This window comes from Sminthopsis crassicaudata, chromosome X (assembly GCF_048593235.1).
Source record: "Sminthopsis crassicaudata isolate SCR6 chromosome X, ASM4859323v1, whole genome shotgun sequence".
Taxonomy (NCBI): Eukaryota; Metazoa; Chordata; class Mammalia; order Dasyuromorphia; family Dasyuridae; genus Sminthopsis; species Sminthopsis crassicaudata.
The window spans coordinates 80526665-80598753 of record NC_133623.1 but is presented as its reverse complement, the minus strand read 5'-3'; the positions used below and the strand labels follow the sequence as shown (position 1 = coordinate 80598753).

Here is a 72089-nt window from a genome sequence, read left to right as displayed (position 1 = left end):
CCTTCCTTCTGTTAATATACTGTATATAGTTTTGTACATACAGTGGCACCTCAGTATTTGTCTATTTGAAACTCATTGAAATCAGTATTCCATTCATTTCCAGGAGGAAAAAAAAGAGCTTCCACACTTGATGCTTACTTGGCACGCGTCACGCTTGGTTGTTGTCTTGGTCGAGCTGTTGTGAGGTTGGCCAGGCATACTGCTCAGTCCCTGCTGTTGCTATTGCCCTTGGCTATGGGCAGCTCTTCCCCAGGGAAGACAACAGTTGGCGGGACTGAGGGGTGGTTAGAACCTATGATGCTGAAGTCATGTGCATTGGGCAGCAGGTTGTGGGCCAGTTTGGGCAGGATGTTGTGGCTGCAGCATAGTTTCCTGGCTATCAAAACAGTAGTACTAGAAGGAGCCCAGAGTGGCATGTGAACTCATTCAGAAGAAAAGCAGCAGGACCAGGAGAAGCTGTAGTGGTGCAAACAGCACTGGTGGGAGCCCAGGTGGAGGCAGTAGTGACTGTCCTGGGCAGAGGATCCAGGATTCCTGAGCCTTGGGGAATTGGGTGAGGAGGGATGGTTAGGCTTGGAGATGGACTCCTTATGGGAAAAATTCATTCAGTACTCATAGGTTGTACCAAAGTACCACTGTATGTGTTTGCATTTTGTCTCCCCCATTAGTTTGGAAGCTCCTTGAAGGCAGGGTCTCTCTTATTTAACCAGTCTAAGCCGCAGTGCTTAGTTAGCCCAGTGCCTGGCACACAGTAGGCACTTAATAAATGCTTATTGAATTGAATGAGTGCATAGTGCATAGGGACAGCAGAGGATATAGATTGTGTCTGAATTATGCAGATAATTGTTTGTGTAACTTGATTCTTGAGGGAAAACTGCCCACTACACAAAGCAATGCAATATGCTGTCTTTCTGATGTGACTAGTGGGAAAGGAATACTATTCGGCAAACTCATGCTCTTAGAATAGCTGTCTTATTACGGCATTCCTTATAACCCTATCTCCCATGACTCTTTACTCTTCCTCCACAGTTGCTATTTCTCTTTCTCCAAAGATACCATTTGCTGTTTCTCTGTGGAGCTATTGCTATTATCAGTTGCTGAGATTCACTGAGCATTTGCTGCTTCCTTGTGCTACAACTGCCTATAGCTAGGGATTCTTTTGAAAAAGGAGAGTTATTGCCACAACTTACTCTCTTTTGTTGAACATTTATCTTTTCTTTAAGAAACATTTTTATTGGAAGATTTTTCTTCCATAAACATAGTATCCCCTGTATCCCTCTTTTCCCTTCCTCCTTGAGAAGCAAGTGGGGATATATTATATTTTTATAATTAACACAACTGATCAGTACATTATCAAAGTCCCAAACCATGTGCTATGTGTGACGCCCATGGCCACCTTCACCAAGAGGTAGGTTGGGGGTGTCTTCTTACTCTTGATCTTTATAATTTTTCATAGTTACTTTTTTTGGGTGTGTTCTTTCCATTTACATCATTGTGTCATTGTATAGATTTTTTTCTTAGCTCTGCTGACTTCACTCTGTATCAATTCATATAAATCTTTCCATTTTTCATATTTACCATATACACCATTTATTACAGCACAACAATATTTCATTATGTTACTGTATCACGTGTTTAGCCATTCCTGAACTGATAGATGTCTGCTTTTTTTCCACTTCTTTGCTACCAAAAAAAGTGCTGCTTTAAGTTTTTTTGGAGTGCGTGGGGACTTTCTTCTTATCTATTGTTTCCTTGAGGTATAAATCCAGTGATGGAGTCTCTCATTGAAAGGATATGGGTATTTTAGTCACTTTATTTGAATAATTCCAAATTTCTTTCCAAAATGGCCATACCACTTTACAGTTCCAACAACAATGTATTGTTATGCCCATCCTTCCACAAGGCCCCTTCCCAACATTGACTGTTGCCAATCTTTTTGGTTATTTTTCAATTTGTAGGATTGTTTTGATTTGTATTTCTCATATTAATTATCTGGAGCATTTTTTCAGGTGGTTGTGAATACTTTGCAGTTCTTTTGAGAACTTTGTTCATGTCCACTGACCATTTATCTATCTAGGAATGGCTGTTTATATATATATATATATATATATATATATATATATATATATATATATATATATATATATATATACACATATACATATATATATATATATGACTGTGTGAACACACACACACATATATGTGTGTGTGTGTGTGTGTGTGTTCACACAGTCATTCATTCATTTATTTATTGTTTATAACTAGATACCAAAACTTTAGAGAAATTTGATACAAAATTTCCCTTTTGGCCACTTTCCTTATTATTCTAGATGCATTAATGCTGTTGTGCGGAAGCTTTTCAGCTTCAAATAATCAAATGTATCTGTTCTGTCTTTTGTAATTGTCACTATCTCTTGTTTAGTTGAGAACATCTCTCTTATCCATAGCTATTAGAGGTATATCATCTCTTCTAATATTTTACAATATGATCTTTTATGTTAAGGTCACAGTCCACTTAAAATGTATTGTGAAATGTTGTATCACAATGCTTTAAACTTATCTACCAGAACATTTTCCAGTTATTCCAACAATTTTAATCAAATAAGGGTTTTTTCCCTTGGTAACTTGCTTTTTTCACATTATTAAACACTGAGTTACTGAATTCTATTGTTTCTGCATCTCCCTTATCTGTTTCATGGATCTGATGACTGCTTCTTTATAATATAGTTTGAAGTCTAGAAATATTATTCCCCCTTTGTCTTTATTATTATTTCCTTTGTTATTACAGATTTTTTGTTTATACACATGAATTTTGCCATTATTTTGTCAAACTCTGTATTATTTCTGTGAGGGAATTGGGGTTCAGTGACTTGCCCAGGATCATACAGGTAGTGTGTATGAGGTTGGATGTGAACTCAAATCCTTCTGATTTCAGGGCCAATGCTCTATTCACTGTGTCATCTAGCTGCCCCAATAATTATTATTAAATAGAAAAGCTATTTATTTTTAAAGATTTATTTTGTTGTCTGTAACTTTGCCAAAACTATTGTTTCAATTAGTATTCTTGTTGATAGCTTGGGGTTTTACAAATAAAGAACCATAAGATAAGCAAATAGGGATAGTTTTTTATCTCCTCTTTAATTATCTTTAATTCCTTTCTCTAGTCTTGATTTTGCTAGCAATTCAAGAACTCTATCAAATGATAGTGGAGTGAACATTCTTATTTCATTCCCATACTTATTGGAAAAAGTTCTAGTATCTTACCATTTCATATGATGATTGCTTATGATTTTAGATAAATGCTTTCTATGATATTAAAAAAATGCTCTACTATAATTATGCTTCGAAGTTTTGTTTTTTTTTAAATAACAAAAAAGGGCGTTATATTTTGTCAAAGTCTTTTTCTGCATCTATTGAGATGATCAAGTAGTTTGGGAGGTTGAGGGTTTTAATATCATATTGATGAGGTTTGTTTCCCCTCAATTCCTGGTGGTGATGAGGTTAGTGGCAATAAGAGAGTTGTTAAAATCCCCTTTTGGTCGGCCTACAGGTTCAAAGTGAAAGAATTTACTTATCCCAAAATATTAGTTGGCAAAAATGAAAGTTTATTGTTGGATAGAAACCAGTTTGCTAAGAGACTTCTATAGTGGCAAAGTCCTATTAGGGAAATGAAGGCTGGCATTGAGAAGAGAATGCCTTCTCAGTGGGCAGAGGGTCCTCGCAGGCAGCTATGCCAAGGAAAGGTCCCATGGCCTGTCATGATCCTTCTTTGGCCCTCTGCAAGGAGGGAGTCCAGAAACTGCCCTTTAAAAGGAGTCTTGAGGCTTCAGGACTCAGGTTCCCAGGCTTAGATTTTTATCAGTTTTCAGCCCGGATCTCCTATAGGAATTCACAACACTTCAAAGGGGTGCTTTTTGACCAAGATTTCTAATTGAATCAAAGGCTCTGGCATCCCCAAAAGATAACTTATCTGGGGGATATGCCTTCCCCAGCAGGGGCTGAGACTCCAAAAGGGATCACAGAATAAAAGGAAACACAGTTTCAGTGATAATCTTAAAGGGAACACAGTTTCAATAAAGGGAACACAGTTTCTGTAATGGGAACAGTTTCCCTCCCCCTTCAATATTGTTTTTCTAAGGTTGAACCATCCTTGAACACCTAGTGTAAATCTTACTTGAACAATGAATGATTTCTTGAAGAAATCATTCTAGTTTATTTGATAGGATTTTGTTTACAGTTTTTGTGTCAATATTCTTTAACAATATTGGCCTATAGTTTTCTATAGTTTTATCTTTCCCTTATTTAGGCTTTAGTACCATGTTTGTCTCATAAAAGGATTCTGGTAGAGTGCTTTCTTTCTCAGTTTTTGAGACTAATTTGTGAAGTATGGGTACTAATTGTTCTTTTAAAATATGATAGAATTCTCCTATGAATCCATTAGATTCAGCCCCTCCAGCCTTTGGTACTTCCTTTACAGCTGGATCTATTTCCTTTTCTGAGATCAGAATATTTAAGATCTCTACCTGGTCTTCTGATAATTTGGATATTTTATATTTTTGAAGATATTCCTCTTTTTTGTTTGTGTTCTCAATTTTGTTAGCATATAATTGTGCATGATGTGTTCTGATTACTCTTTCTATTTTTTCTAGTTTGGTATGATTTCACTTTGCTTATTTGCTATCTTATTGACTTGATTTTTTTTTTTTTTTTTGCTTTCTTCTCTTTAATCAGATTTAAGGGTTTAGTTTTTTTTTTTAAACACTTTTAGTTTGATCATTTTTATGTCTTTTGTTTCCAATTTATATTTTACCCTCTAATTTTAACATCTCTTATGTGCTTGTTTTGGGTTTATTTGTTGATTTTCTAATTTTTAAAAATGTATATCCAGTCAATTCTCATTTGTTATACCCTTCTTTATTTCTTCCCAATCTTTTTTTTTCTCTCAGTTAAGGTAGATCCCCCTTTCCTCTCTTTTTCTTCAGCTAATCTTATTCATTAGTTTTTAAATTTCATGTTTGCACCCCTTTCCAAAAAGGATTTTTCTCATTCTTCATCAACCATCTCTTTTGCTTTCTCTCATTCTTTGATTCATAATCCCTACAACCATCTGGTCTATTCCCCCCTTCTTCCTACAATCCAAGCTTTCAGGGGATTCACCCTAGGCCTTGCCCTCTATATACTTTATGCCACTGCCTTGTAGGGCCATGGATTTCCCTTTTCCATTATGCCTCATTCTCAGGACAATGCCAATTATTGCAAGAGTTAGAGAAGGCACTGCATCAAATTAGGTTCTCTCTCCCCAGTAATTTATATCCTCTCTTGTTGATCTTTTTTTCTTCTTCTCTATTTGCCTAGAAATCTCTGTGTTCATGCTCTCTCAGTTCTCCACATGCTAGTTGCCTCCAGGGGTCCCAACGTCCACCTTTCTAGGACAAGTACTTTTCAGGCAGCACATCATCCATCATAAAGTCTTTATCTCCCTTCACTCATTGAGAAGTCATCATTGGAATCCCCTCAAAAGTAAGGCCTCCTTCCTTTCTTCCTCCCTTGATTTTTCTTCCCTCTTCATCCACCCTCCTGTCAGCACTCCTCTTTGAGGCCACAGAGGTCACCTTCCCCTCACTGCTAGCCTTTGACTTCACCCTGGTGATTCATTCACTCCTCTCTATCTATTTGCCTGCCCCAACCCTCCCATATTATAATGTAGTCCAATGAATGAATCATTCACCTAGAGGTGATGAGTGGGGACCCCAAAACTCTCTCTAAAACTCTTTGAAGGAGAGATTCTCCTTCAGCTAGTCTTATTCCTTAGTTTTTGAATTGCATGGCCTCTGTAAAAGACCTTGCCTGAGGGAGACAGGACAGACAGCTTCATTCTGTTATCTAGGTGGGGCTAGTTGAGTCTGGAGTTGGAGATTCTAACCCCATTGAATTGGATATTCATTCAATTCTAAGATTCTCTATTCAAATTCCAGCTCAAGCTGCACCAGCCCCTATTAAGAGCAAACCCCAGCTTGTAGCCAGGGCCTCAATTATAAAATGAGTCAACTTGGTGCTCAATCCTTGCAGAGGACCTAATATGCCAAGGAATCTCTCTTCATGGCATAGCAGCAACTTCTGTCCACTGAAACGTTATTCTCTTTCAGCATTACCCTCTCTTTATATCTAACAAGACTTTATATCTCTCTGCCAGGACCTTGCCGCTAAGGAATTCAATCTTTCGATTCATGCATAGCAAAGGCTGACTTCTCAATGCCAATAATAAACTTCTTTTACCAGTCAAGCTTTTTGGGTTTGTAAATTCCTTTATGAAGGACCTCTGCACCGGCTGAAGGGGGTTCCCACAACTCCCTACCCTGCACCAAATCCTAGGGGGATTTAGGGAAGCCAGACCTCTTCATTTGGTTCCCTGAACCCCGAACCTGCCACTAACCTCATCATTTAACTCCCTCACCACCAGGAATTCTAAACCTCATCATTGATAGGGTTCTTTGGGCCATCAGCAGTTCAGTCTGTTTTTTCTGGCAGCTCAGTGATTTGCAGGGCTATTACTTCTGGGTTGCAGACCCTGTCAGGCCTTTGCTCCTGACAAGTTGTGGCCAAGCTGGCTGATGAGGCCAAAATCAACTTTCCCAGCCTAGAATCAGGGTCTCTATAGCACTTGAAAAAGGAAAGGGGCAACAGGTTGCAGGGGTGGGTCTTGATGTAAGAATATTTTGTGTCTTCAGGTCCATTAGCATGGCAGATGAGAGAAGAGTGCTGAGTAAGCTCAGAATTAGCAAGCATCAGTTTTTATTTTAAAAAACAACTTTTTAGATCTCGAGTGTCTTAGAACCTGGAAACAATTGGAGTTACTTTGTTTGGTGTAGAGCTTTTAATTGGGAGAGGTTTTGAGAGGGTATGGGGATCCGAAAAAATGTTTAGTCTTCTATTTTGTTGTCCAAGTTACATGCAACTTCTTTTCATTGATTAGGCTTAAATTTTCAGGGTGTTTAATTTTGAATTATATCGTGAATTCCTTTGTTTTTTAGAATATGCCTATTACTTACTCTGATTTTTACTGGATACAGAATAGTCATGTTATTTGAATTTCCTTTCCTTTATATTTAAATGTCCCTCTCCTGGATGCTTGCAGAATTTGTTGTCATTAAAATTGCTAAATTTAACTGCTATAGTCTTAGAGTTTGAATGTAGGTTCTCCCCTGCCCCCAACCCCAGAGATGATCTGTGAATTCTTTCAATTAATGCTTTGTTTTCAATATCCAGAAGTTCTGGACAGTTTACTAAATTATGGTGTTCAGGATTTTTTTTTTTCTTTTTCAGTCATGTATGAGCTTTGTATTGTCTCTATTTTCAAAGCTTTGGCTTCTATAGAGATTTTTTTTTAATGCCATTATGTTTTGCTTCTCCTCTGCCAGACTGTCCTCTACTTTGGAATATTTGTATTCAAAATCTATTTTGTGGGTTTTTTGTTTTGTTTTGTTAGAAACTACCACTTTATTTTTGTTTTTTGTTTTTGTAATCTGCTGATTTTTAAAATTTGATTCTTTATGAACTATAAATGAGCTATTCATTCATTCCTAATTTCTTCTTTCATGCTTTTCACTTCTACTTTGTATCATTTGGAATTTCCATGCTGCCTTGAAATATACTTGATGAGGGTGAACCCTGAAACTGTATCCCCTTTAATCTGTAAAAGAAGGATGATTGGGGTCTCAAGCTCTCTCCTGGGAAAAGCATATCTTCCCAGACAAGCCCTTCCCAAGTTACGCGGCTTCATTCAATTGGAGATCTTGGTCAAATCACCCCCCAATTGAAACTGAGATCTTTTGGGGGTGGCCCAGACTCTGGGAAAAGCCTTTGAACTTCCAGTTAAGTGATTTTTATTGGATTGGAGAGCTTTGTCTGATGGTCCTTTGTGGATTAGGCCAGACAGCTCCCAGTCCCAGGCCAACATTTTGCCCATACAAGTAGGGGTCTGTTAAACACACCAGCCAAATTCCTCATTAGGAATTTGCCCACTAAGACATTTCCTTCTTAGTGAACAATAAACTTTCCTTTTCTGCCATTCAGACTTTTCACATTGGTTCTGCATTGACCAGAGGGGATTCTCCACCTCAATTCTCACACCTCTTCTCAACCACTAGCATCACAACATACCCACATGTGTATCATGTGAAATACAGCATTTCATTCGACCCCGATTCATTTTTCTTATCTTGATATTTGTTAATAGAGCTTCATAATGTCTTTGAAGTTTTAGTAGTCTTTCCTCCTAGTTTTAGGATCGTCTCTCATGATTTACCTGTTTGTGCTTTGGGTTTTTCATTAAATTCACTCCAACTTGACTTCCACAATGGAAGATTTACATTTCATTGCCCTCAGTTCCTGTTCTAAGTAGTTTCTATTAGGATAGAACTGGCCCCAGCTGGGTCTTAATTACCTTTTCTTTATGTAAGGTATAGTGACTCATGCTGGACTTCTATCCCATTTATCCTATGGTTCTATATCAGGGCAGTTTTCCTTGTTTTCTTGAAAGATGTTGTCCAGGCTCTTTTTTGATCATGGTTTTTAGATAGTCCAATAATTTTTAGATTGTATCTCGTGGGTCTATTTTCCAGGCTGTTTGTTTTTCCAATGAAGTGTTTTACATTTCCTTAGATTTTCATTTATTTTTATTTTGTTCAACTGATTCTTAATGTCTGTGTCATTCACTTCCATCTGTCCAATTTTAATTTTCAATGAATTATTTTCTCTGGTTAGCTTTTTTACCTCCTTTTGCATTTGGTCAGTTGAACTTTTAAAGGAGTTGTTTTGTTCAGTGGATCCCCCCCCCATTTTCCCCATTTTATTTTTTAAGGAGTTATTTTCTTTCTCCATTTTGCCAAATTTATTTTCTAAGGACATTTCTTCATTCAATTTCTGTGCTTCATTTTCCAAGCTATTGGCTTCCCCCCCCACAAACTCTTATAATTCTGCATAGCTTTCACTTCTTTCCCCCATTTTTCTTTTAAGATCTTTTTTGAGTTCCTCCAAGAGAACCATTTGAGCTTGAAACTAGTTCATATCCTCCCTTTAGGCTTCACTTATAGGCATTTTGCCATTGTTATCCTCTTCTGAGTTTACATGCTGATCTTGCCTGTCATCATAATAACTTTCTAGTCTGGGCTATTCTTGTTTTTTTTCTTTTTTTTTTTTTTTTACTCATTTTTAAAAGTTGAGCTCTGCTTCTTACAAACAGGGGAGACTGTCCCAAGATTTTTCTTCTTCTTTTTTTTGGCAGGGGAACAGGGGTTTCTCACTGACTTTCTGCTGCACTGAGGTCAATGGTGCTGCAGGCTTTTCCACTGGGCTAGGTTAGTCTGGCCTAGTTCCACCTGTTTTCTGGGTTTGGGGGCTCACAATTTGTCTTCTATGGTTGCATTGGAGGTCTCACAGCTGGCCTACTGATCTCCCAAACAGGACAGAATAGCATACTGCTGTACTTTGGCTAAGAGCCTTCCACTAGATTTCCCTATACTTGGCTTCCCTGCCCTGGGCCATGTTCCCTCCTGCCCATTTCTGACAGACCAGACCTTTCCTGAAGTCCTTCCAAAATATCTTAAGGTGGAAAACTATTACACTCCAAATATTTGTGGGTTCTGCCACTCCAAAATATAGAGGTCTGATCTAGCATTGATTCGAAGGGAAGCTGGGGAGAGCTTGGCCAATGTCCTGGCTTCTTTCCACCCTCTTGGCTCTGCCCTATACTCTCTCTTCCTGTGACATCTTTAACTCCAGTGGGGTAAATCATCTTTAATCAAAGGATTCCTTGCCAGATCAGGTGTGGAGGTCTAGCAAGGTAAAATATTTAAACACTTTAATGTTTTTTAAAAAATATCACTGACATTTCTTAACTTTCCCTCCCCATCAAGGCTCTCCCTCATACTGAAGAAATACAATTAGGAGAAACAAATCAACATTTTGGTACTGTCTAACAATGCATGCCTTACTCTGCACCTGTGGCATACAATTCTACGGGGAAGAATGTTTCTGGCCCTGGAGACCAGATTAGACACTGAATCAATCCACGTTTAGATGTCTTTCAGAGCTGGCTTCCTTTAACATCAATGAAGTTAGTACAGAAATTGTTCTCTTAGTTTTCCTCATTTCTTGCTTCATTATATATCAGTTCCTACAAGGCTTCTTAAGTTTTTTGAAATCTTCATATTCTTTTTTTTTTTTTTATGGAATAATATTTCCTTACATCACATACCACAGTGAATTTGGCCATCCCCAACTGATGGGGAAATTTGTTTCCAGTATTTTGCTAATATGAAAAGTGTTGCTATAAATATTTGCATATGTGGGACTTTTCTTTCTGTTTCTTACCTCCTTAGGATATATGCCCAGCTGTAGTATCACCAGCTCTGATGATATCAACAATTTAGTGATTTCAAGTATAATTCCAGACTGTTTTACAAAATAATTGGGCCAATTCCCAGTCTGTCTTCTCACAATCTCTCCAACATTTATTATTTTAATTTTTGCTAAATTGATGGTAATCTGATTAGTAATTTGGAATATTCTTTCCTATAGTTGTTAATCATATTAATTTCTTTTTTGAAAACACTATGTTGATGACTTTTGATCTCTGCAAAACTGTCATTTAGTCATATATTTGTGATAGTTTTCTAAATATATTGGATTTTTATCAGAGAATTCATAAAAAAAAAGATTCATGTCCCCTCCCCCATCAACTTTCCCAAAAGGCAGCTGGTGGCACAATGGATAGAGCACTAGCCAGGAAATGTTGTTCTAATTCAAAGTGTTGTTCTGTTATGCCAGTTCCCTTTAATTGATCTGCCTCAGTTTCCCTAATTGTCCTGCCTCAGTTCTTAATTGTTCTGCCTCAATCACCACCCTTCCCACCTAATCATTAGAACTGATATAAGTTAGGGCTGGCTAGGCTAAGATTATAAATTGTAAATGTTTGATCCAGATAAGGAGAAAGACCTTCTATCTTAGACATTACTTATCAGAATGTCTGGTGCCTCCCCCCATTCTTTCAGAACTAGATTGATAATCTGTTCCTTCTCTCAGTGCTCTGACTCCACCCCTGCCTCAGTCTACCCCCTGGTAGCTTGAAGGCACGTGCATATATATGTTATTGAGAACTCACATTGGCAGCCGGATGCTGGATTCTTGGAGACAATGGAGGTCTCATTCAGACCTGGGACTAAACCATGGATCCATTTGGTCCCAGCACAATCTCTCCCTTTCAAATAAAATATTAAAAACTTTCTAATCTCTATCTTGCCTCAGTTTCTCCGGCATTACATTTCCACACTAGCTATGTGACCCTGGGCAAATTACTTAGCACTGTTTGTCTTAGTTTCCTCATCTGCAAATCAATCTGGAGAAGGAAATGGCAAACTACTTCTGTATCTTTGCCAAGAAAACCCCAAATAGGGTCATGGAGAGTCAGACAAGACTGAAAGATGACGGGAAAAAACAACAAAAAGCACCTACCTCCCAGGGCAGTTGTAAGATCAAATGAGATAATTATTTGTAAAAAGAATTTAGTACAGTGCCTGGTGCTCTAGAAATGCCCATTTCCTTTCAATAAACAAGGGAATCGGAGTGGGTGACTTTTTGTACTTACTATATACTACAAAGTTTATATAGTCAAAATTTTAATTTTTTTTTTTTACAATTGTCTCAATCTCGTTTAAGAATTCTTTTTTTGCTTTCAGAATTCTTACCAAACCATACATGTGTCCATCTTCTGTTTTCCAGTTTTTTAAATATAATGTGATCTTTTATATCAAGATTACAATGCTTCTTACAGAGCTAAGTTTAATCGTTAAGATTACAGAGCTTATTATGGTATATTGAAGTGTATTCTACACTAAAGTATAATTCCTGAGAAATCGGTTTTGTGTTTTCTCTTGTCCAGTAATTCAAGTTTTTGGGTTTATTGAACATCTGGCAACTTTGTCTGTGACCTGGGCCTGATTCAGCCTGGTCCTCTGATTTGATACTGGAATAAAAGATGCTTCTAGGCCATTCGACAGTTAAAAAAATAAAAAGGAACCTTACTTAGCTAAAGTCAATAAAGACAAGCATTTTTCTGAACTTCCATCATCTTTGAAGGTCATTCATTTGAACCTAACTTGCTTGCCTGAACTGCCCACAATGGATCTAGAGCTCCTAATGGCTGTAGACTACTAAGGTGATAAGGAAGTGATGTGAGTCTGAATTTTTAATCCTCTGAGCCAATCAAATCTCTATATCTTTTAAAGAAAAATTAGCCTAAATTGTATGGGGGGGAATTAGGCTATTTCTCCCATTAAACCCTAATCCTTGGTAGGAAGTTATTAAGGTTTTATAGAAGATCTTCCATACTTAAATGATTACAGCTATTTTTTTTTTCCTGAGGCAACTGGGGTTAAGTGACTTGCCCAGGGTCACACAGATAGAAAGTGTTAAGTGTCTGAGACCAGATTTGAACTCAGGTCTTCCTGACTTCAGGGCTAGTGCTCTATCCACTGTGCCACCCAGCTGCCCTGATTATAGCTATTATTAATTAAATTTGATCTTCACTACTTAAAAAGCTTGATACAGATAGGTGGTACATTCTGCTAGCTAGTTGCTTGAGGCAGGTGGTATTATATTGTTCAGAGCTCCCAATCTGGAGTCAGGAAAACCTGAGTTCAAATCCAACCTGAGATATTGACTGGCTGTGTGACCCTGTGAAAGTCACTTCACCTGTCTGCTTCAGTGCCCTTGTGTGTAAAATGAGAATAGTTACCTCTCGCCCAAAGTTGTTGTGAGGACAAAATAAGATAATATTTAAGATAAGCATTTAGAACAATGCCTGTTTTCCTCAACTGTATATGGCACTTTCACAAAAACCGACCATATATCAGGGCACAAAAACTTCAAAAATAAATGCAGAAAAACAGAAATTAAATGCATCCTTCTCGGACCATAACACAATAAAAATTACATTCAATCAAAGGCCTTGGAAGGTCAGATTAAAAATTAACTGGAAGCTAACCTAATCCTAAAGAATGAATGGGTCAAAGATCAAATTATATAAGCAAGCAATAATTTCATTAAAGATAATGACAACACTGAGACAATATACCCAGATTTGTGGACTGCAAAGCAGTACTTAGGGAGAACTTTATATCTTTGAATACTTACATCAATAAAAAAGAAAAAGCAGATCTTTTATTTTTGAGCCATTGCAATTAGGCATGCAACTAAAGAAAAAATTAGAAAAATAACAAATTAAAAATCCCCAATTAAACACCAACATAAACATCTTGAAAATCAAAGGACAGATAAGTAAAAGTAAAAGTAAAAAACAAACAAAGCACCAAACTAATAAATAAAGCTAGGAGCTGGTTTTGTGAAAAACCAGATAAACTACTGGCAAATTTAATTTTAAAAAATAAAGAAAATTACCAGCATTAAAAATTAAAAGGGTGAATGTACTTACCAGTGAAGATGAAATTAAAGCTATTATTAGGAGCCATTCTGCCCAATTATATGCCAATAAAACTGACAATATAAGTGAAATGGATAGTTACAAAAATATAAATTGCTCAGATTAACAGAAGAAACAGAAAAATAAGTAACCTTATCTTTTTTTGTTGTTCAGTCGTGTTTAAGTCTTCATGGCCTGATGGACACACCAGATCCTTTTATTTCCACTATCTCTTCCAATCTGTTCAAGTTCATCTTCATTGTTTACAAGCCTTAAAAATGGACTCCCAAAGAAAAACTCCCCCCGACCAGATGGGGGGACACACATGGAGAGAATACATGAAACCAGGGTCCATGCATGGTGGCGAAAGTTATCATTGTGGTTTATATGAGAAACTTAATGAATAGATTTTAAAAGTAAAAAAGCATGAGTTGCATTATAAGAAGTTATCACAGGGTTCCCAGCACATTTTGGTGGTAAAAAAGGATTTGAGGAAGTGGGAAGTATTGTAGATAGTGCTTCCATACTTGCTCTAGTCTTCTTGCTCTGCTTCAGGCCTAAATGCCGTCTTTAATTTTTTTCAGTCTCTGTAATGTGATGCATTATGGGAATCACAAATTCAGAAAGCATTTCTGCTTTGTAATTGTAGATTTATTGAATGGAGCACATGCTTGCCATGGCGTTTCATCATCATTATGTTGTCTGTCTAGTCTTTGCTAACAGATTTGTCATGTGATTTCATGCTTGGTTGTCTTCCAGCTCTGTAAAGATTCAAAATCTGCACCTCTAAGCCTCAATTAATCAGTTTCTTATCTCTAAACATGTGCCTGCCTATCTTATGATAATTATGACACAATCCAAAATTCTCATTTTTGTTCCCTAGGAAGACAGTGTCCATACAGAGAGGATTCCTGATATAGGCCCCTGCTCTATTTCTGTTGGGAGATATTTAACTTCCGTTTGCCCATAAACAGTGCTCTGATTTGGGGGATGGAACCTGCCTTCCCCATAGGCCAAGATAATGAATCCTGACTCATTCACAGTACTCTGAGCTCATAGTGTCTTTAGTTTTATACCTAGGTCCACTCAGTACGGGTAGACTTCTGTGTGCCAAAATATTCCTTATATGACAATATATACAATATGAAGCTTCCCTATTTTTAAAATGACAGTACTAAGGAAACCACAATGTTTTAGTATTAAATCTGTGACATCATCAATCAACATTGATTAAATGCCAACTATGGGCCAACTATGCTTAAGTACTGGGTATACAAAATGAGGTAAAAAGGCAATCCCTTCCCGAAAGGAGGTTACGATCTAATACAGGAGACAACATACAAATATGTACAAACGAGCTGTGTGCAGAATCAATAAGAAATAAGATCAGGAAGGTACTGGAATTAAGAGGGGTTGGTGAAGGCTTCCTGTAGAAGGTGGGATTTTAACTGAAACTTCAAGGAAGCCAGGAGTCAGCAGAATAAAGAAGGGAGAACATTCCAGGCACCAGGGACAACCAGAGAAAATGCCCAGAGCTGGGAGATGGAGGGTCTTATTCAGTAAACAGCTTAGAGGTGAGTGTCCCTGCATCAAACAGTATGTGTTGGGGATTAAGGTGTAGGAACACTGGAAAGGGAGGAGGAAGCTATATAATGAAGAGCTTTGAATGTCAAAGTGAGCCTTTTGCATGTGATCCTAGAGGTACAGGAGCCATTGGGGTTTACTGAGTTTACTAGAAGGTAACATGGTCAGATCTGCGATTTAGGAAGATCACTTTGATATGAATGGAGAATGGACTGGGATAGGGAGAGACTTGAGGCAGGCACCCCCACTCCCACCCCCAGCTACTGCTGTTATTGCACCAAGGGGTGACAGTGTCAAGACATCAAGAGATATTGCAGAGGTGACATTTCACAGGCCGTGACAACAGCCTGGATACAGGGGTTGAGAAATAGTGAAGAATTCAGGATGACTCCTAGGTTGTGAGCTGGGGAGGATGGTGCTGTCCTCTACAATAAAAGAGAAGGTAGAAAGTATGGAAAAGTTTAGGAGGAAAGATAGGGTGTTTGGTTTTGGACATGGTGAGTTTTAAGATATCGAACAGGCAGTTGGAGGGCTAGATAACTTTCCAGATGCTCACAAACTTTCAAACTTAGGTAAAACAGGAGCTATGCACAAGAGATAAACAACTTTCAGCTGATTCCATGATCTGACACTAAGAAATCCAATAAGGCAACAACATGATGAATTAATGATAGAGAAGACTTAGTCCCTAAAGTACTCACCCAGCACCCTCTCCTCCACTGACTACCTTTTTCTGCACTTCAAAAGCCAAAAGTCTGAAACTTGTTCTGGCTAGAACTGAAATGTGCTGGCTTTCTGAAGAACAGAGACAGAATCCAAGTGGGGGCATGTATGCCTACTATGTACCAGGTACTGTTCTAAGGGCTTTACAAATACTATCATTTGATCTTCACAAATGATACTAAAAGGTGGGAGTTATTATTATCCCAATTTTACAATGAAAGAAACTGAGGCAGACAAAAGTGAAGTGACTTGCCCAGGATCACACTTCATAAAAATATAAGGCAAGATTTGAACTCAGGTCTTCCTGACTCTGGGCCCTGAATTCTATCAGCAATGAGCAATGCCAATCTAGGTGCCAAGAAAAAAAAGTGAGCAATAGGAAGACATAGGAAAAAAGGTTGAAATTATCAAAGATCTCTCAGAAGGAAGAAAACTTGAAGGACCTTAAAGTACAAGAAGATAAACCAACCTGTGAGATAATAACAGGAGGGAACATGGCCTTCAATTCAGCTAAACAAATCCAGATATCTATGAATATCACACACACAAAAAAGGAACTAAAATCCGATGCGGTAGGTACATACTCTGGATTTTCAAGACAGCAGAACGCCACAGCAAGATGTTCCTGAATAGTTTGAGAGAAACAATAACTGTCATAGCAGATTTTATGGCCTTCAAAGCAGACTAGAAAAGCCTGAATCCACAGTGGCCAGTTTTACCAAAAGAACTAAAGAAAAAAAAACCAATTGGGGTTGCAAAAACACAGAAGTGCAGGACAAACTGGAAGAAAAGTATAACACAAACAAAAGCTTTTACAAAAGTCAATGTTGAAAACCATTTATGTATATATTTGGAAAAATAAAATATCATTACAATAAAAAAGGTTTAACAGTAACATTCAAAGAAAACAAATTCTATACAAGAAAAAGATTGATTTTAAAGACAGAATATGTAGGGACAATTTAAGAATTAACGGTCTTCCAGAAGAATACTACAAGTCAAAATCCAATAGGCAGCTGGAGATGCAAAACTGGAGATCAGGAACGATTTAGAGATCTGAGTTATTGATGTTCTCAGATTTATCAAACACAATCCTACTGTTTCTGAGTCCTGTATACCTAATCCAAAGATCAAATTTTAAACTTTTTAATCCATTGCAAGAAGTTTTGATAATATAGTTTGATCTGGTACTACTAGGCCCCCTTCCTTCCCTCTTTATCATTTCCTTTGAGATTCCTGATCTTCTATTCCTCCAGATCAAAGCTGGTATTATTTGTCTAATTCTATAAAACAACCTGTGATAATTTGACTGCTAGCACTGAATACGTGAAGTGGTATGGCTTTTTTGGTATATTTGTAATCCCACCATAGGCAATTAATGTCTCCAATTATTTAAGTATGCATTTCTGTTAAATATTTTGCAGTTTTATCCTTATATTTTTGTGTCTTGGTAGGTTAGGTCCAGTATATTTTATATATTCTGCAGCTATTTTGAATTTCTTTTTTTAAAAAATCTCTTCCTGCTGGGTTATGTTGGTACATACAGAAAAAGCAATGGTTTCTGTAGGCTTATTTTATATTCTGCTACCTTGCTAATATTACTGTTTTAATTTTTAGTTGAATCTTGAGTTCTCCAAATAAACCATCAGGTCATCCACAAAAATTATAATTGTATAGTTTTTTTTAAAAACCTAAACCTATCTCCCAGTTTCTTGTTCTCATCTTATTGCTGTAGCTATTTCTGGAACCCTAACACAGTAATGAATAGATATCCTTAACCTTTAGTATTTCTTCATTATATCTAAAACTAAAAGGTAGCATTTTTCAATTTCTTTTTTTCAGATATGTATTGGTATTGTATTTGTCAAAAGCTTTAAAAAATCTATGTACCACTGTATTTTTGTTATTAATATGATCTCTCATGTAATATTGAGCCAGCCCTGTATGGATGGTATAAATCCAGAGTAGTCTTACTATGTACTTCTTTTGTTTGTATAGCCTTTGTTAATTGTCAATGATTCAATATTTTTTATTGATATGCCTTAGATATTAGTTTATAGTTTACTTTCTGTGCCTTCTTTCTCCCTAGTTTCGATATAAGGACCATATTTGTCTCGTGAAAGGTATTTGGTAGGATGTTGTCTTTCTCTGGTTTCACAAACAATTTATGTAATATTATGTTAATTATTCTTTGAATGATAGAATTTGTGTGTAAATCCATCTGTGCCTGGGTTATTTTTTATTTCTTTAAAAAAACAAAACAAAACAAAAAGGTTTTCTCTTTACTTTTTGTGTCATCTTTTCCCAATACTCCCTCCTATCCCAATAGAACATTTCTAACAGAGTCAGAATTAGAGTTAGGATATAATCTGAATTTCACTGTCTACGTTATTATCATTGTGCATATCATCTGATTCTATTTTTCCTCACTCTGCATCAACTAATTCCCCATGTTTCTGTCAACAAATATTTATTAAGCTCTGAATATGTGCCAGACATTGTGCTAAATACCTAGGATAAAAAGAAAGGTAAAATGGTCCCTGCCTTATAATGGGGGAAGATTACATATAGTTATGTACCCACAAGATATATACAGGGTAAACTGGAGGAAATCTCAGAGGGAAGGGACTAACACTGAAGGGGAATAGGAAAATCTGCAAGCTGAATAAAGGGAAGAAAGCCAGGAGGAGGAGATTAAAGGAGAGAATATTCAAGGCACTAGGGACAGCCAGTGAAAAGGAAATCAGAAGATGGAGTGTCTTATGCAAGGAATAGCAGAGTCCAGTGTTTCTGTATCATAAAGTACTTGGGAGGGTTGGGGATAAGAAGACCAGAAAGGTTGTGAAGGGCACCTTGATTCTGATCCCAATTTTCTCTGAATTCTTCATCTTATTTTCTGTAATTAAATAGTATTTCATTAAATTTATATGCCACAAATCCCCAAGTGATTGGCCCCCATTTTGTTTCTAACTTTTTGATATATATATATATATATATATATATATATATATATATATATATATATATATATATATATATATATATATATATATATATATATATATATATATATGTGAGCCCAGTCCTTTTGATTGCATTTCATAATTCACATCATTTTATTACCTGCTCTATCTCCATCATATTATTTTGGGAGTACATACCCTACTCTATTAATGTTATATTTCTGGATCAAAGGCTATGAAGAACTTGGCAACTTTTCTCAAACAAATCCAAATGGTTTTCCAGGATGGTTGGACCAACTCACAGCTCCCCAACAGTGTATCAGTGTGCCTAACTGCCCACGGGAGGGGAAACTTCAAAGCTGTTTAATTTAGTGACTTGAATAACTCTTTTGTGAATACTGATACTTTTTTTTTCCTCGATAATTTTATTTAAAAAAAATGTTTTGTTCATATCATTTGACTCCTGCTGATCAGATTTCCACTTGCAGATAGCTGACATAATCACTGGGACTGAACATGATAGACACTGGGGCATACCCGTAGAAACCAGTGGGTCTCAGGCCACATTATCAAAATATAATAGTAGACAGTGGGCTGTGCCACAAGATAAGCTACTAGGATCTAGGGGAACATCTTGAGGGGGAAGAAGTCCAAGCCTAAGCCTAATGGCATTATTGGGGGCATGGGGTAGGTGTCCAGCAAAGGCCTATGAACAAGGAGAGTAGCTGCAAGCCAAAAGCTTAGAATGTCTTAGGTGTCCCTAAAGTTCTAGAGTCACTTGTCGGTCACCATCTTGAGTGTAGAACTTTAGGAAAAGATACTGAGGGTCGTCCGTGTGGGACATAATAAGCATAGTATAACCAAGGGCTTGCTAAAGTATATGTAAAGTATAATAAGCCTAACCCTGAGGATATGGAAAAAATTGTTTTATTAGGAGTATATCAGGGTAGGGAGAGAGGCGACCCAAACCAGCCTATTTGGCCTTCCCCATGTGACACTGCACCTTAAGATTTTTAATCAGGTATCGTAGGTCCAAAATCCAGCTTTGTCACTTATGAACCATGGGACGCTGGGCCTCAGTTTAACCATATGTAAGATGGCGATGTTGGGACTGAACTCTTAGAAGTCCCTTTCAGTTGGAAGTCTTGAATTCCCTGTCCCAACTCCGGTAGAAGATAAGCTCCCTGAAAACAGGGGCTATTTTCCTTGTTTTGTTTGTATCTCCTATGCCCAGCCCAGGTCTAGAGTTCAGAGGTCAGACCTTGCGAGTCATCTGTGGAAAGGCAGCAGATGAAACCACAAATTAACAGAATTGCCAAGAAAGAGAAACATTTTAGCCCAAGTCAGACGTTTCATTAAGAGGCTGGAAAGAGAAAGCATCACAGTGAACACAGAGTGCTGGGCCTGGAGTCAGCGAGTCCTGAATTCAAATCCAGCCTCAGACATTGACTAGCTCTGTGACCAGAAGCAAGTCACTTCACCTTTACCTGCCAGTTTCCTCTTTATAAAATGAGAACCATAACAGCACCTATCTCCCAGGGCTGTTATAAGGATCAAATGAAATAAAATGTGTAAAGGCTTGGCAGACCTTAAAGTACAGATAGCATTTATATAAGCTCTAGGTCTGGAGTTGAAGGAATTGAGTGCGAGTCCTGCTCTGGTGCTTACTATCTGTAGGTGTGCCACCAGTGAGGGGCTTGGTCCCTTCATATTCTATGATGTTCTATCTATTCAAAGGACCATCAAATGGAAGAGGGTTAAGATTTGTACTGCTTGGCTCCAAGGGACAGAGTGAAACATAATGAGCTGGGTTGAAATTGCAGAAAGAGTGACTTAGGTTTTATGTAAGAAAAACTTACCAATTGAGTACAGTCCCATGGGATGGACAGGCACGGAAAGGCTGTGATCCACATAGCTGGAGCAAAAAGTGATATCAAGGAGATCCCAGATCCACCTTCATCCCTGACACCGAAGTCCCAAAATGCTGCTGCATCTCTGGAGGGAAAGGCACCATCCAGTGGAGACTGGATGGCCACTTGTGGGGAATGCCATAGAAGGGAGGGACTCGGGTCCTGTGAAATTCGACCTGGTAATCCATTACCTTTGTGTTTAGGTGGTCCATAAGCCAGCCAATTCCACTTCATTTTCCTTTCTATATGCACTCGTCCCGTAGGTTCCCATAAGATCTTCAGTAACTGGAGAAACAAATCATCTTAAAACTCTTCAAGATGTCATTCCCAGTCACCGGTGGCTCAGATGCTTTTGATTTCTCACTACGCAAACACTGCCCCACTCTGGCAGAGGCAACAACCTCCCAGCTGCCAAAATGAAGTCATTGGAGCAAATGTTTTAAAAACAAAGGCCACTCACATTTCTGTGCTGTTTTATTTCAAGAGGTGAAGCTTTTCAATTACGCCGTCAATGAACGCATTCTTTAAGACAAGAGCATCTTTGTTAAAAGTGGTTTTATACAGAAACAGAATCAAGAGCAAAGTCAATTCCTTGAAACATGCACAGTTTGGTGCACTGGTAACTTGGTGCAGGTGTGGACACAAAAGGGAATTGGAATTCTGAGTAAAGCTATTTTGGTGCTTGTAACCCAAGGACACAATTCTGTTCTGGACCAAGTAGGCTAAAGTAATGTTTAAAAAAAAAAAAAAGACATGAAAGAGCTACTGTGATGAACTTGACCAATGGGGTCCTGACAGCATGGGGGGCAAGAGAGGAGATAGTAATGCTTTTGATGTATATTTCAGGTTAAGGGGAGGGAAGTGTGGATGTGAAGGAACAGGTAGCAATAAAACAGTGTGAATTATGGAACACAGTTAAAAGGGTAGGCACTCTGAGCCACGTGATGTGATGCATATATAGTCAAGGCACATGGTTAGTTAGGATCATTCCAGAGGAGCTGCAATCGGAGAGAACAGAGTAGACGCTAATTCTTCAGGTAACAAAGGGGTCAGAGCTTCATCTATAATCTCATGGAAGGGCACTTATTGAGAAATCAATAGACAGATCTCTGGCTCCCTGTGAGATGTACACATACCAATTTCCTAGCTGGCAGGTGTGACCTCTAAACTATATGATCTCTAGCTAGCTTCCAAATCCAGATTATTACACTGCTTTTGGCTCCTTTTATGCACCATTCTATTTGCTTTCTTTCCATCTCCACTCTAGGCAAATGATTTTTGAAATCTCTTAACATTTTCAGGGTTCCTACCCCCCTAATGAAGGCTCTTTAGTCAGCAAAATGTGCTTTGCTCGGTGACCTGAACTCTGGCCAAGTATTTGCTAAATCTCTCGTTTGGCCGTAGACAGACACATGCACAGGCCTGGCCTTGAAGGATGTGCAGCCTGCGGCTCAGCAGCAACCAAACCCAATACAGGGGATGGGAAGAGAGAGGTACTCTCAGCTACCACACCAGCTCCACTGCTGACTTGGTATTCAGTTTATTCATTCAAGGCAACACAACTGTTAAGCCCCCATAAGAAAAATATTTCCCGGGTCCTACTTAAACAACTTCCAAGCGAATCCCAGCTGTTAAGAGTCTCTTTTCCTATATCAAGCTTGGCCAAAGCAGTTCTACCACTTTGGGAACAAGAGGGCGATCTGAAGAGCCCCTCCCCACAAGAGGACAAAAATACTTAAACACACAAATAGGGAAAGTAGCTACATTGTTCCAACTTTGGACATGAGTAAAACCATCACTTTTTCAACTCAACTGCAAGAGAAAAGCAGAGGAACAGTTTGGTCCATTTTTCTGAACAGGACGCCTCCTGGTTGAAGAACCATATGGGAAGAATAGACTTGAGAAAGCCCATCAGTTCCTTTCTGGTAATCATGGAGCTGATCCCTACCTTGTTCGCAATGAGAAGTCTTTAGTGGGATCTATATGAATGGATGGATGGCACCAATCCCGGAACTTCAACCCCCCAAAGGGCCCTAATACTGATTCTCTACTGGGAATGGTGTCCGTCCATACGTATCATAGGGGACGTGGCTGAGATGCATTATTTAAATTCCATTAAAGTGCAAATGCTTCGGTGTATAATGGTCACACCAATATGTTTGCCCTCTTTATTCCCAAGCAGCAACTGGAGAAGTGAGATGGCTCCATCTGGGTGACAGCAAAGAGTTCAAAATTACAAGTCCCTTTCCAACAAAGGTGGCAGTGGTGCAGAAGCAGTGACTTGATGGCTCCATTTGGGGGGCATTGGAATACGCAAAGAAAAAACTGCAGTCTGGGAACAATGGAATAAAAGTGGAAGGAAGGGATAGACAGTAGCAATCAGGAGGAAGTTACTTGGGTTGCTTCTTAAATCCTTGTTCCCTCATATTCTTGGTTTGAGATTGTTCTGGATTTATTTCGCCACACATTTTGGCCAGGTAAGCCCACCACAGGCAACCGAGACGACGACATAGATGAAAATCTGTGGAGAAATGACATTTCTGTGCATGAGCAAAGTATCAAGTACATGAGGCTCTTCCATCCAAGGAATCACCTCACTATACTCCACTATACCCCCTCCGATTCCACCATTCTGAAAGTCAATAACAAGTCAAACTGTTTAGAAGGTTTATGAACTCTGGTGAGGCAGCTCAAGCACATTAGGAAGCAGTAATCTAAGCTCAAGGACCACTGGCTGGTGGTCTAGTACTAAGACTAGAACCTAACTACTAGACCTTGAACCTTGAACTGCTGATTTCCAAGAAAGATCACTTTTTTCTCTCTTTCTATGCTGCTTCTCAGGCTGCATTTCCTTCCTATACAAATTGATGGGCTAACTAGGCCTCATTGATCAAATTGATAAATTCAGAATTTATCTAATTTTTTTTTTAAAGCCAGGCACCAATTCCTTTGGCAGAACTGGAATTTATGGCATTTCAGGTGCAAACGTTAGTGGTAGTCAGTGCCAGCTCCTGGCAAAGGGTATCATACCCCAGTTCACTGAGGCTTATCTTAAATCATGTAGGAGGAGGACATGTCTGACATGTTACGGGAAACTGAGGATGTCTAGAGAAACAGAGGAGATTTTGTTATACAGACTATATATTTTGTTATATACAGACTACCCAGAAAGAAAGAAAAAATAGACGAGGAATTTGGAATACACATAACTCCTGCAGAGATGAAAGACTTCTTGATTTGCTATAATAATTTTATCCTCCAAAAGGTAGTTAGGGGAAATTCTATTCCACTACTTTAGAGGAACCAGCTGCTAGGACAGAAATGCCGGGAATACTGAGGGTAGATGATCACCACCGAAAGAAAGGAAATTTGGGCATCCTCTGACATGACCCTAGAGACTTCAAAGGCAGGACAGGAATGATCTTATGGACTAACATGCTTAAGGAGCAGTCAGCCCAGGAGAAAGGGGAAGATGTCTAAGAAGGACCAATTCCAATGAGGAAAAATAGGACTTGAGTATATATGTACGCACAGGAAATCTATCAATTGACTTAAAAGATTTTTAAAATGCCATATATACAACATGGCAATAAGGTCAGGGAAGAGATGGATGGATGAGTGAGGCACTTACTGTAGATGGACTCTCTGCCACCTCTTGGAGATTCCTAATGACCTCCAAGCAGGTCCAGCATGAAGCTGCGTGACACATGGATGCCAGAGTCTGGATCCAAATGGATCTTAAAAGATGAAAACATTGGGGGGGATTTTATGAGATGAAATTCAACAGAGGTTAATATAAACTCTCGTATTTGGGTAGAAAAAACTTGGTAGCTTCACCAGCATAAAATGGGGAAATTTGGTAGGACAGCAATTTGTTTGAAAAAGATCTGAGGTGTCTTAATGGACTGCAAGTTTGGGGAGTTAACAGTGTGATGTGACAGCCGAAAAAGCTAACACAACCTTAAAAGAATAAGGAAGTGACCATCCTTTTAGACTACAGCTCTAAATGACCAGAATGGTGGCTGGCCTTCTATCATGTCATAGGAACAGGATATATGTAGTCTTGCAAAGAGACAACTCATAGGGAACAAGATAGTTGGATTCAAGGGTTTGAAGAGCTGATATGTGAAAGAAAGATTAGACTAGTTTTGGATTGGGCCCAGCAAGTTGCCAGCAAGAAATGAGTAGAGGTTGTAAATTTGGATTTGATGTCAGGGAAAAAAACAAAAACAAAAACAAAACTTCCTAACAATGAGAGCAATCCCCAAATGGAATGGGCTGCCTACAGAAGTGCTGAGATTCCCCTACTTGGAAGGCTACAAACCAAAGCTGAATAACTGCTTGTTATGTAAATATAATGATGATTCCTTCTCAGCAGGCTGATAAAGTCCCTTCAAATCAAATTCTGGGATTCCCATCATACAATATCTTTTTGGGAAGCTTTTTATTTTCAAAACATACGCAAGGATGATTTTTCAACACTGACCCTTGCAAAACCTTGTGTTCCGATCCCCACCCCTTTCTCCCACCCCCTCCCCTAGATGGCAAGTAATCCAATATATATTAAACATGGTAAAAATATATGCAAATACAATATATGCATACATATTTATACAATTATCTTGCTGCACAAGAAAAATCAAATCAAAAAGGAAAAAAAAAAAACTGAGAAAGAAAAAATGCAAGCCGACAACAAAAAGAGTGAAAGGAGTATGTTGTGATCTATACTTAGTCCCTACAGCCCTCTCTCTGGGTGTAGATGGCTCTCTTCATCCCAAGACCATTGGAACTGGCCTGAATTATCTTATTGCTGAAGAGACCCATCAGAACCATCAGAACTGATCATTGTATAATTTTGTTGCTGTGTATAATGATCTCCTGGTCCTGCTCATTTCACTCAGCATCAGTTCATGCAAGTCTCTCAAGGCCTCGCTGAAGTCATCCAGCTGGTTGTTTCTTACAGAACAATAATATTCCATAATATTTATATACCACAACTTATTCAGCCATTCTCCAACTGATGGGCATCCACTCAGTTTCCAGTTTCTGGCCACTACAAGGAGGGCTGCCACAAACAGTTTTGTACATGTGGATCCCTTTCCCTTCTTTAATATCTCTTTGGGATATAAGCCCAGTAGAAACACTGCTGGATCAAAGGGGATGCACAGTTTGATAACTCTTTGAGCATACTTCCAAATTGCTCTCCAGAATGGTTGAATGATACGTTATTTTTTAAAATGTCCTCAAAATCTTTATTGATTTATTTTGCTTTTACTTTCATTTTCAAGTATTTTTCCTTTCTCTCTATCCTTGGAACAAAGAATGAAAAAAGGAAGGAAAAACCCACTTGGTAAAACCAATAAATACAGCAATCAAATTAATCACAAATACTTGTTACCTCCTCATCTCCCATTTAGAAAGAAGAGATCTTAACCATTTATCATCTAATTCTACCCTTCACTGGAGTGAACCTTACTTGACATCCTTCATTATCCATCATGGCAGCTATTCCTTTCCTAGACAGTTCTGGCTGTCGTATTTCTAAAGTAACACAGCGTAGCATTATTTTGCTTGTCTGACTAGCACATGACACTGATGGCCCCCTCGGAAGCTCCCACAGTCCTCCGCACTGTTTTCTCCTTACAACCACTACCAACGCAGCTGACAATTTTGTACCCTGAGCCATTTTCATTTATCTTTGCTAATTGAGAAGGAACATTTCAACACTGTTCAGCCTTAGTTCTAGGTCCTGACCACCAACTTTCTGCTTTCATGATATTGGCACACCACCTGTACCATCATGCAAGTCATGAAGCAAACCTTTCGAGTTTGACACCACAGATGCCTAAACACACTCTGAGTAACGATGACTGACAGTAGAGCAGTAAGAAAATGGGGCAAGTCTAGCTAAGGAGAGTCGATGGTTTGGAAGAACTGAGGTTCTGAGGGGCCTACCACCTTTCCAGTCAGCCAGTCAGTTGGCAAGTCTTGTGGATCGTTCCTTACCCCCAATATCATTAGCTTGTATCTATACTTCCATGGCCACTACGCTGGCAAAAGCTGTCATTGATATTCACATGGCAACTCCCCCCTCTGCTCCATAATGTTCAGGAGTTCTCCTTGATTGCCTTAAGACAACTTTAAAATTTCACAATTTCAACAAGTCTTCCGCTTGGAACTTGAAGTCCTTCACAATATGGCTCCAACCTACCTCTCGAGGAACAGCAGTTCCCTTTGCAGATATGATATTCCAGTCATATTGGCCTGTTTATTCCATCTCCTCCCTTAGAAGCAGAGGTTGTCCACCATGGCAGGAAGGCCCCTGTCTGCCTTTAGGACTTAGTTTAGGTGCCATTTTCTTTTTTCTTTCTTTCTTTCTTTTTCTTTTTTTTTTTTTTTTATTTATTTATTTATTTTTTTTTTGCTGAGGCTATTGGGGTTAAGTGACTTGCCCAGGGTCACACAGCTAGGAAGTGTTAAGTGTCTGAGACCAGATTTGAACTCAGGTCATCCTGACCTCAGGGCTGGTGCTCTATCCACTGTGCCATTAGGTGCCATTTTCTATCTGAACTCTTTGTCAGTTCTCTCTCCTTCCTCCAATGAACAGGTACAACATGTATCAGTTTATGGGTTGTATCCTCACCCCTGGGAGAATTTGAGCTCCTTGAGAGCAGGGATGGCACCCCTGGCCCATAACTGCCACCTAAGAAATGATTTTTGGATCGAAATGAAGAAAGAAGCATCAGGTCAATAAGCAGGCAAGGAATCAGGGAAAACATAGTGAAGGTGAAGGCAAGACAAGGCCAAGACAAAAGCCTAGTGAGTAGGCAAGAAAACGGGCCCAAGGTACCAGCAGCAAGAACTTGAAATTTCCATCAGGTGGTCCCGTACACTTTCTGCCAGCCAGTAAGCATTTATTAAGTGCCCCAAACATGCCAAGCACTGTGCTGGGTACTAGAGATACAAAGAAAGGCAAAAGTCAGCCCCTGTCCTCAAGGAGCTCAGAGTCTAATGAGGAAAACAACAAGCTGTTATGGGCCAGAACTTGAAACAGGTGCTAATGCTTATGTACTTAGTTCACACCTTTAAGGGAGTTCACATATTAGACTTCACACTTTTAGAAAGCATATATAAGAAGAAGCCCACTCTCAAAAAAAGGTGGAGTTAGATTCATTCCAACTCCCACCTTTGTGTTGGCTGGAGACATTCAGAGGGAGCTCTCAGAACCAAGGAGAGAGATAGGCCTCTAAGAAAGCTAACCGGGCCCAGGAAAAGATTCAGGACTTTGAAGGAGAAAATAAAGGATCTGGACTTTAATTCCTGGCTGCATTTGGGATTATTGAACTGAACTGGCTGCTCCCAGAAGCTCCCCAAGAAACCTGCTCCCAGGGAACATTATGTTTTAGAGAAAAGAACATCACAACAAGCAAAGAAATATGTACCAAGAAACAAGGAAAATAATGAAAGCACTAGAATTAGGAGGGGTTGGGGAAGGCTTCCTGCAAATGATAGGATTTTTGTTGGGACTTAAAGGAAGCTTGAGAGATCAGAACCTGAGAAAGAAAGGAGAACATTTTAGGCACAGGGAAACAGCAGTAAAGAATGTTCAGATCCAAGAGATGGAGTGTTTTGTTCATGGACCAACCAGGAGGAGTGTCACTGGGGAGGAGAGTACAAGGCAGGAAGTAATATGTAAAAAGACTGGGAAGGGGTTGGGGATGGCTTGTTCTAAAGTTCTGCTTGCCAGAAGATTTTGTATTTGATTCTAGAGATGAGAGGGAGCCACTAGAACTTATTGAGTAGGAGAGTGACACGATCAAAACTTTGAGTTAGAAAAATCCCTTTGGTGACTGAAAGGAGGATGGACTCAAGTGGGAAAGAGACTGGAGGCAGGCCAACTCACCAGCGGTTATTGCAATAATCCAGACCTGAGGGATGACAGTGTCAAAGGAGAAAAGGGAGAACATCTGAGAGAGGCTGCAGAGGCAACGGGCTTGGGCAATATGGATATAACTTGGATCTGGGAGGTGAGTGTGAGGAATCCAGAATGACTTCTAGGTTACGAGCCTGGGAGCCTGGGAGGAAGGTGATACCTTCAATATTAAAAGGGAAAGTGGGAGAGGGGAGGGTTTAAAAAGAAAAATGATTCATCTCTGGGGCATACTGAGTTTAAGGTATTTATAGGACATCTAGTTTGAGATGTCTCATAGGTAGCTGATATGAGCCTATGCCAGCTAAGAGGTTAGGGCTGGATAATCAGCTGCACAGAGATGATAATTCAGTCCATGGGAATTGATGAAATTATCAAGTGAAGTAGGACAGAGGGAAGAGACCATCCAGGAAAGTCTGAGAGAAACCCTCTAACTGAGAGTACAAATTGGATGCAGGTCCAATAGAGGACTCTGAGATAGAGCAATCAGATAGGCAGGAAGAGAACCAGTAGAGTTGCGTCCACAAAACTGAGAGAGAACAAAGTATCAAGGATATGCATAGATGGATCAAATCCAAAAAAGAGTTTTTTGCAGATGGGTTTGACATGGACATGTTTATATGCAGTAAGAAAGCAAGAGGCTGAAAAGAGAGAGGGAAGATAATGGGAGAGGGAAGGAGAAGGATGCGATCTGTTGGAGAAAGTGGGGATTACTTGTGCACCTAGAGGGATTATTGTTCATCCTTCGTCTTCAAAGGGGAACAATGACATTGCAGGTGATGTCGACTTTCACATGAATTGGATTTAAGTGAGACAGAGTTGCCAGCCTCATTTTCTCTTCCAGATTCATAAAAGTCCAGTGCAAGAACAACAACCCCATCCTGTGGGCAGGGGTAAAGGAGATAGTGACAGAAGGTACCCAAATAATGTGAGATAAGAAGCATGAGAGAAGAAAGGGGTCTTGGTGAATGTTCTTTTTTTTTTTTTTTCTTCAGTAAAATAAAAGGCAAGTTTCTCATCTGATAAAATAAGAGAAGGGGAAGTCATGAAAGGTTTTCAAGACCCTCTGTTATGGGCCAGAACGTGAACCAAGGCGCTAATGCTTATGTACTTAGTCCACACCTTTAGAGAGCATATATAAGCTAGGAGTCTCAACGAGGAAGGACTTCGGGAGACTCCCAAGTCAGAAGCCCACAAGCCCACTCTCTTGGAGGCGGAGTCAGATTCATTCTAACGTCCACCTTTGTGCTGGCTGGGGACTTCGGGAGATTCACAAGTCAGAGAACTCAGTCGGGCAGAACTGAGGAAGACAGAGAAGTGGTGGCAGGCTGTTCTGTGAAGAACACTGAAAGCAAGATCCAGAAGGCCTCCAAAAACGCTAGCCAAGCCCCAAGTGAAGGAAAGAGAACATAAAGGATTTGGACTTTAACTACTGGCTGCATTTGAGGTGATTATTACACTGAACTGAAACTAAGGCTGCCTCCAGAAGCTCCCCCAAAATCTGCTCTGTTCTCTACAATTATAATTTCGAGAAGAGAACATTACATCTGTAGAAAGTGGGAGAGTGAACTAAGGAGGTAAGAAAAAAAAGACTGCCTAGATTCAACGAGAGTCCGATTGAGATCATGGAACATATATCTGTAGTGGCCCAGTCACTTTCTCCTGACTGGAACAGCCACTTTTTTTTTTTTTTTAACTTTCTCTACCTTTGCTTCTCTTTAAAAAAGAAAAAAAAAAGTAACGTTTCCCCCTGTCATTGCCAATAACTTGCTGTCCCTTGCTACCCCCAGAGAACTCTCTGTTGTGGCACAGAAGTACAGCTAGGCCAAAGTGGCACATGGCCTGTGTCTACAGTCTCTGAAGGGATTCAGCTAACTTTTGTAGACTTCTTGCACATCACTCCCCTTCTCACATTCTAGTTGCAGCCAAACAAGCCATTTCCCACCTCTGCAGCTCTGCAAAGGCTGGTTCCCACACTCTTCCTGGCCCTCCCCTCGAGCCACCGCTTCCTTACAAAACCTTTCTTCATGGCTTCATTAATGCTCTCTTCTGTCCTTGAATGGTATTTACCAGAAGGGAAGCTTCTCAAATGGAAGCATCTGACACATGTAAGTGATTAATAAAAGCTTGTCACAATGGACTGAATCTTTCATGCTATAGTCCAAGCTCTCCTAGTGGTAGCTCTTCTGGCCTGTGACGGACCCTCCAGAATGGGGTTTGATGGGGAGGTAAGCACCTAAGGATGCAGCTTTACCTGTTTCTTCTTCACCTTTCCCTCTGTTGCCAGTTGTCCCTATGGAGATGACAAAGAGAGAGGAGGAGGAAAGACAGAGCCAGTGGTGGATTCTGTAGCAGTGAGGGGAAAGAAAGGAAGAAACGATGGGCAGAAGGAAAATTTCTTGTACATGACACACGAGTTAAGTATCTGGTTGTCCAATTGCTTGAATGAAATACCACTTGGGAGGGGTGCAGCAAGTATTCGTGGCCTCTTCTCAATCCTTTCTCCTTGACCCCTTTGCAGCATTTCTCCTCTGAGCTTGCCCACACTGGTGCAGGTCACATCACCTCACACCTGGACTGCAACAGAAGCTGCTGGTGACTCTGCCTGCCTCAAGTCTCTCCCCGTTCTGAACCATCCTCTGTTTGGCCATCGACATGATTTTCCTAATACACAAGACTATTTCTCCCCCTACTCAAGAAACTCCAGTGGTTCCCCATTATCTCTAGGTTCAAATGCAAACTTCTTTGGCATTCAAAGCCCTTCACGACATGGCCCTCCTATCTTTTTAGTCTCCTTATAGCTTACTTCTTGGCATGTGCCCTTTAAGTCAGGGACAGGTCTCAGATCCTGAAATCTTCTCTGTCACCCATACCGGGAACACCCTCATTCCTCAACTTTTCTACTGATTTATCTGACTTCCTTTAAGTCCCAACTCAATTCCCATCTTTTTCAAGAAGTGTTTTTCAACTCCTCTTGAACCTAGTGCCTTTCTTTGTTCATTATTTCCTATTTATTCTTTATATTGCTTGCATTTATTTATTTATTTATCTATCTATCTATTTATTTATTTATTTTGCATGCTATCTCTTTTGCACATTTTGATTGTAATCTCCTTGATTATCTTTTGCCTTTCTTGATATTCCCAATGCCTCCCAGATTGTCTGGCGCATAGAAGATGCTTAATAAATGCTTTTTGATTGACTTGACCGATTCATGCCCAGTCACATGCTTTGAAGAGATAGACAAGGCTCCTCCTTAAATGTTTTTCCCCTGAGACTGAAAATTCAGCTTTCTGACATCACAGTAGAACGTCTTGAGTTTTAATCATGGCAGTGCTATTAGTAACTCAGATTTGGAGGACCAACAAGGAACATCTAAATTAGAGTTTACAGATGTTCTCAAAACTGTGAGATTCTTAGCATCCTCCAGATTTATAACTGGAAAAGAAGGGGAACTGGTCATGTGGTAAGAGCAAGGGATATTCAAACGCATGAGATCATAGAGGATATTGAAGTATTTTCATTATCTTGTCAACCTTTTAGAATCACTTAGAGCAGAATGTTCCATTTCTTGCTTAGTGACCATGAAGCAGTTTCTTAGCAGCTCATCTCTAAGGACAATGTGAGCTACCCACGCTCACAGGAGGGTATAGAGAAGTTCATCAAACTTACCATTGCTGCGATGATGATGATGACGGTGAGCTTTAGGTTCTTCATACACATGGCTCTGGCAAGGTTCCTGCTAGTAGTTTTGAAGGTGACTGACTAGAAGAAAATGAGTGAACAATTTGATCTGTAATATTCAATATTTCATTATCTCAGTATCACCTGAAATATATCTTGCTTCTTCCAGAAAGCTGCTAAGCATACATATAAAACTAGATGAACATTTTCTTTGAACTGTTTCTTTAAAACATCTGATTTCTTAGAGAAAGCTGAGCAACAAAAACAAAGGGTAACAAAAATAGTATCTACTCTAAACAAAGCTAATCGTAAGCATCTGTTTGGAAAAAAAAAACAAAACCAAAACTCAACATGGGCTCCAAACTTCAGCTCCCAACTGATAATGTCCCTTCTTTCCTGACTGCCGTATCACTGCCCCATTGCATTTTGGTCACTTATTAAAGGGTCTCCAATTGCATGGAAAAACACAGATCCTTGCTTCTGAGTGATGCTGTACACTGAGGAAGGACAAGAGGTGGGGCTAACTTTAGTAGTCAAATGGAGCTTGTTTATTCTTATGAGCTTTGATTAAGGATTTGTATAATATGGCAAATCTCCTGGCTTCACATTTATGCAGCTATGAAAAATGTCAGCACTTGGTACTCTTTAACAAAAGCTGATATTTAAGTTTCGATGTTACTTCTACAACAAAGCTGCTCATGCTGCAATGGTTGAAAGAAAAATAGCACTTGAATCGGAGCTCATGAATCAATTCTTGCTAAGGGCAGAGACATCACCAAGAGGCTGCCCATGGTGGACAACTTTACGGAGATCCATGAAATAAACTCAAAGTAGCCCTTAGATCTGGGCAGCCTCTGCAGTGACAGTAGCCAAGTGGTGGCAGAGCTTTGACAAAGGGGCTAAGAATGCCCATTTTCACCAGTCTATAAAACTTTAACTTGGTTACTGGTACTCTTAATCTGAGATCCCTGTATCAAGATCAACAAGTAGACAGACTATTTGAAGTCTAGGAGTCTACCAGTCTTGACATCCTGGCTATAAATAAAGCCACCAAATGGAAAGATGGTGAGAAGCACTCCTTGGAGAGGCAAAGGAGCTAGTCAAGTTGCCCAAAGGCCTATTCCACAATTTTTCAGCTCACATGCACTGCTCCCAAGTATCTGTAGAGAAGACTATCAAAGAGTCACTGCAGCTTATGTACCAAGAGTTATTGCAAAGGAGGAAAAGGGAGAGACGTTCTAGACCTTCCCGATTTAAAGGTGGAACTAGCAAGGAGGGTGAGGAATACACTGGAAAGCACATTTGGGAATAAGGACTAAGAAATTCTTGTAAAACTGTACACAGAAATGGCATGTCTCTAGATTATGAACCTTTGAGAACTAGAGCATCACTAGATGCTAGACATAATGAGTGCTAGGTAACACCACAGAAAAAGGGAAGTGGATTTGTATTTTGACGGGAAATGATTTGTTACTGATGTGGTAATCACTGTTACTCCTGAATTAAGCTCGCCTTAGTAGGTAAGTAGTAGGGGAGAATTTTATAGGCAGTGTGGTGGAGTGGAAAGACCACAGAACTTAAAAGAGTTCCAGGACCTGAGTTCAAGTTCCAGCCCTAATACATATTACCCATGGCACTTAACTTCCGAGTCTCAGTTTCCTTATCTGCTGAATGAATTGGATTAGCTAACCTCTAAGGCCCCTTCCAGCTCTAGATCAAGGATCCAGTGAACCTAAAGGGAAGAGGAAGGCTTTCTCCTGTGATGTGCTACAGCAGATCACATCTTTACTATCATGCAATTGACTAAGAGATATTGAGAAAATAATGAAAAAAAAAGTGATTTGATAAAGTACCACCTCTTCCAACAAAGTATATCCTCTCTATGTATCAAAATTGCTCAAGATTTTTTTTAAAAGACAAAACAACAGTGATAATATCAGATAGGACTTACAACAGAGAGGAGTATGACTGGTAGGATTCTTACAAGGTACTAAGTCACTGGAATTGGATAAAGACAATAATTATCTAATTTAGCCTGGTTCAGTAGGATGGATCTGACCCTACAAGGAGATGTTATGAGCCAGAACTTGAAACAAGGTACTGAGTGGAATTGAGGAGACAATGGTTAAATCTAATTTAGCAGTGATTTAATCCTACAACAAATAATGGTTTCCTAGTGATGTAATGACTGGTGTATACTCAGCGGGCAACATATAAGCGGGAAGCTCTCAAGGCCAAGGATTTAGGGTTAGGGTTAGGGAGAGCTTCAGTGGACTTCAAGAAAACTTCAGGAGAGGACTTCAGGACTTCGGCAGGACTTTGGGAGATGCAGAGTCAAGATTCATTCCGACTTCCACCTTAGTGCTGGCTGGAGACATTGGGAGGACGAGAGGCAGAAGCTGGCTGAAGGCTGAAGAACAAACCTTTGGATTCGGAGACATTGGAAGAGCTCTTGGAACCAAGGAGAGAGATAGGCCTCTAAGATATGACTATACAAAGTATTGACCACTATGATGGAGAAGCAGAGCCTCCTGGAAGAAATTTGCAATAATGAAGAGGAGTCAGAACTAACAATCCACACAGGAAAAACCAAGTGGATGAAGAATGTCTATTACCTGTATACTGCACACAGCTGAAGACATATCTATCAGTACAGATACCTGGAATACACTATGCAAATGGACATTTAGTTGAGCTCAGAATTAAAGAGAAAGAAGACAGAGAACGCTAGATTACCTTAGGAATCTGCAAAGCTTTCTTAATAATCCCAAATTTCTCCCAGAAACAAAAGTCTATCTTTTTAATACTAATATCCTATTTATATTATATAGGTTTAAGACATAGAACATGATTGTCTCTAAAGAATCAAAAATAAATATTACGTTAAGGTCAAGGAAAAGCCCATGGTGAGTATGAATAAGCTGTAACATAAAATAAATAAGGGACTTTGCAAAACAGGAGTTTTTGCAGGAGTAATAGTAGGATGTTATTAGGGAAAAGCATGATTGCAAAATAAGACAGGCTAGTCATGTGGTAGAGGATAAGAGCTGGACAGTCCATGTTCCACCTGTAGCATCCTTACAATGTGAGATAAAACTAATAAAGGTCCTCAGTACACTGGGAGGACTGCTTCTGGCAAGCTAATGGGAGGACACTGCCAGTAGCCAAGCAGGCTGGGCAGGCATGGATACACTGGAATCTGTATTGGTGGAAGGAACATCCCCAGATCCATCTGAGTCCTTGAGTATAATAAAACAGAGTGGCTTACCTCAACTGCTCATCTGGAAATCAAAGGGCAGTTTCTGTTCAAATCACAAAGCTTTTGATTTCATTCGTCCACAAAGAAACTTCACTACTTTACCTTAAACTACGTCAGGATGAGATAAAAAGCTAAGTTGATTCAAACTAGAGAAAGATTGTTCAAAATCTATACAATATAAGAGGTAAACGAACATTATTTCATGTCCACTCTTCAAAAGCAATTCTACAGGTGTCTTAAAAACAAAAACAAAAATGAATCCCAGCCTCAATCTGGTAACCTAACATGGAGCTTATCAACACTTTTATTTTGGATTTGCCTAGATTAGGAAAGAGCTCCATGAATTGCACTTAGCTACAGCTGGCCCTTTCTTGAAATTTAATAAGTATTTATTAAGCTTCTTTATATGCAATGAATGGTGCTAGGCACTGGGGGAAATAGAGGTAAGACAGGCTTTTTACATAAAACTTACAAAGAGATAAATACACTAAAAATTGGAACCTAAAAGCAAATCAGAGGAGAACAAAGCACTCATGACATCTTTATATGTGATGGAGAGATTTCAGTGGTCAGGGAAACTGGGAAAGGCTTTGTGGAAAAGATGGCAATTTGAGCTGAACCCTGGCAATAGCACGTCCTAAGACACCGGAGGTGTCCACGCTTTGCTGAGCTTGTCTAGAGGGCCGGGTATACAACCTGTTACCTCAAGCTGAAAAGGCTGCTTAGTGGCAGATTGTGGAATGCCTTGAATCACAGGCACATGCCACAGTTTTTTATTTTCCAAATGCAGGCAGGCTCTGGCAAGAAGCAAGATGGCCCATATGGCCAAGACACTGACACTTCTGTCCTTTGGGAAAAAATTTTTTTTCTGGGTAATACGAGAGCCCTCTAAAACCAATCTTCATGGACTATTAAGGGGGTCAGGTTTGTCATTCTGCCTTTCTCTCATTTGGTCTAGCTTCATGTAAACAAACAAGTGCGCCCGTTTAAAGAATTCAAGGAGAGGGGAGGATTAAGAGAAAACAGAGAGAAGCTGCTTCAGTCTGAGATGAGAGCCTGTGCCATCTCCAGGGAAGCCTTGGGAAGAACTGGGGTCCGTGCTGAACCTCCTAGTTCTTTTCTGACTCCAAGTGAGACATCTCAGGACCATGGGGAAATCATGAGCCCTCCTGAGGTCAGTAGATTCACTGCTTATTCCAAAGGAAGAGATTCAGTTTTCCAATCCAGACCAAGTTGTTATTCACTGATTTCTGGAAGAATGAGACTGGCCAATGGCCAGCGGACAGGGGCAAAATGAAGGTGCACTGCTCTCTCTGGTTTGCCTTGCTTTACAAGTCTGTGACAACCTGGTAGCTTTGCTGCTTCTGCTCAACCCTCCATGTCTCATGGTGGTTAGGGAGAACAAGAAGACACATGGCTCTTAACCAGCATATGAAATGAATGTGACCTCTGAATAAAAAGCATGCAGCAATTCATTTTCCTAAGTGAGTCTCGTTTCCCTAAATCCAGCTTGCTTCAAGGATACTCCAGGCAAGGCCAGTCTTCTCCATAAGCTAAGAAGTGGCTACTAGTCAAACTGATATTATGAGAGGGGGGCCAGGAAGGCTTCAAAGAACTGTGACCTCATCGGTGAGGATGCTCACTCCACCAATGCAGATCACAGCCCCTCTAACTTCAGGAGTTTCTGTGGCCAAAAAATCCTCAACCCCCCCCCCCCAATTAAACAAACTGAAACCAAATCAGCAACCTTCCCCAGATAACAGACACATAGTCTGGCATCAAAATCCTTCCAGTCTGGCAGGCCTGGCCAGAGCTCGTCCAGCTTTTGAGAAGCTCGTGTCACCTCCACACCATGAAGAGGCAATGGAAGAAGACTTTGGTGGTGAATCTCCTTCTCCCCCTCCACAAAACTACTACTACTAGCCATTCTAGTTCTCCAAATTCCACCACTGGGGATTCGTTCCCTTGGGACTTATGAAGGTTCTCCTTCCTAAGCTAATAGGAAAAGTGTTAGCTAATAAAGGCTTACCTGATAAAAAGGACGTCAAAACCCAGAGTCTTTACGCTTGTATTCAAGGCCTCTCCAAACAGGCTGTGGCCAATTCTAACTTTGACTCCTACTGCCTCCCTTACACATTCTCAGGAGAAAGCCAAATGGGATTCTGAATTACTCTATCCCCCAGGTACTTGTAGTCACAATATGTTTGTTTTCACACATCTTCAAGGTCCAACCCAAAGGCTGTCATGAACTTTCTCTAAGCCCACATCTCCCTTAGATGTGTACATGTCTTTTTCTCTCTCTTCAAACATGTAGGCGGCTCTTTATTGTGAGGGATTTATCTTACTCATCTTTGTATTTTTCCAATACACTGCCTACTATATGGAAGTTCACGCTTGATAATAACCAGTTTTGGACTACTACTCTGGAATTTCCCCCAATAACTCAGCCATCAAACGGAATCTAGTCCTTGCAAAATACTTACAGAATCGACCAGATGTTCTGTTTTATCTATCAATAATTCCAGTCTTTCTCCTCTTTGAGCCACGAGATCTGAGGATAGGAATCAGGGGAGGAGGGAGGGAAGCAGCAGAACAGGGAGATTGGGGAAATAGAAAAGAAAGAAAAAAGCTAGATTAAAATTCTGCTAGTTTGCAATTTGGAACTCTGCTCAAAAAGTTATCAAACTGTGCATACCCTTTGACCCAGCAGTGCTACTACTGGGCTTATATCCCAAAGAGATTTTAAAGAAGGGAAAGGGACCCGTGTGTGCCAAAATGTTTGTGGCAGCCCTCTTTGTCGTGACAAGAAACTGGAAACTGAGTGAATGCCCAACAGTTGGAAAATGGCTGAGTAAATTATGGTATATAAATGTTATGGAATATTATTGTTCTGTAAGAAACAATCAGCAGGATGATTTCAGAAAGGCCTGGAGAGACTTACAGGAACTGATGCTGAGTGAAATGAGCAGAATCAGGAGATTATTATACATGGCAACAAGAAGACTACACAACGATCAATTCTGACGGACGTGGCTCTCTTCAACACTGAGATGATTCAAACCAGTTCCACTTGTGCAGTGACAAAAAGAGCCATCTACACCCAGAGAGAAAATTGTGGGAACAGTGTGGAACACATTTTCACTCTCTCTGTTATTTGCTTACATTTTGTTTTCTTTCTCAGTTTTTCTTTTTCTTCCTTCTTGATCTGATTTTTCTTGTGCAACAAGATAACTGCATAAATATGTATACATAGATTGGCTCTAACATGTATTTCAACATATTTAACATGTATTGGACTACCTGCCAACTAGGGGAGTAGGTAGGGGAAAGGAGGGGAGAATTTGGACAAAAGGTTTTGCAAAGGTCAATGTTGGAAAAAATTACCCATGTATATGCTTTGTAAATAAAAAGCTTTAATAAAAAAATTTTTTAAAAAATTCTGCTAGTTTTGCTCTCAATTATAATTAAAATTTTCCAGTGTTTGTTCACCACAGAACCATGAACATCCTTAAATCACTGGAAGGAATGAGAAAAACCAAAATATCAGCACTCTCTCTCTATAAAGAAGAGATAACTGCTATTGCAAAATATGAGGGAGACATGGAAGTAGCTTTTCCAATGATTTCTCTAATCTTTCTGTGACCAAATGCCTAAAGACTAACAGCTACTCATACTGTAAATTTTCAAGCTATTAATAAAAACACAAGTGTCATCTTGAAAGTTACAAGTTAACTTCAAGTGCTTTGCAGACACCAGTCATGTAAGGTTTTGGAGAAATAAGCTAGGTTTGAGCGTCAGGACAAAAACAAACTTCACAAGTTGGAGATTATGGCAGATTCCTTTTTTTTTTTTTTAAAGCACTGAAACTCAGTCATGTATACTTTTCTGAAGTCTACAAAAACTTGTATTTCTAAGGAAATTATAATTTAAGGTATAGATTTACAAGAAGATGTCTACCTGACTCTATTTTTGTATTACCTACCAACGTAACACACACATATACCTCTGTGCTCTTTGGGGAGAATTTGTTTTGTTCTGCACCCAAGTATGGCCAGAAGGTATAAAAGAGATATAAAACATGTAGGCAGGGCCACACATGAGCTCCCTGAGTAGACAACTATGCTTGGGAGGGAAGAGGTGGGGATCTTTCTAGTCAGTGCCAAATCCTGAAGAGCCCAAGCAGCTCAGTTCCTGCTCTCCATTTGCTCAAAGGCTTCTCCTACTAGACCATAAGCCATACCAATGTTCCGGACCATGATTCCTTTTAGTTCATCCACCTGGGCTTGAGTCTCCACCACTTTGTCCACCTGTTTGTTCTCAGAGTGATGTTTCTATGAGAAAAGAAGATTTGTGTGAGACAAACTAACATGCAATGAAAACTTATTTACACTGCAAAAAACCCCAGCAAGAATGACAAGACTGAGGGAAGAAGTATGTCTAGTAACTAAGGGGTATAGCCTACCTCTTGGTCAGAAACTTCATTATCACAGGCAGAAATAACACAGAGAACAGAAAGAAACATTACAGGAAATAGAAAAGGAAGGATTAAGGTACTAAAATATTGTGTGAAATATCATTTGTACTAAGGAAAAAATAATACAAAAAATATAAAATATACATCTGAGAACCCGAGAGTAGAGAATGAATGAGGAGGCAGAGGAAGAATAAAGATCATTCAATATGACACCCAAACCCAAAAGTGATGTGGTGCAGCCCTTAGGAAGGAAGTAGCAATAATTCCACCTGATCTTGGGAGGGATGTAGTTGGAAATGATGAATTTCTTCCTTTAAGCTATCCTGCCCCAATTTACTCTGAGCTGGATGCTGAGCCCACAAATATTGCTGGCTGTCAGAACGCAGCCTATTGGTCTGTGATAATTTGGTTTCTGAGACTAATAAGCAACAATAATGAGGTGCTTAAAGTTACTGCAGGCCCAAAACAAAAGTGGATGTTTGACACTTGACCTAGCGGCTTCAGGCCTAAAAACAGCCCCTGACAGGTCGTGCAAGCTCTGCCCACAGAACTATGGGCACTGAATCTGCACAAAAAGTCAGAACCAGACCATTCCTCAACTCCACCAGCATATCAGTGAAGGGAAGTGCCTGGCTCTTTTACTTCCTTTGGAATTTAGCCCACTTTAATTGGCATTACAATTATAATAAACTGCCCTTTGACGAGGAGATAGGTCTGAGTCTGGAAATTCTTTTGAGACACCTCTCAACACTGATCTGGAACCCAACATTTTGGGGGATCCCCCCTGAACCCCTAAAAAACAAAACAAAATACAAGAATGAAAATGAGTTGAGAAGAATTGACATCTAGGCCATCATTCATTCCTTTTGTTCCTCTCTGGTCCCTAAGATGGTTTTAACTTTTTTGTGTTCATCTCTGATTACCTAGCATTGTTTTCAATCTCTCTCTCTCTCTCTCTCTCTCTCTCTCTCTCTCTCTCTCTCTCTCTCTCTCTCTCTCTGTGTGTGTTAATATGCAATAGAAAATATGATAGCGATACATTTTGGTAGAAAATAACAGGATGAACATTGATTGGGGAAAAAATTAAAAAAATAAACCAAAAAAAACTGTGGTAATTGAATATAATGGAAGAAACAATAACTCATTGGTTGGCCCAGGTTCCCCTCTTCCTTACACAGGCAGGGGGCCACTGCTATGAACAAAGTCAGACCCAAGGGGGGCATCTGAGTAGAATTAACCTGGGGCTATGAACTTGTTTTAAAAATATATCAATAACTGTAGTTAAACAAAATTAGTTTCCTCGTAATCCTATGTATTTTAAGCACTTGCAAATATTATTCAGAGAAGAGATCCACATGTATCACCAGGCTACAAAGGAGTTCAGGACACAAGAAAAGCCTTTTTGAATTTTATTCATTTCCTCATCTGTTAGATGAGATCCTTAAGCTCCCTTTTACACTTCAGCCAATATTCCATTAGCCTATGACATATCTTGTACCTTGAGTTGAGTTTTGAAATGTAAGTATAAGACTTCATGCTTATTGAATTTCTTCTTACTAGATTCAGTATAATGGTCTAGAGATTTAGAGCTCCTTGGAGGCTGACTGTAATCCACTCTGTTGGGTTTCCCTCTAATTTCCAGTCATCTGTAAAACTGATAAGCCTATTTTCTAGGCTTTCCCCCTAGTCATTGTTAAAAATGTTCCATGGCATGGGGCCGAGCACAGATCCCTGTGGCACTCCACTGTAGACATTCTGCCACGTAGATAATGAGCATTCTTCAAACCTGGCCCTTCCAGCAAGTCCAAAACCATCTTATTGTATTATTGTCTGCACAATTCTGTCGTGAACGTTTAATGAACTCTGTGCAATTTGGATATAGTCCCAAACACTGACAAATTATATGGGGCATACCATTCTATTAGAGGCTCCCTTGAATGAACAAGACAGCAGAAATTATTCTCTGCCTATCTTAATCTGCATACCTTGGGCTCTAAGCCGTCAAAACGATGACAATTATATCCCTAGAGTGCTGATATTTTGGGAAAGTTTGTGAAGGGCTTTCCAAACAAAACATTCCCAACAACCACCCACCAACCAAGAACTACGGAGCAGATGAAACCGAGGCTCCCAAAAAGCTCCAATGACTTACCTAGGGTCATTGAGCAAGTAAGTGTTGAATAGGATTTGAATTCAGATTTTCAAATCTAGCACTATTCATCACACAAAAGGCAATGACCAAAGGAATAAATAAAACAAATATATATTTTTAAAAAACTAGAACTTTAATCACAAAATGATATCATTCCTATCCTTTAAAGCTCAATTATGTAGCATAATGAATAATATGCTGGATTTGGAGGTGTGATCAGAGGCAACCAGCCATCTCACTGAGCTTTCCTTCATCTGTTGAATGCTAATATTACTTGCAACACATAACTGGAAGAATTGTTGTAAGGAAGGCACTTTAAGGCACACAGGCCGAAGTTCAAAAAACCATTTAAGATCACTCAAAATTGAAGTGTCCAAACGGAAAAGAACATAATTTTCTATTATCTGTGACTTAGAATCACCAGAATAAACAAACAATCAACCCCTCAGAAAGTACTTCTGATTGGATTCGGGTTTTGAGAACTCTGCTTTGAGCATCTTTAAAAAGTCAAAATGTAAAAACAAGAGTTTTAGAGTAGATCCTTCCGATTCCAAGAAGACCAAAAATTCTAGTCTCTGGTCCCCAAAGCTACCATTTCTATATCTTTCTCCTAACTTCATGAGCTGCTTGGAACGGTTACCTACTTGGTAAGTCCTCTGATCCCGTCTCAGTCTGAATTTCAGAGTCCTACCTGTCTGTATTTCACACTACTGATCCCCCCCTCAACTGCATCTCTGAATCCTGTTTCCTCTCCTTTTCCCTTTGCACACTCTCCCCATCACGAACTGGATCCATTTATCACTGCTTTAAGCATCACCATACCGATCACTATAGCGATGACTCCAAGATCTTAGGGATTTCTAACTTTAATTTCTCTCCTTAACATGACCTCTATCTCCACCTGCCAGTTACACATTTCCATGGAATGGGAATTATATCCCATCATAATCTCAAGCAGTGCAGGAACCAAAGAACCCCTCATCCTGTTCTCCTCCATCAGTCAGTTGCTCCCAGGCTGCAAAGTGCCTCCTCCTCTTATCTCTTCTTCACCTCCAAGCACCAGATGCTCTTGATTCTTCCTCCAAAATCACACTGTCATGGCTGCCACTCCAGTTAGCACTGGAATACCTTGAGTATCACACCTCAACTACAGTTCACAACATCCTAGTCTGTTTCTCTATGGTTTCTATGGTTTCTCCTCCAATTCAGCCTGCCAACTGCAACCAGATGTAAGCTTCCCAGTGAGCACTTTATAAATCAAGGCATTTCACTGCTCCCCCTACCACCGCCCAAACTAAAAGTCTGTGTCTCAGTCGATAAATGTATTAAGTACCTACTGTGTGCCATGCACTGAGCCAGGGGCTGGAGACACCAAGACAAAAATGAGACAATACTGTCCTCATGTTCTCTCAGGGAAAATAGCCCCCACATAACTAAACAGATGCAAAGAGAGAGAATTTCAGGTTGAGGCTTCTTCTGGTCAGCCTGACTGACTTGAGCTGGGTGATGGACAGCAACCATTCAATCAAAATAAACATTCATGAAGTGCCTACTGTGTCTCAGGTACCACTGTGCAAAGTGCCACGGGGATGTACAGATGCAAAAGACAGTCCTAATCCTAAAAGAGCTTACAATCTAATGGAGGAGATAACATGCAAACAGATATGAAGCAAGCAACACACACACACAGGGATTAAGAAGGCTTTCAGTGAGAGAGAAGCGTTTTAGTTAAGACTTAAAGAAAAGCAGGGAAATCAGTAAGTCAGAGCTGATGAGGGAAAGCATTAGCAGCATGGCGGACAGCTAGAGCAGATGCCTGGAGCATGAAAGGCTTGTTCATGAACAGTCAGGAGGCCAGGTCACCGGACCAAAGTGAACCTGTCAGGAGACTTGTTGAGGTGGCTTGCAATTTAGGAAAATCCCTTTGGTGACTGAATGGTGGGAAGTATTTCTGCAATAATACACTGACTGGTTGATTGATAGCAAAAAAAAAAAAAGAATTGAAAAAAAATCTATTAAATCCTCTCATGGTCTTCCAGTTGGCAGCAATGGAGGGAATGTAGTCAAAAAGTAGACTCTTCTTGGGGCCCTAAGAAGAAAAGTTTTGGGGGAAGGTGTCCTCTTACTAGGCAGACTACGAAACCCTGCTCTCTAGGCTTTAAAAAGAACTTGGCTATCTAAGAAAATCAGATGCCAGTGTGGACTGTTATCTTGATTTTACAGTGACCAAAAAAGAGGAAAGGGGAGGGGCACAGTGTAGCTGCGCCACCCCCCCCCCATTCCTCAGAGTGGAAGGGGAGAAGGAGGACACATGCTCAAAAACTGCTAACGAATCCATTTCCCTCTGTGGTACCTCTCTGCTGTGCCATTTCTGGGGAATGTTGAAGTCCAAAATGGGATTAGAGGAAGAAGAGGCAGAAAAGGGTGGAGTGTAATTGTACCTGAAGCAGCGGGGAAGGGGGTGTCATGCAGAAGGGGTTCAAAGATAATCTACCTCGCTCTAAAACATTTCATGCCCTTTTACTGTCTCCCATTGAGGAACTGACTATAGAAGAATCCGTTTCCCTCCTGGTTGTCTTTCCCCCATCATTTTAGAACTTAAACTATAAGGCAGGCAAAGCAGCCACTGGGATTGAGCCTAGCAAGTGGGTAAGAAGGGGGAAGAGGCATGCCCCCCCAACTTGCCCTTGTATATTTTCTCTCTACCCCCCAAATCCTTTCTTCTTTTGAACTCCTTGTCCTCCAGGCCTGTAACACTGGTCCTCTTTTACCATACATATCCAATCCAGATTTGGTCTTTTCTATTTTTGTAACACTTCTCTTGTCCACGCATTGGGGTCCTCATCGCCTTGAGCCTGGAGTACTGGAACAGCCTTCTGGTGGATCTGCTGCCTCCAGGCTTTCCCCGCTCTAGCCCATCCTCCATTCAGTCACTAAAATGATTTTTGTACAGATCAGGTCCGCCCCGCCCCCCACTGCCATCCCCAACTGCAGTGACTCCCCATGGCCTCCAGGTTTTTGGAAAGTTTTTTCCTAACATGGGCCCTTTTTGTAGTCTTCCTTCTCCTGGGCAGACTCAGTGATCCTGCTCCACTCTTACGCTACTCTCCCTTGCAATTCTTGGTTTCTTTGGCTTCCCTTACAACTTGATGCAAGGAGGAGTTCTCTTGGGCAGAAGGCCTTACATGTAACAGTTCCCATGGGAACTAGCAGCACTCCCCGATAACCAACTGCCATCCCCTTCATACAGAACAGCTTGCATGCTCTCTGCATGGAGAGAATGGAAACTCCTGAAAGGTAAGGCCCATGGCTCTGTCTTTCTTAGCATACTCAGTCCCTGGCACAAAGTAAGCACATAATAAATGCTTGTTGACTATCCAAGGCCCTCTTAATTGGATCTTCAGAGACGACATAAATTGGAGGGCCCAGAAATTAGTATCCTATTCTTTGTCTGAATTCATCATTTCCTAAGAAGCAATATAGTGACCACCCAACTTCTCACCAAACCTAGTATGCATATACAGGGGGAAACTGCTGTTTTAAGGGCGAATTTTGCTGAAGAAAAAGCTAAAGCACTATCTGAATAAGCTGAGAAAAATAATTCTATAGAATCTCATTCCAACATTCTTCCCCAAATAAAGTGTAAGTGAAGTTTTGCCCTTTGGAAATAACTTGTCTTTTTCAAAAGACACTGAGTGATCTGAGCGAGGGAGATGTGAAAAGATCCCGTGTCAGGCTCCAGCTAGCATGTGTGTGAGGAAGCAGCAAGGCAGGCAGGGAGGCAAGTGGAAACGTGGGGGAGACGTGGCATGTTGTGTAATGGCAACAGTTCTAACTGATTCAGCCCGCATGTGTCTGAGACTATGTGCTTCTTGTAACAGCTTCCTGACCTCAGCCTGTGGCCATAGTCCTGCTCTAATGCTTTTTCTGAAATGCAAAGCCGGGACAGAGCCAGGCAAGTAGCTGGTGTTGAGAAGCTCTTGGGAGCAAGAGTGCAAACCAGACCAGCAGCGGGTCCAGGGGCTGTTTCTACTTTTCCAGGCAGGATGTACTTCCAAGCTGTTCTACTAAGATTTTCCTCAAAAAGCTCTTGGTGTTTCCTTCAAGTGTTCACATCAACAGCCATGACAAATACTGAATAATTTGGCAGAAACTTCTAGAGGTAACAAGCATTTACTGAGTACCTATTTCTGTGCCAGGTACTATGCCAAGCAGATACAAATAGGTGGGCTAAATTTCAATTAGAGGCAGCAGCCTCAGAGGGAAGACACCAGCACTCAGGGGAGAAGGAAGGGCTTCCAGGAGAAGGTGGGATTTTGGCAGACACTTGAAGGAAGCCAGGAGGCTGAGGCCAAGAAGGAGAGCATCCTCAACATGGAGGACAGCCAGTGAAAAGACAAAGAGCTGAGAAACGATCGAATTTCTTGTTGGAGGAATAGCAAGGAGGCTGCCGGGGTCACTGGATCACAGAGAAGGTGTAAGAATGGAAAGGCAGGAAGGAGCCAGGTTGGGAAGGATTTGGTATCTGATCCTAGAGGTGATAGGGAGGAGTTCGCTAGAAAGGTTTTGCATGGCATCCTTGGCTGAGCCTGGCTTGCCAATCAGAATAAAAAGCACCAGTCTTCTATGTGGGCACCTTGCCAACAGGAGAGCCACTAAGAGTATGCGTTAGTATGTCTAGTTAGTACGACTGCTACCAATGTGCATGAGTGAGAATATGAACAGGCCTGGAATGCTGAGGCCAGGCCAACTCAAAGCCACCATGATTGGTGGAAGAACAAAAGCCACATTCTGATCTCAGCTGCCTTCAGGGTCCCCTCCATTCCAAATAAGCAGGAGCTTATAGTCAAGCTCTTGCCTATGGAATGAGTCAGACTTTGTCATCCAGCAGGTGTCAAGGGAAAATATTTAAAGGTGGCCAAAATTGCAAACAGAAACATTTGATGCTGAAAAAGATCTTACCAGTTGTGCAGCCAGAACACTGGAGAACTCACTGTTCATGGCATAGGGAAGGGCTGTTTGTGCTCTGGAACCATAAGTAGTTTGGAACCTCTTCTTGATTTCATTCAGAAAACTGAAAGCTCGGGAACGTTCAAAATCCTGCAAAGATACCCATATATCTGTAAAGAGAGCAGGCCGCTCTGCAGTAGATGCTGCAACCGGTTCTAGAGTTTGAGCAGCAGCTCGCACCACGGAGACACTCAGCAAAAGGGAATATGCGAGCAAGAGGGTATGATGGGGAAGCTGGCTCTCTGGGAGTGATCTTGCCAGATACACTCTTAGTACCCGAGAGGACTAGGCCAAACACACAGCTATGTCGCCCAGGCCACTCAAACGCATATATATTCTTTCTTTCAATCTCCCTCCTTCTCATGTTAGCAAGAAGCTACTTGAAAGTCTACAAATGATGAATATCTAAATCCTGATTTCAGGATCTTCACATTTTAAACTTTCATCTGTAACTTCCCCATATAAGAGCTAGAAGGTCTGTCTTTTTTTTTGTTTTTGTTTTTGTTTGTTTTTTAAATCAAGCAAAAAGCAGTCACTGAGAATGGGGGGAACTGATCATGTCCCACAATGCCCCAAATCTTTCTATATTAAAATCTTTCTCTATAAAAAAATCTTTCCATATTAAAGTACTGCCTCACCAAACTCTTCCAGCAGAGTCTAGAGCTCTGAGATATCATTTTGGCCCATCAGCCTTAGCCTTAGCAGAAGCTAAGAAATGGAATGGGGAAGGAAGGGAGATTCAGAATCTGATTAATGGCTGATTAGATTAATTATAAATATGATCAATTCTCAATTATTCAGAGAAATTGGACATCTCAAGACAGTTTTTGCATAGCCACCAAACATATTTCTATCTCCTTCCCTTAGCAGTGTCACAGAATAACTTGAGAAATGAACAAGAAAAGGAGGGAGAGGAGAGGAGAAAAATCACAATTATTATAACATCCAATATCCCATTACTTTAATTTTCTGGTTAGCTAAGAATTAAACAAGCTTGGAAATCTTTCTAACATTTATTAGTCTACATTCCTGATGCAATTCAGTCTAGTGAACAGAATGGAATCTTCCTTTGGAAAATTAAGACTCTGCAGGTTGAGAAGTCTTACAAGCCATCACTGAACCACTCTGACCACCGGGCCAGAGACCATTAAAACAATACAGAATCCTTGCTGTCAGCTCGTTTGGCGCTATCATTTGTTTCTGACACATTCAGAGGTATATTCAGAAGACAAATTTCAAATCACTGAATTTGGGCTGGTTGAGTTTCAGTTACTTTTGTGGCCAGTTTAGCCTGTTCTCTGTACCACGGTCCCCTCCGTTTATATACTGAAACACAATGTGACAGTACTAGAAAATATAAGTGGGTTACTAGCAGCAGTCTACTTCAAAGGTACTTACATCATCTGTGATACAAAGATACACGATCCTGTCTTGGCAGATGTAGTGAAATAGGTAACTGTGGAAACAAATAAAAAACTTAATCCATAATTACTAAAAACATTTAAAAAAAAGTCTCCCTCTATGCTAGAGTATACATAACACATGGAATATTTCACAACTCCCCTAATGACAACACTCTTCAATGCCTCATCACGGCTTAGGGCTTTTGAAGGGCGTATAAGTGGAGAAGGCCTAGTAGGGCCTACTGAGATGGAAGTTTTGGGCCTAGGCCACTGTATGCCTGCTGCCTAAAGATTCAGTGCAAATAAATCCACCTTACTCTTACCATATGGTTCTCCCCAAAATATTAAATCTGACATTATGCATCTGAAAAAATCATAGACAGCTGAGCCCTCCCTCTTTATTGAAGGCTTGATTCTGGGGCTCCAGTGATCCCACCTCAGTCATACTGGATTTTCTCAATACAGTTCAAGCACAGAAATGACCTGTGGCAAAATTAGTTTGGCAAAGTGTCCTAACTTAAACAGTCATGGCTTATTGGCAGCTAATTCAAAGAACCACCCCAAAGTCTGTTTTTTAGTGTTGTTCTAGTTGTAGCTATGAAACTCCTTTTCCCCCACTTCCCTCCATCATCACCAAGCAGGACTCACTTTCCATGTGAATAAGTGAGTTTATTATTTTCAGAGGGTATTTTAGCCAGAATCTGCTCTGTCACCTCCAGGAAGTTTCCACCACACCAAGCATGTTTGGCAAGGATGGTTGTGCCTCTGGCGACAACTGCGAAAAGGATAGCCATGCTTTCAATCCTAATAAAAGAAAACAAAAGTGAGACAGAATAGTTCTTCCCCTAGAATTTTTTTTTTTAAATCAAAAAGTACTTTGTGAACATCTAATTAGGAGGATGATGCTCTCCTGCTTTCCCAGTCATTAATGGAGTGAAGCAGGCTGGGTGCTTGTTCCCATGCTTTTTTAGCATGATGTTTTCAGCAATGTTGTCAGGCACCTTCAACGAGGATGAAAATGACATCGAGATCTGCTGCCACACTGACGGTAAATTATTTAACTTGAAAAGGCTATGAGCCAGCACTAAAGTGGAGGAAGAGTTGGTGTACAACTTTAGGTTTGTAGATGACCGTGTGCTCCATGCAGCCTCAGACTGAAACACAACAAAATATGAATTTGGGTATGCTGACCATGAACACCAAGAAAACAGAGGTTCTCTACCAGTCAACGGCACACACCATCCATATGTAGAACCACTGATTAAACAAATGGAGAAATTCTGAATGTGTGATACCCCTTTTCTTGGCAGGAAAGTTTCCAGGGATGAGCTGGCTGAGTGTTGGGGAGGCTCCAAAGGAAAGGGTGGGAGAGAAGAGGCATTAGGCTGCCTATCAAACTGCAGGTCTACAGAGCCACTGTCTTGGTCAGTTGGTTTAGTCATGTGTTATTCTTTGTGATCCCTTTTGGGGGTTTTGTTGGCAAAGATACTGAAGTGGTTTGCCATTTCCTTCTCCTGATCATTTTATATATGAGGAATGGAGGAAACAGGATTAAGTGCCTTGTGGAGGGTCATCCAGCTGGGCAGTGTCTGAACTCATGAAGATGAGTTTTCCTGACTCCAAGCCCAGTGCCCCATCTAGCACACCTCATTGTTGCATGCTTGTGAAATCTGAACTGTCTACCTGCACATGCCAGGAAACTGAATCGCTTCCACCTGAAGATTCTGAAGATCACTTGGTAGGATGAGGTACTAGACACTGAGGTCCTTTCTTGAGTTGAACTGCCAAGGATTCCAACTCTACTGCAAAAAAATACAAGCTTGATGGGCTGGTCACATTGTTCAAATGTCAAATGCCTCCTGGCGGTGGGAAAATTCCACAGCCCCTTACTGGCTGTGTGACCCTGGACAAGTCACTTCATCCTGTTTGCCTCAAGTTCCTCATCTGTAAAATAAGCTGGAGAAAGAAATGGCCAACTACTCCAGTATCCTTGTCAAAAAACCAAACAAAACCCCAAATGGGGTCACAAAGTATCAGACACTGAAATGGCCAATCAACAATATGACTATGAAAATAACCTTTAAAGTATCAGAGATAGAAGGCAGCATAATTGATATTTGATTCAATCTACTCTCAATAAGTCAGCCATAGAGTAGCATGGATCAAGCCCCGTGAGCAGCCTCACAGAGCTTATTCCTTTGAAATCGCTAAAGTTCACCTGCAAGATGGCCACAAGACCCCCTCAGAACACTTCCAGGGAAGGGATCCTGGGAGGTGCTGCAGGCCATTTTCAATCAGCTTTCATTTTTAGCACCGTCTTCCTCAAATCTGCTTTCACCCATTAGCCTGGTTGTGCCCAAGCAAATCTTCATGTGGCTGCTCTGCTCAAGCTTGAATGAATGTTCTACAGAGGTGATTAGGATGCAACAAGCACAGTAATAGGCAACTGGGGCATAAAACAAAAAGCAAGTCAGCCCCTGGTCTCAAGGAGCTCTTATTTAAAAAGAAAACAACATACAGAGGTAAACATTCCATTGTTCTTTTGCAATGTCATGTTTCTAAGCTATTTAAAATATCCTGGTCACCCTTGAGTAACTAGAGCCACTCCCACTTGTCCATGACTCTCTTAAAAGGCTGTGTTCAAAAACCAACCTTTTTATTGCATTTGGGATCTAATCAGATGGCAGCCTCCCTTTCTGTGTATATTCAACTTCTTTGTGTGTAGGGGGCAGAGCCAAGATGACGGAGAGGATACATGCTTCTTTCTGAGCTCTACTACTACTCTCAAACTAACTACAAAATTCAACTTCTGAAATAGTGCTAGACTGTCAGAACCCATGAATATTGGGAGTGCAACAAATTACTAGCAGAAGATAATTCCAAAGATCTCCAGAAAAGGTCTGTTTTGATCGTGCCGTGCTGGCACAGGAAGAGGTGCCCAGACACAGGCAAGAAGCCAGAGCACAGAGGCCCGCTCACACTGAGCAGACAGGGGCAGGGTGTGGTCTCCCTGGGGAGGAGAATTGATGGGGAGAACTCTACTACAGTATTGGCTACTTTGCCCTAGTTGCAAACCAATAGATCAGCAGAGAAGTTATAAAACATTCAACATATACGCAGAGGGTAAAACGTGTACTCCAAAGTGCCAGAATCTCATGGGACCTGGCCACGCCCACCCAGCACTGGGAGTGACTCAATGCCATCTCAGAGCAGTCATTGCCATTTCCAGGTGTCTGTAAAGAAAGCTCAGTATCACCCTGCCCTAAAAACAGATCCCAATTTTTAAAAAAAAAATTAGTAAAAAGGCAAAGTGGGCTCTAATTATAGATAGCTTCTATAGTGAAAGAGAACAGATTTCAAACCCTAAGGAGACTAAAAGCAGATTATCTCCAGATGAAGCCCCAAAAGGGGGGCTATAACCTGGTCTTCACCATACAAGATTCTCCTAGAAGAAATTAGAAAATATTTTAAAAGAGAGCTAGAAGAAAAATGGGGAAAGGAAAGAGAAGTTCTGCAGGAGAGTATGGAAAAAGGCATATAACTCATTAAAAGAAAGATTTGATAAAGAAAAAAAAGAAAATAACTCCCTGAAATGTGAAATGGAAAAGGTAAATAACTCCTAGGAAAACAGAATTTGTGGATTGGAAAAAGAAAATAACTCCTTTAAAAAATTGTGATGGAAAAAATTTCATAGAACAAAACAATTCATTTAAAAACTCAATTGGACAAATACAAAAAGAAATAAATAAGTAAATGAAGAAAATAATTCATTAAAAATAAGAACTGAACAAATAGAAGCGAATGGCTTGATGAGACATCAAGAATCAGGCAAGCAACCCCCCCCCCCCAAAAAAAAAGAAAAAATAGAAAAAAATGTAAAATACCTACTTGGGAAAACAACAGACCTAGGAAATAGATCTAGGACAGATAATCTAAGGATTAATGGACTCCATGAAAAACATGATGAAAAAAAAGAGTCTAGATACTATTTTTCAGGAAATCATGAAAGAGAACTGCCCAAATATTATAGAATCAGAAGGTAAAATAGTCATTGAAAGAATTCATGGAACACCTCCTGAAAGAGACCCCCAAATTAAAACTCCAAGGAATATTGTGGCTAAATTTCAGAACTGTTGGGCCAAGGAAAAAATATTACAAACAGCCAGAAAAAAACAATTCAAATACAGAAGAGCCACAGTAAGGATTACTCAAGATCTGGCAGCATCCACATTAAAGAATTGAAGGGCCTGGAATCAGATATTCCTAAAGGCAAAGGAACTTGGAATGTAGCCAAGAATAAACTACCCAGCTAAGCTGAGCATTTTCTTCCAGGGAAAAAGATGGGTATTCAATGAAACAGGTGAATTCCATTTATTGCTGATGAAAAAACCAGAGCTAAACAAAAAAATTTGACCTCCAAATATAGGACTCAAGAGAAACATAAAAAGATCCGATTTTTCTTGTGTAGCAAAACCTATCCTATATATAAAAATATGTATACATATATTGGATTTAACATATATTTTAACATATTTAACATGTATTGGACTACCTGCTATCTAGGGGAAGGGAGTGGGGGGAAAGAGGGGAAAAGTTGGAACAGAAGGTTTTACAAGGGTCAGTGTTGAAAAATTACCCATGTATATGTTTTGTAAATAAAAAGCTATAATAATAAAAAAACAAACAAACAAACAAAAAACCCAACTTCTATGAGTGTAGTCTAATGTCACATGAGTGCTTTGGGCTGCCAAAAATATTGTTCACTCATACTGGATCTTTTATCACATGAACCGTGGCCAAACCCAATTCTGAACAGTACTAAAGATCAAATAAGTTAATATTTATTTCTATTTAAGTGCAGCCTGTCCAATTTAGCGTGGCCTTCTAGTTTGCTGAGATTTCTGGATCTTCAAGCTATCTTTTAACACACTGGCTATTACTTCCAATTGGGTGGTGCCAACAACTCCAATCACCAAGATTCCAGAACAGAACATTGGTGATTTATTTTCCTTCCAGCAGACATTAACCAATTAATTATCTCTTGTACTTTAGCTGACTCAGGATAGGCCCCTGATAGGTTAGAGTCAATATTGGAACAAAATGATTCAACAGTTAGAATGAAAGAAGAGATTTTCTTCTAGCCAGAGAATGACATTCAAAAATAATAAGAGCCCTAAAGACTCCTTGAGTTGATTTAGCTAGGAGGGGACACTCTCGTGCCTAAATGACCCATTGTGATCCACCAGCCAAGTATCATGGAGAGTTCCAGGAACTCCTCCTGACTGCTCTGTACACAAGCCATGATCCATGTCAGTTGGCTGAACACCTTTATTTCTGAGTCAACCAAATCTAGAGGTACTCCTTAAGATCACTTAACACTTGTGAGTATCTCAGAAACCAGACTAAATGTAATTGGGACATAGCTAACCAACTAAATATAAATACAACAGAACATAAATGAGGTTAATAGATGTTTTCTAAGTTGATATATGGTCTCACAGCTCCTTATGAATGGTTCAGCAGTCCTGTTTCTCACTGACACACTGCTTTGAACCATCCAGGGCACTCACTTCTTGACCATCTTAGTGGATAATGCAAACTATAAGCAGAAAGTAAAAGGGGGAAAAAAAGGATTTTCCATTAGAACTACACAAATCCTTAAAAGAGAGAAAGCAAGAGATGAAAAAACGAAATAAAAACCCCAGAGAAAAGAATTAGAAGCAGTGTTGAACTAATGGAAATATATAAGCTATTTTTTCCTCTCTCTTGATTTTTATTTGAAAAGCTTCTTGATCAGATTGCTAAATCTGCTTGTTATTGGCATCTGCTTCTTCATAACACTCAATAATGACTATCTGAATGTGAACTCTTAATATTTTCCATAAGGAAAAGCCAAGAAGACAGTGTAGTGAGATCATGGGAAGTAAAGGAGGAGAGCAAGACCTAAGAAGATTGAGAAGGTAGGAGAGGGCCAAGTTCTGAAGGATTCTCTGAGGGGACTGGTGGGATTACACTCTGGGAAATGCAACATGATGTTAAAACAGTAAACAATAAAATTTCATTTTTAAGTTTTGGATCACATGAGTAAAAAGAGAGCAGACTAGATAATTTCTCCCATTCCCACAACCTCCGGAACCTCTCCAATTCAGGAATTATATGCCAAAGATAAAGCAACTTCAGCTGTTTCCATGGTCCAGGACAACAACGATTCAAAAAGGGAAAAACAAAAGTAAGCCCAAACCCCAGGAAGTGATTCTCATTAACCATGAGCTCACTTGGCAGCATGGCCACACTAACAGCCTCCAAAACTATCCTATCTCCAAGATCCCCCCCTTCCCATCTCCAGTGGCAAAGAATCTCCAGATTCAGGCTATGGAACCTAATCCTGGCCTAGATAGAAAGTCAGCAGGCCACAGCCCCACAGGAACAAAAGCCTGTCAGAGGTCACAACCCCATAGCACTAGCAAAGCCAATGTCAGGACAGATAAAACTTGCAGCACCTAAAAGCTCCTAAAAGCCAGTGCCAGCCAAAGAAGGAAGAAAGACAGGGATAGGGAGGAAGGAGGAAGGAGAAAAGAAGGGAAGGAAGGAGGGAGGGAGGGAGGGAGGGAGGGAGGGAGGGAGAGAGAGAGAGAGAGAGAGAGAGAGAGAGAGAGAGAGAGAGAGAGAGAGAGAGAGAGAGAGAGAAAGAGAGAGAAAGAGAGAGAGAGAGAGAGAGAGAGAGAGAGAGAGAGAGAGAGAGAGAGAGAGAGAGAGAGGGAGAGGAGACGGAGGGGCTATGTAGCACTCTACCAAGCCTTCAGAAAAGAGCACAGCATCCATCTGGGACCAAATCTGTCCCCTCAAATAAATTGGCCAGTATGAAAAAAGGCTGTGATATCCATCTCCCAAGGAAACCAACATCAAAGTGAAGGGAGTCAAGAGAAGTGAATGATGGGAAATTTTATTTTTAAAAAGACTGAAATCAAAGATTTCAGGAAGAAAAAAAATTAGAAGACTTTAAACAAAAATAAAAGGAAAAAAATCTGACACTTGATGAGGCAGAGGACCCTGTGAAATTTGAGGAGAACATAGTTCCTGAGTGACTGAAAATGAGAATCGTGAGAACAAGATTCATGATGTATACAGCAGAAATAATGGGCAAAACAGATAAATGAAATCTGCCATGGCACTAACAAAATAGAAGAGAAAGTTGTAGATGTGGAATGCAAATACACAGAAGTGAAGAACAACTTTGAAGAAAAGCAAAACAACAAAACATTAAGCTGTGCTCATTATTCAAGAAAAACATGGATCTTGAAGACAAGATGCATGGAGACAGCCTAAGGATCATAAGTTTCTCAGAAGAACACAACAGGACAAAAGACTTCAACAGCATAATGCAGACAATAGCAGAAGAGAACTGGCCAGAACTTCTGAATATAAAAAATGAAACACCAATTTTAAATATTCCAGAAAAAGAAAAAAAAACTCCAACAACAAAGCCGCAAACTCCAAGACAGAGAGTGTGGTTAAATTTAACAATTTAATTCAGAGAGACGTTTGGTAAACCACCAGGCAAAAGATCTTCAAACAGAAAGAAAAAGAAGTGTGAATAATGCAAGACCATTTGATGCCCACTAGAAAATGTGAGAGGGAATAGAATAATGGGTTCCAAAGAGTAATTGCACAAAGAATACAGAGAGAAGAGAAAAGGCCCAGGGTAACCTACCCTGCAAATCTGAGCTAAACCATACAGGAAAAAAAGATGGGATGTTCAAATAATTTTTAAAAAGAAAACCCAAACTAAGAAATTGTTTTGCTTCTTAAACAACAGAAATTCAGGAGGAAAGAATAAATGCAGCAGCTAAGGACAAACAGCAGCAACACAGTGACAGCAGACAGATCAATCAGTAAGAGGCTTCTTTCTAAATGTATACAAGGAGAAAAGTGTAAAGGCAAAAACCTGGTGGAAGCATCAGTGAAGAAATGGACACTGGGCATGACAAAAAAAGTCTGATGACATCCAGCCAACAGGTAAATCTTTGTTGTTGTTGGGACTACATTATAACACAGGAAGATACATAAAAAACAAAGGACACAGAGACATGTTTATGATGTACCGAGGGCAAATCAAGGGATAGCAATGAGAGGAGACTGATCTCTATGATCTCAAGAAAAGAGTCCATAGGGGAGCAGGTGAGGAGGAAAGAAGAAGGAATGAAAAGTGTCCCTGAAGAGTGAGGAGAAAGGAAGAAAATCTCACTTTGGTGGTGAGAGGGGGTTCCACTGATGACTGTTCCAGCTAGGTATAGGTTAGGATTTAAAGCTGAAAGTCTACTTGCCCTTCACAGATGGAAAGAAAATAGAACCCCTAGGGGTAACTGGCACCGGGAAGAATAGAACATCGTGGATCCATAGTGGAGATGTTTGAGGTAAATCATGAGGGACACCGTGAGAGAGGGCCCTACCATGGGACAGTAGCCTTTCTGATACTTGCAATTATTAAATCTGTTCTAGGAGTGAGGTATAATGAAAAGGGGAATCCACAGGTTAAACCTTATAAGGCAGTGGCAGAAAGCACCTAGGGAGGAGGGCCCAAAATGGATACCTCGGAAGCTTTAATTGCACAAAGAATACAGAGAGAAGAGAAAAGACCAGCTGGTATTGATATTGATTAGATATTGAGGATCTAAAGGAGAGAGAAAGAGAAGATGCTTCGTGAAGAAAATGGAAGAAACACTTCTTGGAAAGAAAACTATTAAGCCAATGTGAAAAAATTTTAAACAAAATCCTATGAAACAGCTTACAACAATCTATGTGAAAAATCATTCATTATGACCAAGTAGTATTTGTACTAGGGATGCAAGATCAACATAATTAATGGTATTAAAAACCAATACATCCCAAAACACATGATTACTTCAACAGATGCCAAAAAAGTCTTAGCGTACAACTCCTTTATGCCAAAAACTACAAAGCATAGGCACAAAAGGGCCTGTATAAAAATCACCTATCAATACTACAGTAGAACCTTTTCCAAAAAAGAGGTGAGGGAAGCGATGATGTTGACTCTTTGTCACTATTATTTCATAGTGTTCTGGAAATGACACAGGAAAATAAAAGAAAGGAACAAAGATAAATAGGAGATAAAACTATCCCTGATTCCTGCCTGATGTGATGGTATATTTGGACAATTCTAGGGAATCAGCAAAGATATCAATTGAAAGAATAATATCAATAGAGTTGTGGGCTACATAATAAAACCCCTCAAAAATTAACATCATTTCTTTAAAATAATAACAAAACACCAGAAGCAATATTAGAAAAGGAAATCCCTATAAAATGAATGAAATAATCTGGGTAATCGACCTACCAAAGCACTCAAAAGACATGTAGAGATTAAATTACAAAGTGCGCATTAAAGAAAGACTATCTCACACCTATCAAAATGGTTAAGATGACAGAAAAGGAAAATGACAAATACTAGAAAGGATAAGGGAAAATAAGTAGATGAATATACTGCTAATGGGGCTGTGAACTAGTCTGAACATCAAAGCAAGTTTGAACTATGCTTCTAAAACTATTAAACTACATAACCATTGCCCCAGAAACACCACCTTTAGGTACATGATCCAAAAAGATCAAAGAAGGAGAAGAACCCATAGGTTCAAATATATTTATAGCAGCTCTTTTTGTGGTGACAAAGAAGTAGAAAGTAAAGGTATGTCCATCAACTGGGGAATGGCTGAACAAGGTATGGTATATAAAGTTGATGGACTATTATTTTGCTATAAGAAACAATGAAAGGGATTAATTTCAGAAAGACCTAGAAAGGCTTATGTAAACTAATGCAAGATGAAGTGAGCAGAACCTGGTAAACAGTAATAAAAAATAAAAGAAAATCAACTGTGAAATACTTATTAGTAACTGATCAATACAACAATCCACTACAATTCCAAAGGATTCACGATGAAATGTGCTGCCCACCTCCAGAGAGAGCACTGATGGGCTCAAAAGAGCAGACAGAAACATATTTTTTTAAGTTCTTATTTCTTTAAGACATGGCTAATTCAGAAATTTGAGCTGTATAACTTCATATTTGTAATGGGTTTCGTATTTCTTGCCTTCTCAATGGGCCAGGGAGGGTAGATAGACTCTGGAATGGAAAATACAACAAAATTTAATTAAAAAAAAAGAATTAAAGAACTTAAATAACTAGAGAAATATTAAGTACTTATAACTAGGGCATGGCAATATAATAACATGACAATATTACCAAAATTAATTTACTCTTTTAATGTTAGATCAAATTAACAAAGCTAGCCTATCAAAGGAAATGATGAAAAGGAGGGACAAAAGGAGAATACTACTTCCAGACCTCAAACTAGATTAAAATGCAGCAGTCATTACAAAAGATTTAGTAATGGTTAAATAGAGAGAGAGAGAGAGAGAGAGAGAGAGATCAATGGAACATACAAGCAACCAATTATTACTATGTGTCAGGGCCTGAGCTAAGGGCTGAATTTACAAAAAGAGACAAAAGACCCTGCCCTAAAGGAAATTACAATCTAATGGGGGAGACAACATGCAAACAAATATCTACAAAGCAACGTATATATAGCTCCATGGGGAAATAATTGACGTAAAGAAGGCGCTGGAATGGACAGCTTGGGGAAGGCTTCCTAGAGAAAATATCAATTGGGACTTAAAGGAAGCCAAGGAGGTCAGAAGTTGGAGCAAAAGAGAGAGAGAGAGAGAGCATTCCAGCCATGGGAGAGGCAGATAGAATGTTCAGATCCTAGAGATGGAGCATTTTGTTTGTGAAACAGCCAGGAGACCAGTGTCATTGGATTGTAAGATGTAAGAAGCCTGGAAAGGGAGGAGGCGGTCGAAGTTATAAAGGGCTTTGAAAGCCAAACAGAACATTTCATATTTACTCCTGAAAGTGATAGAGAATCACTGACGTCTACTGAGTAAAGTGCTAACACGATCACTTTAGTGGTTGACTGGAGTGGGGAAGAGACCTGAAGCAGGCAGACATCTCTTTCCCAGCAGGCTATTCTAGCAGTCCAAGTGAGAAGATGAGGGCCCAAGTTGAAGAGACAAGGGAGAGAAGGGGGCATGTTCGAGAGATGCTGCAGAGCTGAATCAACAGGCCTTGGTAGCTGCTTGGATATAGGAAGAGAGAGAAAGTGAGCAGTCCAGAATGACTCTCAGGAGAATCAGAAACAACAGTGCTTGTAAAACTGGATAACAAAAATTAACCCAGGAAAAACTACTTATTTAATAAAAAACTGCTGGGAAACCTAGAAAGTATTCTTGGAGAAATCAGGCTTAAACTAACACCTTCACCAGTGAACTATAACCTTAATATTAATAATCATTCTATAGAATAATTAGGGGAGAAACATCTTCTACCTCTTGCACCTATCTAGAGAAGATATAGTCTTAACAAAAAAAAAAAGAGTTAAGAAACAATTATAAAAGATAAAATACTGAAAAGGTCTGTTCATTAAGGTATTTAGTATAAGGGAAGTAGTTGAATGAAAAATTTTACATCAAACTTCTCTGATAAGGGATGTAAATGCGCTCTCTCTCTCTCTCTCTCTCTCTCTCTCTCTCTCTCTCTCTCTCTCTCTAGTGTGTGTGTGTGTGTGTGTGTGTGTGTGTGTGTATAGAGGCAGGTAGGTGGTGCATAGAAAGAGCCCCAGGTTTGGAGTCAGGACGATTCATCTTCCTGAGTTCAAATCCAGCCTCAGATACTTTCTGGCCAGGACACCCCGGGCAAGTCACTTCACTCTGTTTGCCTCAGTTGCCTCATCATAAAATGAACTGGAGAAGGGGAATCAGAGACATGGGAAATCCTTGATATCATTAGATGGTGATCAATCAACTATTACTATAGGCTAAGTACTGTACTAAGTGCTGGGGATGCAAAGAAAGGGGGGAAAGACCCAGCTATCAAGGAACTCAGACTCAAGAGGGAGACAACATTCTAACAACCCCGCGCAAACAAGATATATGCAGAATAAACAGGATACTCTTGGAGAAAAGGCTGAAGAGCACAGAGAAAAATTTCTTGAAGATGGGGGGCCGTAGTTGAGACTTACAGAACTGAAGAGATGAAGAGGGAGAGCTCCCCATATGTCAATTAACCCACATTTATGTGCTTACTCTATGCTAGATACTGTGCTAAGCACTGGGGATGGCCCGAAACAATTTTTCTCCTAAGGAGCTCTGAACCTAATAGAGAGAAAAATATGTAAACAACGATGTACAAACAAGCTATGACCAGTGTAAATGGGAGAAAATCAACTGAGGGGAGGTACTATTAGCATAAAGGGACCGCCTGAACTTGTCTTCTTGAGTTGCCATATTTTCCAGACATACTGGGCCCGAAGTACGCAGGAGGCCCTGAACGTGTCAAGGATGAAGCTCCTCTGAGCTGACAGAATTTGTTATTTGCACCCCAAGCTGGACTCCCTGTGCCCTTGAGAGTCAAGACAGCCACCAGTTAGTCTGCACCAGACTGAGAAACTCTTTGCGCAGCTGGGACCCTTCTATCTTCATGCTCTACTGCATCCCAAGGGAACAGAATGCTGCTTTTGCTATGGCCTTTCTCCTTCTCTTCAGGAGGGGATTGGTTCTTTCCCCCTCCCTTATAATTTCCCCTTTTCCCTGTAACTTAAATACCCAAGATTTTCCCTGTACCACTGGACTTCTGGGTATGAGGAGTTCCCACATAAATGTGTCTTTCTCTTGTAATAAATCCAGTTGAGAGATTCAGAGGACAGAGAAGGAGGCAGGAGCTCAAGCTCTCGGAACCAAGGAGAGAGATAGGCCTGTAAGAAAGCTAACCAGGCCCCAGGAAAGGAGACAAGACTTAGAAAGAGACAATAAAGGATTTGGACTTTAACTCCTGCCTACATTTGTGGTGATTGCTGAACTGAAAGGAAGGCTGCTGCCAGAGACCCCAAGAAAACCTCAACAGAGAGCCTTACAGGACTTTAGTGTTTTTATGATACTTATGAAAGTATTAATATGTATGTTGCAGATCTGATGAATGAGGACTTAAGCTCTTAATAAATGCTTTTTCATTCTCTCCTATCCATCCTTCACACATTTGCAAAGTAGACATTTCTAAAGCAGGAGCCTAAGCTCTGCTCAAGAAGCTGCAATGGCTCTCGTGGACCCCTGGGCTAGAGTGGTGCGGTTGGCCTTTGGAATCATTTACAATTGGATCTTCTCTTCCCCCCTTCTCCCACTCCCCACTCCCCTTTCCATTTGATTCTCATTCATGGGTTTGCCAGTTGCTCTCTGGAAACAACACTTCTTCTCCCACACTCAGGCCCATGCACTCCACTGTGACTGAAACACGTCCCGTGTTCATGGACTCAACTGCTTAGAATCACTAGATTTCTTCAAGCCTAAGCTCAGGGGCTGCCGCATCCTTCACAAGACTTTTCCTTGTCCTTTCCCCGACCCCCAATCTCTGGGAGAATGTCCTTTTCCTACGAAAATTCTTCTGCCTAACTTTGTATAAGCTTTTAATTCACTTAGGTGTATAAATCATACATTCTCATCTACCCTCCAGGTCCCCAGGGGGATGAAAAGCTAGACAAAACCTGGCCATCTAGTACGGTGTCCTATATGTGGTAAAGACTTAATAAATATTTGATGAATTAACTGAATTAATGGTTAAAGTGAACAATTATAAAATGTGTCTTTGATCTGAAATGTGATTTACAAAAAGACATGGCTACTTTGTGGATTTGTTTTGCTTGAGCATGCTTCGTTACTAGTTTGTTTATTATTATTATTATTTTTAATAAGGGATGAGGGTGTGGGAGAAGATGGCAACTCGAAACAGTGATGTTTCCCCAAAAGGGAAAAAAAAGTAAACATCGAAACATTCTAAATGCAGAGAAAGAAATTCATAATGAAGCACAGACATGGAGGAGAGTTTTGAATTTATTTAAAATTTACTTTTTAAAAAGTTGACTGTATTAGAATCTGGGTCACACCAATCTTTTTTGTGTTCTTCCATTGTACATGGAAATAGAAATAGCAAACATGGCCAAGGAGGCTGATGTAACCATTCTTATAGTCTCATATGCAACATTTATATTAAAATGGATTTTATCTTTACTCCCCCCCCATTCAGAAACGACATGTCCATCTGTAAACACAATCAGATCACTTAACAAAAAGTAAGATTCTTCCAAAGCAATAACAAAAATCCAAAGTTGGAGTTAAGATGTTCCAAATGTTTCTTACCCATAAACACAGTCTATCCTTATGATCAGAGGCCAGCAAAATCATTCAAACCAAATTTTGTCCACATCTTTGCTCTGGACTCTACTTAACTGAGTTTTTTTTCCTAGAGGTCCTTAATATTTGAAACTACAGGAGACACTTCCTAAAGTTCCTAAAATTGGGCATTGCATGGGCAGTTCCCTCCCTCCCCTCTAATACCGTACAGAAAAAAATTGTAGCTGTTCACCTGAGCTCCCTCTTCTCTCTCTCATTTCCTATCCCTCGGGTGCCTTCTGCCCTATCTCTCCTCCTTCACTTCTGTCTCACCTGAAGAAAGAGCCTCATTCCTGACCAAGCCCTTGTACAAGTGACTCCATTCCCTATGGTTTCTTCCAACAAGTTGTCCCATTGGTCATCCCCGCCCTTTTCCTTCTTTTTTATTCTCTGTCTACTGGCTCCTTCCTTGCTGCCTACAAACATCCTCAAAAAAATCTTCCCGTGGTCCTTCCACCCCTGGTAAATATTGTCCTAAACCTTCTGTTCTTTGTGGCTAAACTCCTAGAAAAGGCAATTTACAACAGGTGTCTCCACTTCCTCTCTTCTAACCTCCTTACAATTTGGCTTTTGACCTCATCATCCCACCCAAACTTTTCTCCAAAGTTACTGGTGATTTTAGTTGCTAAATCCTTTTTCTCAGTCCTCATTCTTCAACCCCTCTGTGGCTTTGGACATTGTAGTCACTCTTTCCTTCTCGAGCCTCCCTTCTCTCTAGGTTTCTGAGACATCCCTCTCTTCTGGTCCTCCTCTTCCCTCTCTGACTGCTCCTTCCCAGTCCACCTTTGTTGGATCTCCTTCCAGCTTGTGCCCTCTAGCCACAGATGTCCTTCATGTTCTGGCCCGGGCCCTCTTCTCTTCTCCCTGTGTACTACTTCACTTGGAGGTCTTTTCAGCTCCCATGGATCTACCGGCCATCTCTATGCTGATGATTCTCACATCCACTTATCTTGCCCAACCTCTCTGCTGACCCCCAATCTTTAATCTCCAACTGCCTCTCAGATATCTTGAATTGGATGTCTGCCAGCCATCTTACTAAACACATGTTCAAATCAGTTATCTTTCTGCCTGCATCCTCTTCCCTTCTATCTTCTCCATTACTGTAAAAGGTAGCACCATCCTCCTAGTCCCCCAGAGCTCAAAATGTGGGAGTCCCCCCGACCTTTTCATTCTCCACATCCAAGCTGTTGCCAAAGCTTCTCTGCTGTATCTCTCAAACGTGCCTGTTTCCTTCCTCTGACGCTGCCAACACTGGCAGCCATCACCTCATGCCTCAATTATTCCAGGCTACTGGAATATTCCAATAGCCTGCTTCTGGATGTTCTTGGCTTAAGCCTTTCTCTACTCTCCACTTTAGTGTCAAAGTGATCATCTTAAAACACAGGTCTGACCATGTCAACCTTTCCTTCACCCCTCCTAATGCCAGTGGCCCCCTACCTAGGGCCTCCAGGAGCAAATACAAAATGCTGTTTGGCATTCAAAGCCCTTCATAACTTAGCCCTCTCTTTCCTTTCCAGTGTCCTCATACCTTATTCTCTGACAGGTACTTTGTGATCAGATGATTCTGGCCACCCGGTTGTTCTATGAACAGGACATTCTACCTCTATCTTTGGGCATTCTCTCTATCTGTCCCCCGTGCCTAGGATGCTCTCCTGACACGGGGAGCACCAAAACTCTCTCTCGGACTTTGGGGGGAAGGCTTGGGAAACTCCCTCAGAGAAGCTCTCCCCTGAAAGACCGCCCCAGGGAATCATTATAAAATGATTTCACTCTGTTATCTGGGTAGGATTAGTTGAGTCCAAGACCACTCCTACTTAGCCCCAGCTGGAGATCAAGATTTCTATCCAACTCTATTGAGTTGGAGATTAGTCCAGGGACACTCATTCAAATGGAAAATTTCTATTCAATTCTGAAAATCTCTGTCTGATCTCAACTCCAACTGCTCTCCACCCAAAGTTTCAATTATAAAAAGAGGCAACTTGGGGTTCATTCCTTGCAGAGGACCTAAAAGCTGGAAATGCCACGCCAAAGAACCTTTCTCTCTCTCTCTCCTTGGCATAGCTGCAACCCTCTGCCTGCTGAAAAGAGATTCTCTTTTCAGCGTTACTCCCTCTTTATCTCTCTTACCTATTTCCCTCACAGGACCCTATTCATCTCTCTGTCAGGATTTCTCTGCTAGAAACTTTCTCTGCTAGAGAATTTCCTCGCTAGATCTTTACTTCTTTGTCAGGATCTGCCACTAAGGAAGTCAGCCTGCAAAAGCTGACTTCTCAGTTGTAATAATAAACTTCTTTTGCCAATCTAACTTTTTGGGCTTATAAATTCATTTACGAAGGAATGAATTTCCGACCAGAAGGAGGTTCCCACAACTCCCTGCCCTGAGCCAAACCTCATCACTCCCACCACTCTACCTACTGATCTTACTGGCTTCCTTTAAGTTCCAAGAAGCCATCCCCAAAACCTCTCGATCCTAGTCCTTTCCCTATTTCTCCTGTGTATAGCTTGCTTTGCACATATTTGTTTGCATATTATCTCTTCATTTAGATTGTAAGTTCCTTGAGGGTAGGGGATGCCTTTTGCCCTGTTTTGTAGCTCCAGCACTTAGCTCAGGGCACTGGCACACAGAAAGTAATTAATAAATGTTTATTTGATTAAAAAGTTGGAAGGGACACAGAGAAGCACTTTGCAAGACAAAAAGATGATTTTATATTTGAACCTGGAGGTGATTGGGAATCACTAAAATTTATGGGGATTGGGGTAGGGTAGGAGGGAAGGTGACCTGGTCAGAACTGGTTCCCCAAGGCATAAACAGTCAAAGGATTATGAACTGACAGTTTTCAGAAGAAATTAAAGCTAACTATGGTCATAAGAAAAAAATGCTCTAAATCACTACTGATTAGAGGGATATATATTAAAAACAACTCTTAAGCTAACAACTTGCGCCTATCAGATTGGCAAATATTACAGAAAAGGAAAATGATAAATACTTAAGATGTAGGAAACGTGGGATACTAATGCACCATTGGAAATGCACCAACCATTCTGGAGAGCAATCTGGAACTATACCTAGAGGGCTGTAAAACTGCATACCCTTTGATAAGCAATACAACTACTATGTCTGTATCCCAAAGAGGTTAAAAAATTAGAAAATATTTATAGCAGCTCTTTTGTGGTGGCAAAGAATTGGGAATTGAGGAATGGATGAACAAGTCGTGACATATAATTGTAATAACTGTGTTATAAGAAATGATGAGCAGGATACTTTCTGAAAAACATGGAAAGATTTATGTGAACTGATGCAAAGTGAAGTAAGCAGAACTAGGAGAACACTGTCATAATAACAGCAATATCATATGATTAACTGTGCATGACTCAGTTATTTTTTTCAGCAATACCATTATTCAAGATAATTGCAAAGGACTCATAATGAAAAAAACATGCTATCCAAGTCCAGAAAAAAGATATGATGGCATCTGAATACAGATTAAAAGATATTATTTTTCATTTCTTTATTTTTGTATTTTTTTTACAAAATAATTAATATAGAAATCTATTTTGCATGACTACACATGCATAACCCTATATCAAATTGCTTAGCACTTCAGGGAGGGGGCAGAAGAGGGAAGAGGAATGGAAAAGATGTCAAACTCAATTTTTTTTTTAAAAGAATATTAAATTGGTTTTTCCATTAACTGGGGAAAATGTTATTCAAAGAAAATATAAAATAAAATCTGGGTTGAGTTATATAGAGGAACACAGTTCCATTACAATTATATGTCACAACCTGTTCATCCATTCCTCAATTCCCAATTCTTTGCTACCACAAAAGAGCTGCTATAAATCTTTTCCTTTTTGTCTTTAATCTCTTTAGGATACAGGCATAGTAGTAGAATTGCTTATCAAAGGGTTTGCAGTTTTATAGCCCTCTAAGCTTACTTTTGTAACACCTACTACGCTGTCAGATTAAAAAAAAAAAAAAAAAAAAAGGATGAATGGACTGCTCTTTGCACACTTGGACAACTAAGTAGAATGAACTGGGGGAAACTGATGGGCTTCAACAGACAGCTAGCTGCCAAATTCCAGATATGCTTATTAGATTTTCATCAGATGCTTAAAGAAACCAGGTAAAAACTTTGGGCACTATGAAATAAAACATCTAAAGTATAATGTAAACATTTCAATCAGCTTTCTTATGGCTCCATTCATAAGAGCAGTAACTTCTCAGACCCAAACCCCTGTCCAATAGGAATTGTTTCCTCAGTAAAAATGGGAGTTCTTTTGAGGGCAGTGAGTGTCTCTATTTCATACTGCTACATGCATACGGTGCCTTGGGCTTCCTTCCTAAACAAGTTATTCCTGCCTTTATTACCCCAGCTTTTTCAATCAATGACAAATCTTTGCCCCAGATGGAGGAGAGTTAGAGGGTGCAGAGCTAATACTGTGCCCACTCTAGAGGTCTGTGGCAGTTAAGCACAAATTCTGCAAGGCCCATCGACTGTAAGGTTCAGTCTATTGGTAATGGAAGCCGGGCAGGTTTATCCCTTAAATTGGTTGCAAGGAAAAACATCTTTCTGCCACGGGAACTTTTTGGAATAAGTAATTAGAGTGAAGCAAAACAAATCCACACATTGGCCATGTCCAAACATATGCCTCCATCTGGCCTCCAAGTCCATCAAACCCTCTGGGTGGCGGCCAGCGTGTTTCATCACAATTGCAATCGTGGTGCAGTCACCAAGTCATTCAGAGTGGGCTGGCTTTATAGTAACTGTTCTCCCGGACCTGTTCATTTCGGTGTGAAGGCATCCCCCGCATTTTACAGCACGCTGCAGCGGCCCATCACCTTCATAAACCACTCATAAACCATAACTTGTCTTCGGTCATTTCCCGACTGATGGGCATCCCTCCGTTTCCAATTCTGTGCTTTTGTTTTTCTTTTTAATCCGACGGTAACCCCTAAGCCCACTCGCTAAAGGAAAAAGAGGGGTCTCCGTAGCATCGGGGGAGGCTACAGAGAGCCCTTCCCTTCATCATTTCAGGCTCCTCGCCTTCAGACAGGAAGGTGTGGCCAAGGCAAGAAAAGAGGGCGGTTCCGGGAAGGGGAGGGGTCTCGTGACCTCGGCCCTGGCGCTCCACCTCTTCCCGCCCCCTCCCTCCCTCCCACAGGCTCCGCTCCGCCAAAAGGAGAAGGGGGAAGGGAGGGAGAAGAGAGGGGAAAGTGGGGGAAACAGAGGGAGACAGAGAAGGGAGGAGGAGGAAAGGAGGAGGGAGAGGAGATGGCTGACAGAAGGGAGGGGGTGGCCTTCCTGGTGGCGGAGGCTGCCAGGGAAGGAGGGAAGTCACCTACCTCGGTGGCTGCAGGGGCCCGCCCGAACGGCCCCAGTCGCCGGCAGAGGGTCTCTCGGCCCGTGGGGAAGGAGGGAGGTGCGTACGGACTGCGTGGATGCGTGCGTGGACGCGTGGGGGGCGTACACTCGATAGGGGTTGAGGCCACGGGTGTCGCTTGCGCGCGCACGCCAACGATTAGCCTAATGACGCTGCCCTCTGTAACTGAACGCAATGACCGAGGAGGAGGCGGGGCGAGTTGGACCCTCAAGCCCAGCTCCGAGCTGGTGCTCGAGATCTTCCGCCCGCAGCCTTCTGGGAAACGGAATGTGGGGACCTGGTCCTCCTTCCACTCCTTCTTTGTGGTCACAATGCATCCTGGGACTTGTAGTTTGAGGAAGTCGCCCGACTGTCTTAAAGGCAATCTTTAGGGACTGGCCCTGGCAGAGGACTAAATGCTTTTGTTTGGCCAAAATCAATCCCCTGGCCTCGGGTGGGTTGGATCTCTGGGTGATCGAGTGGCTGAGCCTCTGAGCTGTCACCCAATTGTTTACTCTGCCCACTGCATTATAGAGAACACTGGCTCATAGAGTAAATAAACAGAGCCTGATAAACTTCAGTCAACATTTATTAAGTGCCAGGTGCTGTGCTATACAAAGACAAATAAAAGTCACTGTCCTCTTGGCTGTTACATTCAATGTCTGGGACAACATGTGTAATAATATGGGGGGGGGGGAGACAGGAAGAAATGGAGGGAGGAAAATAAATGCAAATAAACCCTTCCATACAAAATACGAAGTGGCTAAAAGTCCACTTCTCTCCCAGATCCCAGAATTCCTTCCAGACATAGCACGTCTGGCCCCAGGAATTCTAAGGTAAAGTATAGCCGAGACTATCCTCGAGTAGGCAAAACCTTTTGAGTTCCCTCAAAAGGTTACATTCACTATCAACAAGAAACTATTGACAATAGCCATGATGTGGCCACTTAGAAATCCCACAGTTAGGGACTGTGAATGCAACTAGTGCTCAAGTACAGAATGTAGAATCCATGAACTTGAACTTGAACAGGTTGGGGATTTGCTTGTTTTCTGATAAGTACTTGCAATTCAATCTGCCTGCTGGAAAACCATCTTGGAGCAGGGTTAATGGACTTAATGACAAAACTGGGCAAGGATCACTAAGAGCATTGTACAACAACCCGGAACAGGCTCTGAGTTTATTGTCAAGAGCCAAGTGGCTAGGCAAAGGCCTCAGGAAAAGCAAGGATAAAGGAACAAGTCTGGAGCCTCACAGCAAGTCAAGCATAAATAGTTTGTATGAATATTCAGGTCGAAGATATCTCAAAATCTGCACATCTCATGTTTCTTTTGAGCTGCTTTTATTCTGCTTTGCTCATAGAGCACAGCACCTTCTGTGATGCTAGCATGCCATACTGGATAGTTCTGAGTCAGTGTCTCCCATGTCTCACAGTCAACACCATTTTATCCTCATAATTTTAAAGAAAGCTCCATTTATTTCTGTGGTTTTTTTTTTTTAAAGGAATGCATATTGTACTTTGTCCAATCTCTTTTCTGCATTTTTATTGAAATCATCACATGATTTTTGTTGTTATTGTTACTATGGCCAATTATATTTATAGTATTACTAATATTTTTAAAGGAATGCACATTATACCTTGCCCAATGTCTTTTCTGCATTTTTCTTGAAATAATTATATGATTTTTGTTGTTATTGTTAATATGGCCAATTATATTTATAGTTTTACTAATATTGATCTGGCCCTGCATTCTTGATATAAATCCAGCCTGCTCAGCAATTATGATATTTGTGTTACATTGTGTTGTCACCTTACTAATATTTTATTTAAATTTTTTGCATCAATATTCATTAGGGACATTTGTCTATAGTTTTTCTTTCTCTGTTTATAGTTTATCTTTCTCTGTTTTGAATTTCCCTGGTTTAGCTATCAAAGACACATTGGAACCATTAGTTTAGATATTAAGAACATAGGAGGAATGGGCAAGATCCTTTCTTTAACTACTTTTTTCAAGAAATTGATGTAGTATTGGAATTAATTTAAATTCTCTTATGAATCCATCTAGTCCTGGATATTTTTTCTTTGGGAGTTCACTTATGGCTTGTTTGATTTCTTTTTCTAAAATAAAGTTATTAAGTATTCTATTTCTTATATTATTAATCTATTATTCTACTACTATATACTATTATAATACTACTATTAATAACTAATATTTATCCATTGCATTTAGGTTGTCATTTTTGTTAGCATATAGTTGAGTGAAATAGCTCTTATAAGTTGCTTTTATTTTTTTCTTTATTTGTTGTGAATACACCTTTTTTTTTTTAATACCAGTAATTTGGTTTATCAAGATATTGATCAAGATAAAATCAGTAAAAAAATTGAAATAAACTTTCCCAGATATGAATAGACTGTCTATACCCTTAAAAAAAGATTGATAAGCAATTTTAACACTGAATATGCACCCGACTTCTACAATGAATTTGTAATATTATGCCAATTCAGAATATAGATTCTAAACCAACTATTTTCAAGAATAAATGAAAATAACTTTTTAAAAAGGCAAAAGAACACATTTTTCAATCGTTTAAAGAAAATTATGAACTTTACTGAAGACAAAAATTACAGTTAAAGAAACTGAAAACTGTTCACAATACATTATAAATCAACAATGCCAGATGTTGGACAGTAGAAATTTTACTTATACATTTAAGGAAAAGAAAATCTAGCTTCTCAAAAATAGACAATCCAATTTAAAGGTAATCATGGGTTCGCTGTAATATTAAGCATGTTTAACATTCTTATATTTTCCTCTAATAATTCCTTAATAATATTTTCCTTTTTTTGTTGATTTTTACAAAACATTTCTTCTATAATGGTGAATACGGTAGCAGCTTTTTCTTGAAGATCAAATGGAATATTACTAATATTTAAGAATGCAATTAGCTGAGACCTGAAATCATATAAGAAATTAATAAACAATCTAAGGTTTTCATTGTCATCCTTTTCTTTTATTAACTTCTGAGGTTCATTCCCATTGCTGGGTGTGTTTTCGCTATCTACTAAGGCAAGGCTTTGCATTAGATATTTTTGGGCAGATTCAACATCGTCTTTGAATTCTATGTGGTGTTTAGTATTTTTCAATGCATGTTTTATCTCGATATTTATGTCTGAGATTTTTCTCAGAATTTGATCTTCCACTGCTTGATCTCTGCTCCATTGTTCATTGTCTTCCTCTGTTGGCTGGAAGATCCCTGTTCCTAAATCGGGCATCGGTATCCTTGGGTAACTCATGGCGAACGGAGCCACTAGAGCCATCTGTCCTGGTTTAACCCCTTTCCCTGGGTTAGCTGGTTTCAATTGTTGGGAAGTTTCTTCAATGAGCTTCAAAGTCGAATCCTGAGATGTTTTCCAAAGCCCTTTGGCAGGTACTTTTAAGACTGGTTTAGGAACTACATTTACAGGTGGTTTGACGCTCAGCTTCTTGGGCACTTTCCTAACCGGTTGGAGGTTAGGGTCCCCAGCCATTTTTACAGCTAGTTCCAGAGTGGAGGGCATAGCTTTCTCCATTCCTGAATTCTCAGCTTCATCTTTACTACCCAATTTATGAGTTTCTAAAGCGTGGCTGTAGGCTTCCTTCAAATTCGTATTCTTCCGATCCGAATAGTCCTTGTTTGCATTCTCCAGGTTGCCAGGTGTCACTACGGCAGCACTCTTGATTGTCCTATCCTGTTCTTTTATGTCCTGCTCCCTGGTGTGCCGGATGGAGTTCTCAAGCTCCAGCTTTTCCTTAGGCGAGCCTTGCTCTTTCATCAGGAACTGTACCACAGGCTTTGTCCTGTTAGATTTATGAGATTTCGAGGCCA

General features: G+C 40.2%; 2 protein-coding genes across 2 annotated transcripts in view; both read right to left on the bottom strand.

Moving 5' to 3' along the window:
- Window positions 1-21116: 21116 nt before the first annotated feature.
- On the bottom strand, window positions 21117-68504 carry VAMP7 (vesicle associated membrane protein 7). Its single transcript, XM_074278047.1, has 8 exons — window positions 68209-68504; window positions 49221-49376; window positions 48568-48625; window positions 47122-47259; window positions 39774-39864; window positions 38017-38084; window positions 32263-32355; window positions 21117-23181 (listed from the first exon to the last, which is right to left on the bottom strand). The coding sequence occupies exons 2-8, from the start codon at window positions 49364-49366 to the stop codon at window positions 23113-23115; spliced, it is 663 nt and encodes a 220-aa protein (XP_074134148.1). The 5' UTR covers window positions 49367-49376; window positions 68209-68504; the 3' UTR covers window positions 21117-23112.
- A 2305-nt stretch (window positions 68505-70809) lies between these two features.
- The window catches only part of SPESP1 (sperm equatorial segment protein 1), a 1940-nt gene continuing 660 nt past the window's right edge, over window positions 70810-72089 (bottom strand). Inside the window, exon 1 of the mRNA XM_074277022.1 lies at window positions 70810-72089. This exon is cut by the window's right edge and continues 660 nt beyond it. Coding sequence (XP_074133123.1) covers window positions 70987-72089 — 1103 coding nt within the window. The 3' untranslated portion in view covers window positions 70810-70986.

Bases quoted from the DNA above. Each gene is read 5' to 3' on its own strand.
- VAMP7 (XM_074278047.1), bottom strand. From the start codon at position 49,366: ATGGCTATCCTTTTCGCAGTTGTCGCCAGAGGCACAACCATCCTTGCC. The intron at 48,626-49,220 runs GTGAGTCCTGCT...TTGTTTCCACAG, and splicing joins CTCACTTATTCACATGGAAA to TTACCTATTTCACTACATCT. The intron at 38,085-39,773 runs GTATGGCTTATG...TCCTATCCTCAG, and splicing joins AATCATGGTCCGGAACATTG to ATCTCGTGGCTCAAAGAGGA.